Source organism: Primulina tabacum, chromosome 1 (assembly GCF_025594145.1).
Source record: "Primulina tabacum isolate GXHZ01 chromosome 1, ASM2559414v2, whole genome shotgun sequence".
In the NCBI taxonomy this organism is placed as follows: domain Eukaryota; kingdom Viridiplantae; phylum Streptophyta; class Magnoliopsida; order Lamiales; family Gesneriaceae; genus Primulina; species Primulina tabacum.
In genome coordinates this window covers 32,075,416-32,147,504 of record NC_134550.1, presented here as the reverse complement: position 1 = coordinate 32,147,504, position 72,089 = coordinate 32,075,416, and the positions used below count along the sequence as shown (strand labels likewise).

The 72,089-nt window shown below is 39.3% G+C and overlaps 2 protein-coding genes across 2 annotated transcripts; both read right to left on the bottom strand.

Moving 5' to 3' along the window:
* Positions 1 to 13,726: 13,726 nt before the first annotated feature.
* Positions 13,727 to 16,156, bottom strand: LOC142543710 (putative pectinesterase/pectinesterase inhibitor 58). Its single transcript, XM_075651115.1, has 2 exons — positions 15,021 to 16,156; positions 13,727 to 14,881 (listed from the first exon to the last, which is right to left on the bottom strand). The coding sequence occupies exons 1-2, from the start codon at positions 16,024 to 16,026 to the stop codon at positions 13,902 to 13,904; spliced, it is 1,986 nt and encodes a 661-aa protein (XP_075507230.1). The 5' UTR covers positions 16,027 to 16,156; the 3' UTR covers positions 13,727 to 13,901.
* Positions 16,157 to 57,403: 41,247 nt separating this feature from the next.
* On the bottom strand, positions 57,404 to 57,988 carry LOC142507828 (uncharacterized). The gene has a single exon (XM_075619513.1). It carries the CDS (start codon positions 57,986 to 57,988, stop codon positions 57,404 to 57,406), a length of 585 nt encoding a protein of 194 aa, XP_075475628.1.
* Positions 57,989 to 72,089: the final 14,101 nt, after the last annotated feature.

Genomic DNA, 72,089 nt, shown 5'->3' with positions numbered 1-72,089 from the left:
AGACCATTGGGCTAGATACAGCCTTTTCAGTAGTGTTGCCGTCAGGCGAGGAGATGGCAGCCACCAATGTTATCCGAGATATAGACCTTGAGCTGCACGGTAATCTTGTTTATGCGGATCTGATCGTGCTACCGATGCCGGAATTTGACATCATCCTAGGGATGGACTGGCTATTGAAGAACAGAGTGTTGATAGACTTCCAGCGGAGATCCGTTCTTGTCCGACCGCCTGGAATGGAGCAGTTCTTATTTGAGCCGGACAGGTACTTTCCTTTACCGCGCATTGTTCCTTATGTTCAGGCTAGGAAGCTCATGCATAGAGGGTGTCGGGCATTTCTAGCAACCCTTTTATCTGTCCCCGAGGAACCCAGCCAGTCAGCCTCAGATGTTCCGATTGTTAGAGATTTCTTAGACGTTTTTCCCGAAGACGTCTCTGGTATGCCACCAGAGAGAGAGGTGGAGTTTTCCGTTGAGCTTATGCCAGGTACGACTCCGATATCCAAAGCGCCGTACCGACTAGCACCGACAGAGATGGCAGAGCTTAAGAAGCAGATCCAGGAACTTCTCGACAAGGAGTTCATTCGCCCGAGCTTTTCTCCATGGGGCGCGCCAGTCTTATTCGTTAAAAATAAGGATGGCTCGATGAGGCTTTGCATTGACTACAGGGAGTTGAACAGGGTTACAGTGAAGAATAAATACCCACTGCCGAGGATTGAGGATCTGTTTGACCAGTTGCAGGGAGCTTCGATTTTCTCCAAGATAGATCTGCGTTCCGGTTATCACCAGTTGAGGGTGAGAGATGCTGATGTCTCGAAGACAGCTTTCAGGACTCGTTATGGTCACTACGAGTTCCTTGTGATGCCGTTCGGTCTGACGAATGCACCAGCGATCTTCATGGATCTAATGAATCGCGTATTTCAGCCGTACCTCGACCAGTTTGTGATAGTGTTCATAGATGACATTCTCGTCTACTCCAAGAATTGGGAGGAGCACAGCAGGCATCTGACCACAGTGTTGCAGACATTGCAGAAACATAAACTATTCGCAAAGTTCAGTAAGTGCGAATTCTGGTTAGAGAAGGTGGCGTTCTTGGGCCACATTGTTTCTAGCAGTGGTATTGAGGTAGACCCCGCAAAAGTTGTAGCAGTCAGAGATTGGGTTGTGCCTCAGAATGCATCAGAGATCCGCAGTTTCCTTGGGCTAGCAGGATATTACAGAAAATTCATCCAAGGATTTTCCTCTATCGCCGTTCCACTCACAGCACTGACAAAGAAAAATGTGAAGTTTGTGTGGAGCGAGGAGTGCCAGAAGAGCTTCGATACTTTGAAGCAAGCTCTTATCTCAGCACCCGTTTTGGCTGTACCGTCAGGATCTGGTGAGTTTGTCCTTTATACCGATGCTTCGAAGCTTGGTTTAGGTGCAGTTTTGATGCAGCATGGGAGAGTGATAGCGTATGCTTCTCGACAGCCGAAAATCCACGAGAAGAATTACCCTACCCATGATCTGGAGTTAGCGGCCGTAGTTTTTGCTTTGAAGATTTGGAGGCACTATCTGTATGGGGAGAAGTGTCAGATCTTTACCGACCATAAGAGCCTCAAGTATTTCTTTACGCAGAAGGAGCTGAACATGCGTCAGAGACGTTGGTTGGAGCTTGTGAAAGACTACGATTGTGACATTAGCTACCACCCGGGTAAAGCTAATGTAGTTGCGGATGCTTTGAGCAGGAAAGTCGCAGTGATGGCTCATTTGACGATTCAGAAACCTCTTCAGATCGAGATGCAGAGGTTTGATCTTGAGACTTACCCTCGAGGTAGAGTTCCTCGTTTATCTACCTTGACTATCCAGTCCTCTCTTATTGACCGTATTCGCAGCGGTCAGGCAGCAGATGAGCAGTTGGCACAGTGGAAGAAGAGAGATGAAGCTAAGGGCAGTGTTTTGTATTCAGTCAGCGACGGTATTGTGAGATACCGAGATAGGATATGGGTTCCTAGCAGTGATTCTATCCGAGCAGACATCTTATCAGAGGCCCATACGTCCCCGTACTCTATTCACCCTGGGAGTACGAAGATGTACAAAGATCTGCAGCTATTGTATTGGTGGCCAGGAATGAAGAAGGACATCAGGCGTTTTGTATCCGAGTGCCTGACTTGCCAGTTAGTGAAGGCCGAGCATCAAAGACCAGCAGGTTTGCTCAAGCCTCTTCCTATTCCCGAGTGGAAGTGGGAGAACATTACCATGGACTTTGTGACCGGATTGCCGAGGTCAGCCAGAGGATCGAATGCTATCTGGGTGATTGTAGATCGTCTTACCAAATCAGCGCACTTCTTGCCTATTAAGACGACTTTCACCATGGTTCAGTATGCAGAGCTGTATATCCGAGAGATAGTCCGACTCCACGGTATTCCAGTTTCTATCGTATCCGACAGAGATCCCAGATTCACTTCCTCGTTTTGGAAGAGTTTGCATTCGACTTTGGGTACGAAGTTGCTGTTTAGCACAGCTTTCCATCCGCAGACAGATGGACAGTCGGAGCGAGTTATTCAGATCTTAGAGGATCTTCTCCGTGCTTGCGTCATTGATTTCTCTGGGAGTTGGGAGTCGAACTTACCATTGGTAGAGTTCACCTATAACAATAGTTTCCAGTCGTCTATAGGTATGGCTCCGTATGAAGCGCTGTATGGTCGCAAGTGTAGATCTCCTGTTCATTGGGATGAAGTAGGAGAGAGAGCAGAGTTGGGTCCAGAGATTGTTCAGCAGGCAGCAGATGTAGTAGTCAAGATCCGTGATAGGATGAGGACTGCTCAGAGCCGACAGAAGAGTTATGCCGATCAGCGGAGGAGAGAGTTAGAGTTTGCAGTGGGCGATCATGTCTTCGTGAAAGTGGCACCTATGAAGGGTGTCATGAGATTTGGCAAGAAAGGGAAGCTCAGTCCGAGATTCATTGGACCGTTTGAGATCCTCGACAGAGTTGGGACACTAGCGTATCGTGTGGCTCTTCCGCCAAATCTGGCTGGAGTACACAATGTCTTTCACGTCTCCATGCTGAGGAAGTATATGGCAAATCCTTCGCATGTGCTGAATTTAGAGCCGTTGCAGCTTACTCCGAACTTATCTTATGAGGAGAGACCCGTGCAGATCTTAGACAGACAGGAGAAGAAACTTCGGAACAAGTTGGTTAAGCGAGTCAAAATCAAATGGCTCAACCATTCAGAGGAGGAAGCTACGTGGGAGTCTGAGCCGGAGATGAGAAGTCGATACCCCGAGTTATTCGGTGAGTTCTAATTTCGAGGACGAAATTTATTTAAGGGGGGAAGGATTGTAGAACCCGTAAATCAGTAGACGTATAAGCCATGCATAATTCTAGATTTTTAAATTTAATTGACTTCATTGCATAATTATTTTAAATGCATTTGTTTGAAGTTAATTATTTATTATTTCAGTTCAGCAGTTTGATTTTTAGCATTTCAGTTATTTCAGTGAGGCCGGACTGGAGTTGGAGTTTTGAGATAGAATTTAAGATTCGAGAAATATTTCCAGAAGTTAATTTAGCTAGTAACTAAGTTCATTTAAGTTAAAAAAGAAGTTTAAGGAATTATTTAAGTTAGTTGAGGATTTTAATTTAATTATTGGGGGTGATTAAGAAATGAGCTCATTTAAGTTATTAAATTAAGGGGTTAGCTCACTAAATTATTTAAAGGATTAGTAAGGCTTTCAAGGATTATTAGTTGACTAGATAATCAACATTTCCCTTTATTTTATCATGCATTTTTCGGCCACCCTTAGTGCTAGAAGATTCATTTTCCAACTCACCAACTTTGACCAATTCTTTGCATGTAATTAGTAGGATAATTCTAGGATTTTTGGGAGCACAATTTAATTAAATAAATGGACATATCCTAGTCTAGAATCAAGCTAAATTTCGGCCACCACCTCCTAGAAGCATCCACCAACTCATTTGATATCAATTCAAAATTCAAATTCAAAAGGGGAGTGGACTTGGTCTTGATATGATCCTATTTTTGTGCACCATTCTCCTCACCTTCATAACCATCACTCCCCCTCCACCTCCACCGAAAATAAGACCCCTTTTCAGTAGAAAAAACGTGGATAGCAGCTAGGGAGAAAGGGAGAAAAATCTAGAGCCAAGAAAGGTAGAGAAGCAAGCCACTCCGTCTCCTCCGCGCCGTCTCGTCTCTTCTTTTCGTTTTCTTTCGAAACGAAACCAGGCATGTCTAGATTTCTTTTAAACCTCAATCAAGTCATATTATCATTTATTTTTCAGTACATGATCATGTTTTAGCAAGCAAAAACCGAGATACATGTCAAAATATTTTGGGAAAACACATGCAGAATTTTCGGCTCTTCATGGCAAGCTTCACGTTTTTCTGAGTTTTGATGGTTTCAGGTATTGGATCGACTCCAGGCTCCCAAGGCGGCTTGTATACATGTAGTAGGATGCATTAGGACCATGTTGGTCCATTCAAACCAGCGCCATGCTTGCTGGAAATTCAGAATGACAGCAAGTTCCCCATAGGTGCAGAAATGTGGTTCGAAAATTCAGTTTCTTGTCAAGGGGTTGGATCTGATCTTGGCTGCCCCAAAGGCCTTTAGCCATGGTTGGATCACTTCCCTAGCAAGTCTAAGACGTGACTAAGTCGCCCTTTTGGTGGCTTGGTCCATGGCTCATCGGTTTTTAAATAATCAACAAGAACAGCCCCTTTCCCCATTCGGCCCTTCCATTTTTCAGCATATGGTTCGTTTCTTTTGTGGCTTGGTGTGGATCTTGGTTGGCCTATGGCCCTTAGCCACGGTTCATATCATGCTCCTAGATGTCTAGATCGTGCCATGGTCAATCAAATGGCCACTGGAACGACGCAAGACATCGATCATAGCATAAACACTACACACGCATGCACGTTGCTCTCGGTTGGACCCTTCGGTTAAGATTTGGTGTGATGCGGATTGTGGCTGGCCTAGGGCCCTTAGCCATGGTTCAAATCATTCCTTGGGATGTTGGTAAGAGTCTCTGGTCGGTGGTTCACGCCTCTAATGGCCGATAGTCTCGAAACCAATGCAAGTCTTGTAGTGCGCAGCTGCTGTATTTTTTGACAGCAAGTATGCTGCTATTCAGAAGCGTCGTTTGAGTTCTTGGTTGGCTTTTAGCCCATGGCCTTGGACTGGACAGTGCCTCATTGAGTTAGGAAGGTCATGTTTTTGACCGTTTGTCATTTGGATCATTTTTGAGGTCGTACGAGAATTTACGGTGCAATGTGCCAAATTGACTCTCGAAAGAGCGTTTCGTGTTTTGGCCTCCATTCCACCTAGATTTCGACCCTATCATTTTAGGAACATTATTTTATGATTTTTCAGCGTATTTTAATCATGACTATACGTCGGTTCAGTATCGGTTCAGGTTGGCTCGGAGTCATGATTAAATGCGAAGTCATTAGGCGTCATAGTCGCATCTTTTGAACGTAAATTGCATAGTTGGTCATGTTTAAGCTATTGCATATTTTTCATGGCACAGTTAGGTTACAGCGAGCCTGGGAACGATCCAATCCAATCCAGTTGGTAAAATTACAGGAATTTTCATTACGCCAGTTAATTATTTTACGTGCATTAAATAGAAAATGATTATTTTTGAGATTTATGCGATATGGCTTGTGGTTCATTCACTATGTGGGAGTGTTATTTTATACGGTCGCCAGTGACCGATCAGTTCAGTATGGTACCACCCGGTCGCCAGTGACCGGCCAGCTCAGATCAGTTTCAGCCTCCCCGGTAGCCAGTTACCGATCAGTTCAGCTTAGTGCAGTGGCCACAGGCGTAAAACATAATCTCAACAGAAAATTTTACCAGATATTTCAGTACAGGCTCCAAGGAGCAAATATTTTTACAGTGACTTCCAGTTCAGTTATGCACGTATTATAATTGCTCAGTACAGATTATTTTCAGTATGCCTCAGGACAGGATATTTTATCACATGCATATTTTAAATTCAGATTTTTACTCGTTACCTGCGATTTATGCATGCTGAGTCTTTAGGCTCACTAGACTTGATTGTTGTAGGTACTGATGAGGCCAGGGCCGAGGGCGAGGACCAGTGAGCCAGCTTGGGTCGGCAGTAGTGGCACCCGAGGACCTCAGAGCAGCAGTTGTTATTTTCTTCGCAAACAATTTTTATTAGTTGTTGGATATTTTTAAATCGTTGTTGTTGGCAAAACTTTGATTTTCTTCCGCTGCAATATTTTGAAATATTGGACTTGATTCACCAGTGATTTTATGAATGAGGCCATTTAAGTTCTTTTAAAAAGAAAATTTTTAATTTTTCCGCAAATTTTCAAGAAAGGAGTTTTAGGCCCTTCACAGATTTTATGGACCTCATGGACCCAGTATTTCAGCCCTACCTAGATCAGTTCGTCATAGTGTTCATTGACAACATTCTCATATACTCGAAGATCCATGAGGAGCACCGTCAACATTTGAGTACAGTTTTGCAGGTCTTGCAGAGTCGCAAGTTGTTTACAAAATTTAGTAAGTGTGAATTCTGGTTGGAGAAGATAGCGTTTTTGGGTAATATAATATCTAGCAGTGGTATCGAAGTGGATCTAGCTAAGGTAGCAGCAGTTAAGGAATGAATTGAACCGAAGAATGCTTCTGAGATCCGCAGTTTCCGAAGGCCTAGCAGGCTACTACATGAAATTTATTTAGGGATTTTCTTCGATAGCAGTGCCACTCACTTCATTGACTAAGAAGAATGCTAAATTCATTTGGAGTGGCGAGTGTCAGAAGAGCTTTGACTCTTTGAAACAAACTCTTATTTCAGCGTCAGTTTTAGCCATGCCAGCAGGTCAAGACAATTTTGTGTTGTACACCACTGCTTCTAAGCTCGGGTTAGGCGCAGTGTTGATGCAGCATGGTCAGGTTATAGCTTATGCCTCCAGACAGTTGAAGGTGCATGAAAAGAACTACCCAACTCGTGATCTTGAGTTATCTGTCATTGTCTTTGCGTTGAAGATATGGAGACATAACTTGTACGGCGAGAAATGCCAGATATTTAATGATCACAAGAGTCTCAAGTATTTCTTCACGCAGAAAGAACTGAATATGAGACAAAGACGGTGGTTGGAGTTGGTAAAAGACTACGATTGTGAGATTAACTATCGTCGGGGGAAAAGCTAATGTTGTGGCAGACGGCTTGAGCAGAAATGTTGCAGTTGTAGCACAGTTGTCAGTGCAGAGATCTCTTCAGTCAAAGATTCAGAAATTTGGGTAGAGGTTTATCCTAAGGGCAGAGCTCCTAAGCTGTCTAATTTGACAGTTCAGTCTTCTTTGCTAGACCGAATCTGTAGAGGTCAGCCTTCAGATGAGCAGTTACAGAAATGGAGACTGAAGGATGAGGCCAAGGGCAATGTACTCTACACGGTGTCCGATGGTATTGTGAGGTACAGAGGAAGGATGTGGGTGCTTAGTGTTGATTCGATCAGAGAGGATATTCTGACAAAGGCACATGCATCTCCATATTCCATTCATCCAGGAGGTACCAAGATGTACAAGGATTTACAGATTATGTATTGGTGGTCAGGTATGAAGAGAGACATCCGTTGATTGTGTCTGAATGCCTCACTTGTCAACAAGTGAAGGCAAAGCATTAGAGGCCAGCAGGAATGCTTAAGCCACTCCCTACCCCCGAGTGGGAATGGGAGAATATCATCATGGATTTCGTTGTTGGTTTGCCGAGGTCAGTCAGAGGATCCAATGCTATTTGGGTTATAGTGGATCGACTTACTAAATCGACACACTTCTTGCCAGTGAAGACGACTTTTTCTATGACGCAGTATGCAGAGCTCTATATCAGGGAGATATTCCGATTGCATGGAATCTCAGTTTCTATTGTGTCCGACAGGGACCCAAGATTTACATCGTCCTTTTGGAAGAGTTTGCATGCAGCCATGGGGACGAAGTTGCAATTCAGTACAGCATTCCACCCTCAGACAGATGGCCAGTCTGAGCGAGTGATTCAGATTTTGAAGGATTTGTTCAGAGCTTGTGTGATCGATTTCCATTGGAATTGGGAATCGAAGCTACCTCTTGTGGAGTTTACCTCCGACAACAGTTTCCAATCGTCGATAGGTATGGCTCCCTACGATCACTACAAGAAAAATGATTTTCCGCAGGACGTCATCAACGGCGTGCATTAAAAGTACGCTGCAAATACTACTTTTAACGGCGTGCACCCATATGTACGCTGTTAATATTGTTGCACTTGACAGAAATAACGGCGTGCATTAAAAGCACGCTGCGGATAGTAATATCTGCAGCATGCATTTATGTGTGCTGTTAATAAATTATATAAACTACAGCATGCAGTTATATGTGAGCTATTAATAACCTATGCAATTTTTGCAGCGCACAATAAAAGCACGTATTTAATAGTATTATTAACAGCGTGCATGTATATGTGCAGCTGTTAAAAGTAAATCATTTTCTTAAAAAAAAATCGTGTTTAGACATTAACGTCGTACATTTATCGCACGCCTTCAATAGTATTATTCACGGCATGCGTATTATTAGCATGCTACGGAAAATGGGTGCAAATTTTTAAATTAGCGACGGTTTTGTAAAACCGTCGCTATTGTGCAACAGTTTCAAAAACCATCGCTATTTGTCGCGACGGTTTAATAAAAACATTGTCGCTTTTAGCGACGGTTTACAATAAACGGTTTAACAAAAACGCCGTCGCTTTTAGCGACAGTTATTATTAAACCGTCGGTAATAGCAGACGGTTTTTATTTCAGCCGTCGCTAATAGCTACGGTTAATGGACAACCGTCGCTACTAATCGCAAATTGCCTATAAATATCCGATTTCTGTTCCATTTTTTTTCCACACCACTTCACAACACTTAAATTTTTTTCTTTTATACGATTTTAGTTTTGATTTAGATATGTTTTTCTGTTTAAATTTTTTGTTAATTTTTTAATTGTTAGTTAAGATATCATAGTTGTATTGTAGTTTTTTTAAAAATGTATTAAATTATAAAAGTAAAGTTTTTTTTTTATTTTTAAGAAAAATTTAGCGACGGTTAAACTGTCTTCGATTAGCGACGGTGTTGTCAAAAACGTCGCTAATATTAGATGTTCTATGAATTTTAACGGCGTACATTGCACGCTGCGGATAGTTGTATGCACGCCGTGGATAATAGTATTAACAGCGTGCTCATGTACGCCGCGGATAATCTTGAACTTTCAATAGCTTGCAACTTCGCAGCGTGCAATGTGCGCTGCGGAAATTGAATTTGCGCCCTGCGAAGAGCCATTTTTGTTGTAGTGGAGGCATTGTATGGAAGGAAGTGCAGATCGCCGATTCATTGGGATAAAGTCGGTGAGAGATCAGAACTTGGTCCAGAGATTATGCCGCATACTGTAAATGTGGTGGTCAAGATCTGATACAGAATGAAGACCGCACAGAGTCGTCAAAAGAGTTATGCTGACAAGAGGAGAAGGGATCTTGAGTTTGCTGTAGACGATCACGTCTGTGTAAAGATAGCACCTATGAAGGGTGTTATGAGGTTTGTGAAGAGAGGCAAGCTTAGTCCGAGATTTATTGGACCGTTCGAGGTTCTTGACAGTGTTGGGACATTAGCTTATCGTGTAGCCCTACCGTCGAATCTGGCTGGTGTACACAATGTGTTCCACATCTCGATGCTGAGTAAGTACTTAGCGAAAACTTCGCATGTTTTGAGCTATCAGCCGTTGCAGCTTGCTCCAGATCTGTCTTATGAGGAAGGACCTGACCAAATCCTAGACCGACAGGAACGAAGACTTCGGAACAAGGTAACCAAGCTGGTCAAAGTCCGGTGGCTGAATCAATCAGTGGAGGAGGCCACTTGAGAGACCGAGGCAGATATGAGAAATCGCTACCCGGAGTTGTTTGTAATATTTAATTTCGAGGACGAAATTTATATAAGTGGGGGAGGAACTGTAGAGCCCAAAATCAGTACACGTAAAACCCATGTATTTATTTAATTTTTAAATTATTTAATCAAGTTTAAAATGATTTTTTTTAGATGCGTGATTTATGAAATTACATTATTTTAAATTATTTATGTTTATGCGATGCACGTTATATGTTTTCTTGAGTTTCATGTTCCAGGAGATTATTCGATGTGGGATCGAGAAAAAGAGACCGGCGACGATTTGGCAATTTTAAAACGTGGTATTTTATTTAAAGTTTAGAATGGGCATTTTAAATGATTTATTAATTTTTAGCATTTTTAAAGCCTAATTTAATTTATTAGGTGATTTTAAGATTTTTAAACTTTTAAAGTTTAAGGCATGTGCATTTTATTTCAAATTTAGGGATGCTTGTAATTTAGTGGAAAATTGGTATTTTAATTATCATGTAAATTTCTTATTATTTATTTAATTGAGCTAATTATCCCCTAATTACCCCTAATTAGTCACACACACACACGTTACACACACTCACACACACTTACACATTTTTACACACACCACCAACACACACATTTCATTCCATCTCATTTCAGATTTTTGAGAGCAAAATAAAACCTAGAGTTCTAAGAAAACTCAGCAGCCGCCCCCTCCCTTCAAAGATTTCAGCAATTCTCGCCACTTTTCTTCAAGAAATCGTGTCACGTTCGTCCCAGATCAACCCTTGCATCTTTCCCGCTTCGGTGTCGTCGTTTCGATAACGTTAAATATCAAAAGACACGTATATTCTTTCGTTTTTACATCGATCTTGTCATAATATAAATTTTGATGTATTTTGTATGAAAAGCATGTGAATGTTGTGTAGAAGTTTGAGCAAATATGGTTGGATCACTTTTGAAACGGTTTTTGGATGACAAATCACGATTTTGCTGTCATTTTTAATACTGCGATTTTTCGGTCGGCTTTCTGGAAAAACTTTCAACATATGAAATGTAGAACTTTTCAATACCTTCGATTTGATATAAAATTCGAAATATTTGGATAAGATTTGAGCGCGTTATGACCATTTTCATGGGTCTGCTCAAACTGCGTTTTCTGAAAAAGTGTTCTTGAAGTTTTATTATTGCAGGCTTCGTTGGGGATCAACGGGTGATCGCTGCTGCATTTAGGTATATCGTTAATGATGTTGCGATGGTTATTGACGTCTCGTTTTGCATCGTTAGGCATTTGGGAGAATGAGTAGTCGTAAAAAAATCGGTTTGTTGTCAAAAGTCATGTTCAATGGTTTATTGTGTTACTTGTGATGCGTGGTTGTTTTGGGGCAATTTTATAGGCTTGAGTCAATGTTATAAAATCCTAGGATGGGTCTCGAGGTGTCGATTCATGGTCTGGATGATCGAGTTAGGTAGATTAATTCACAAGCATAGGAATTTTCGTTGGTTTGCTCCTCCCGCAGGTACACGGACCCGGGGACGGACCCTTACACGGGGTTCGTGCCTTTGTTTTCTGCGAAATGTCAAAATTCCGAGTCTACACGGACCCTGGCACGAGGCCCGTGACCCTCCTTCTTTTCGAGTATGCCATTCCAGTAGGTACACGGACCTGTAGACGGACCCTTACACTGGGTCCGTGCCTTGGTCATTTCCGTAGAGTGATGATGTCGTACCTACACGGACCCGGACCCAGAGGGGTGCACGGGGTCCATGTATTACTTATTTGAGGAAAAATATATTGTTTGCTTTGGGGTTCGAGGTCTTCGGTAAGTGCGATGATTAATCAAGGTCGAGACACGATAGATTTAGAATGTCATAAGGAAATGACCGAGTTTGGGTGTGAGCATGGTTGTTATGTCTAAGTTTTGCAAGGTAAGTATTCGAATTCATGTTAGTATGTTGCAGCAGTGGCCCCAAGCGAGATCCAACGAATCCCTCAACGCCAAGTAAGTATGTTCGACGTGCAAAAAAAGAAAATATTTCAAGTTTTTGAGGTATGCTAAATGTCTTGTGACCAAATTATGTATGGGATTGGAAAGCGGTAAAGTATAACCAGGGACCAATCCACCCCGTTAAAGCATGAACGTGTTTAGATCAGGATTGGAAAGTGGTAAAGCATGACCAGGGACCAATCCACCCGTTAAAGCATGAATGGGGATCTCATGTGTGTGGTAGTGGACTTTCCCTGTCAGCACAGTACTGTGGTTTAATCTGATCAAGCACTTTTATGTATGGGTCACTTGCTTTGAAACATATCTCTACGCAAAATGATGTTATGTATGCTCAAGTATGTATGATGCAAGTATGTTTAAGAAAAGTTTTATGATGATGGCACGTCTACATTTATGCTACTACGTTCATGTTTCAAGTATGTTTATGATGTCACGTTCAAGTTTCAAGTATGTACGCTTTATTTTAAAGATGCATGTGGTTTTATTACGTATTACTTGTTATTTCCAGTTTAGACATGTTGAGTTTTTAGACTCACTAGAATTGATCGATGCAGGTTAGGATGACTTTGAGGAGACGAGGGGTGGGGACCAATGAGCCAGCTTGGACTGAGCAGGAGGCTAAACCCGATGACCGCCCATGTTTTTAAGAAATTATGTAATGTTTCAAATACTCTGATTTCACATTATTGTTTACGAAATTTAATCAAGTATTTTTCTTTAGCAAACTTTATTAGTGATCTCTTTTATTACAAATATTTTGGTTGAACAATCTATTGATGACCGAAATTTGAAAGTTTATTTTGTATTTAAGAAAATTTTAATTTTTCCGCAAATTTCAAGTAGTTCAAAATACGGTACATTACGGTATGATCGTGAAGTGCATCGCAATTGATTGGTTTGTATATTCGCTTGTTCTTTTTACCAACCTTCTTCAACTGATTTGATCAGCTATATCTAGTCTTCCAACTCAACGGTCACATTGAATAAATATAATGAAAAATATCCATTAATTCGTCGTTTAATAGCTTTATCTGATAGTAATACTAGGTTTTCAGACTGTTCTGTTCTGTTCTGATACAGTTGTTCTGCTTCAGTATGACCTGTCAGATTGTTCTGCTGATCTTCTAACTGACGTCGAGGCCAACTGATTTGAAGTCAACTTATATGCCGATCAGTTCCGCTGGACATTTTTCAGTTGTAGCTGATCTCCTACCAGTTACGAAACCTTCAGTTGATAAGGTTTTTCATTTCCGCTCAAACCGAAATCTTCAGTTGCGTATGTTCAATCAGTTGGATTCTTCAGTTTCTTTAAGATTAATTTTTCAAATCCTGAAACCTATAATATTCAAACAATATTGATTCATGAAATCGTTTCATAAGAGACTTACTTTAAAGTGATTAATCCAAAAACATATCTCTCTTTGAGTTGCTTTTAGGCTAGACACTATATTAGGAAATTAACAATAGGTTTTAAATTTAAATCATTAATGTCTTGAATACAATTTATCTTTATATTTAAGTTTAACATCATATTTTCTTAAGTTTTATTCCATGATTTATATATATAATTTTTAGAGAATTTTTTACAACCACTTAAACAAAAATTGGTATCTTAAACATTTTCACTAGTATCTTCTTTATCTTTTTATAATTTTTAATACCGAAATCAAAATTTTCAAAAACTAATGCAGTAATTAGTTTTAATATTCATGATTTGGAAATTTTTTTTTGAGAAATATTTTTTGATAAAGAAAGATTTTTTCATACAATGGGTTGAATTAGCAGCAATAGCCTAGCGAAAATTACTTAATTTTAATAAGCAAAAGAGATCAAATATGCCAACGTAGCATAATAATAATATCAAAATTGGACATAATTTTTTAAAAAAGAAAAAATAAACATAAAATACAAACTCCAAATTTCACCTATTGTGAAATGATAGTAACAGAACGAGGAAACATGATAACGTGTCTAGAAATAAGAACACCATTCCTGAGAATAATTATTGCCCCCTGTAAAACAACAGTTTCAGGAAAGAAAACGACTTATTTTGAGGTTGCGCAACTGGGCTAGGAGCTGGAGCCGTAGCATATGAGTCTGCTGTTGGAGGAGCTGCTATTCTCGATTCTGGAACCGAACCCAAATGATCATGTGACTCCTTTTTCGGGCTGGGGCTTGGGTTGCTATTAGCCACATACGATGATTTGTCATGTTTTTTTTTGCCTAAATCCTTGACTTCTTCGAGTGTCACTTTCGAATATTTAACATTGTCATCATCCATAGGCAAAGGGAAAATGAACTCGGGAGCATACGGGACTTTGCTTTTCTTTACCCATTTATTTCCCTCGATGAACTTCGAAGCCGTGAATCGTCGAATCCTGCTTGCGGGAAGTTCCTTAACACCAGGCCAGGTCACCCGATGCGATTTGTTAGCCCCAGGGCCACGGTTGTTGAATTCAGTGTAGAAAAGTGTTTTCAGGGCGTAATCTCCATTCCAGGGTAGCCATCCCTCAGGCTGGATCAAATCATCCATGAAAGATTCCATGATAATGGTTCTTGAGTATTCTTTCCAGGGCCTGGCGAGGTAAGACTTGAGCTTGTGCCTGAAGGGGTGATAGGCTGCATCGGCCACGAATGAGCAGTTCTGTAGGACGAGTCCTGTCGGCTGACGTAGGTCCTTTCGGCCTTGTGCTGTGACGATATTTTGCTGATTGTCCAGTGGTTTCCGGACGAGCAACGTGCAGCCCTGGAAAACAGCGGCGCTGTCCCCGAAGATGAAGTCAATGGTGCCGGAGATCACGCAATCTCGGTAGAACTGGCGGTATGTGTGGGCGTAGAGGGTGTCTTGGTATCCATCCATTTGGCAGTTGTAGAAGATCACTTTATCGGCGCTGACTCGCAATGCCACGGCTTGGTGCTTCTCTGGACCAGCTGAGTTTTCGAACCCGATGTCTTTTGCGATGAAGTTGTCTCCTTGTACGGCTGCGAATAAATTACGGAATCCCGTTATTGATGCCAAGTTAAAACAAGATTCTATCAAAGATCGGGTTCATGAAAAGCGCGGGACAGTAGTTTTGTCAATTAACATGAAAATAGTACAAGAGCAGAGAATTATACATACCAACAGTTGCTGTGTGGTAAGTGCTGGTTCCATCAATGAAGTTCAAATTCCCAGTAATTTTAGTTTTGATCGGGCCATCTCCAATGATCATCACATTTGTCATGCTGCTATTAATCTTCACTTGTTCTACATAAACTCCCTCTTTGATATACAAAACAAACCTTTTATCACTGTTTTTAGGTACATATTTTAGAGCTTCGTTAATGGTCGTATATTTACCACTCCCGTCCTTGGCTACAACCAGGTCGGGCTTAATCTCATCGAGTGAAGAACTGAGTAGCTTCCGCCCATTGAAATCAAGCCAATCTGGAAGCTCGTCACCATGTCCCAACACGGGCAGTTCCTCCGACAGGAGACGGCGGCTAGTACTAGTGCTGAACCCTTGAACACCCATCGAATCGAGCACTGACGAGATGTCTACCACCATGGCCAGGCCATTGCTGCTCATTTGCATGGACTGAGTCAAAAATTCCCTCATTTTCTGTCCGGAATCCCCGGGGATGTCTTCAAATCCATCAAGGCATGTTTCTTGGTATGTGATGGCACCACTGAGCCATACCTTCAAGTCGGCGAGTACGTCATCCACATTAATGAAGTCCATGTCATCGAACCTCGCGTAGGACCTCCTGAGGTCATTAACAGCACGATCGGCAAGTTCCCGACAGTTTTCGAGGGCCTCTTTTGCCCGAGGATCACTCTCAAGTTCTTCTAAAAGGGTTGAATTCTCGGCTGCCTCGTTCATGTACTTGATTGCGGCCTCGAAGCCTATCTCGATGAGCTTTTTGGGATCGCTGGTGTTGTTCCCAGCGGATTCAAGGGAATTGACGCAAGCTTCTTGATAATCTGTGGACTGGCAAATTGCTTTGATAGCCTTCTGCGAGGCCGAAACTTCGACGTCGGATTTATCGTTATCTTCAAAGCCTATGGTAAGAGCTACGACCATAGCAACAAGGATTAAAGAACAAACACTAACAACTGCGATTTTTTTCTTCCGATCGTCCGCCATATTGAATTATAAAAATATCACGAAACGATAGAAGAACAGACAATGAAGCGGAGAAGGGCAACTGATCAGACCCTCTCCCCTTCGCTATTCAAGCTTTGGGGAAAATTAATGTTGTAAATGTGATTAAGAAATGGAAAACGGTAGTGAATTTAAAAGATAGTTAATTCAGTTATAAAAATGAGGTTTGGAGGGAAAAAAGAGTTAACCAGTGATTTGTTTCACCATAAATAAGGGATGGCCATTAAAATAAAAATAAAAAGAGACATTTCATAACCACCACTACAATAATTTACTACTTTAGGCAATGTTGACATCTGAATTTGTTTGCTATTATGTGATTCATCTTGATTCTAGCTAGCAAGAAAACTGATTGGAAACTTTGAAACCACTTGATTTTTCGAAAGTAGATGGACTTTGAACTTACTCGTAAGCTTGTGACCTTGTGAACTCAAATACAAAGTTAGGTACAAAGTTTTCGTATAAGAAATTGCAAAACATTTTATATATTATATTGCTAGAAAAATATACGTGTGTGTTGCATATCATAGTAATTTAATTAATAAATTCAATAAATGAAAATAATGATTGCATATTTTAGTATCGATATCATACATATGTAACTTGCTTTAAAAAAACTCGTATGATTTTAGTTTTCTCTTTAAAACTCTTTTAATATACTTTTTTGTTACAACTCTTTCTTGTTATTTTCCTATTTCTCTAAATGAATATAAATATTTTCTCATCATATTCAATCTCAATGTTCGTATATATTCTTGATGCAACCCGGGCGAAACGGACGAGTCGGGTCAGGAACTCTGCCGGATAAACTATCAGGATATTGGAGGAAATAAGAGTTAGACGCTGGACTTGGATTGTAAACTCTCGAGCTCTTTGAAGGATCTGCGAATAAAAAAATAACCACGTGAATGGGCGCCGGAGGGAAGTCCGGCGTGGCCACTCCGATGCTTAAGTCAGCAGGGCACTCGAGCAACAAAACCAATGTAGCCAAGTGATGGCTGTGATAATTGTTGTGTAGCAAATGAGAGTATTAAATGTGAATTAATATCTGAAAAGATAGTAAATGCAAGTAAAAAACCTGATATTTATAGTAGAGGATTCAATGATGACCTCGTTCTTCGTGTGAGAACATTAATTATAATAGGGTGGCTGATTATAGCCTATTGTTCTGACATGTCAAATCGCACACTTGTCACATCCAGGCCACCTAATTTATTGACCACTTGTAATAATGTCAGAGATAAATCGGATATAAACAATGTTGATCGGCGGCATTAAATACTTCACTCATATCGAAATGATCACGGTGAGGTATTCCTCGGAATTCCTTATAAGAACATAAATGTATAACTTCTCAGGGAGGTTCGGCTTCGGGTGCTCTCGTGGCCTGGCCTCTGATTGACCGGCCCTTCCGTGGGTTCTTCTAGCCACCTTCTCGTTATCCCGGGTAATTTCATGACTCGGGTGCCGATCCGTCCGATTACTTTATTGGTATGGTCAGAACCTTTTATTCTCCTGACCCCGGCATTAACCATGGATATTATCCATGACCCGTGATATCTCGGGGCATCATCACTCCTACCTTAATTAGTCGGGCTAGAGTCCACTCGTTGTCCCGATTAGTCTCGTGTGCCCGGTCAGGAAAATTGTTTGCTTACTCGCTTATTATTATTATTATTATTATTATATATATATATATATATATATATATATATATTTAGCTGATCGTAGTATACGAACACGTGGATTATAGCTGACATAGGCCGTAGGATTTGTCAGAGACTCTTCTTTTTCCAAGAAAATGAATTATTATGACGCCTTGATTCCTGGACCTGTCTTTTCGAATATCTTCTCGTCTGTATGAATATCTTTGCACTATTTCCGATGAATATCTGAGCCGTTGGGTCCATTATGGATTAATGGTGTGGATTGGCTTTACTCTCCTATATATATAACAACCCTTCCTTTGTTCAATGACACCAACATTTATCTTCTAGAGAATATAATGGCAGGTGCAAGCGGCTCCAAGACACCTGATATGGCGGAAGAATTCATGAAAACAGCCCAGGAGAAACGAAAGCTGGAACTGGAGGATGAAGTCTTCCATAAAATTATCCACTACTGGGAAAAGCTTCAGAGATTGAAGTTTCTCTACGAGACTGGGGAAGCTAATACTCCTAGACTGGTGGTAAAGCTGAAGGAGTATCGGGAACGTCTGCACGTTTCTGAGACAGCTGATCTCTTCAAGGACGATTATGTCTACGAGTTGATGCTCTACAAGGAAAGGAAAATTCTGACGGACATTGTCGACTCCGACAGCTTCCTCAAATCGTCTACTGGAGAAGTAAAGGGCTGGATGACCCTGTGGATGATGTTTGTAGAGGAAGCATATTATGATGTAGTCCGCAAAAATTTCTTTTTCTGAATAAAAGTTATTTTTGTTTTATATTTCCGTTACTTTCCCAGCACCCTTTTCGGAATAAAAATGCTTGTCCATTTCTAATTCTGTCGAGAATTTCAGTTTTTCTAGATATTGTATTTGTACTAGGAACTGAATAAAATAAATCTCCCTAACTGAGATGCCGGGAGCTAAAATTCCTCGTGCTACAGAATAAGATGCCTGGGCCTCAAACCTCTCGGGCTATGATGTAGAATCATAATGACGCATGTATCAATATTAAATTTCTGTCGAAAAACGTTCCATATTTTGAGATGGATAAGAATGATGCTTCGATAACCGTGAACGTCTTTCGTCTTACCTGATACCATTTACGAGGTGCCTCCATTAAATGTAATGTGCCTATAAATAAGAGAATAGAAATGAAAGGTGAACATCCGTTCAACATGTCTTCAAGTGACTCCACTAATTGCAGTAGCACACACGTCTTAGTAACCAACGCAATGTGTCCTCATCTGGAGGATTTGAAGAAGACGATTGAAGAATTAATCTGGGTGAAGGTCATGTCTACCTGGTACAAGGTTCAAGACCTGAATGATACCTACCAGAACGGTTTGGCTCCTACTCGAGCACAGAGAGCAAGAGCAAGGAAGTACACCCGGGAATTTGAAGTGGGTAGAGTTACAGATCTGGCTACCGACCAGGTTCTGTTACACATGATGCTGTGGAAAGAATGGCATCAATTGGAAAAGATCTTAACTGCTGAATCCTTCATCAATCTTCGGATTCATTAATTGACCGACTGGCTAACTGAATGGCAAATTTCTGTATCTTCAATAATGTATAATGTAACAGTTCGCCGGATCTTTCTTTAATAATAAAAAATTATTAATTATCGTGTCTTATGTTTCTTTATCTCCTGCACGCAAATAGATACAAATAACCAATAAATAATAGTATCCTGGTCTCGAAATCAAATGTCGGGTCTTCGTACCATCCGGGCTTAAGATAATACGCCGGGACTTCGTATCACCCGGCCTTAGGTATCACCCGGGCTTAGGATAATACGCCGGGGCTTCGTGCCACCCGGGCTTAGGATAATACGCCGGGACTTCGTCTTCCCTGATCATTTAATGCGATGTCAGAACGACGCATCCCCCTCTGACAAGCTGTCAGGAACTGTCCGTATTCCAAGCAAGTGAATGACTATAATTTCTCGATTTGTGCTCACGTCTTTTCAAATATCCCGCCCAATGATGCCGCTCAATTTTCGAGGCTGATCTGGTCCGTTCGATCTGCTTTAGATCAATGGTATAGATCACCCTCTTCCCCTATATATAGTATATGACTGGTTTTCAGCATTCACTTGCAAATTCCCTTGTAGCGAAGCTCTGCCAAATTCTTTTCTCGAGCTTTTCCGTCACGTGAGTGTTATTCCGGCGATCTTTGCGTTCATCGACAACCGGTCACCATCTCCATTTCTTCCTAGTAAGTCTCCTTTCCTCATTTACCCTTTTCATTATGTCAAACTCCACATCTTCCACGTCCGACAAAAATGTCAGGGGCCGATCGGAGGATAAGTCCCCGACCCCTTCTGAGACTTCCGTTCGCCTTCCAGTAGGCATTCCCATTTCCCATTCTCGACCCCTTAAAAAATCCAAAACTTCTTCTTCTCGGCCTGCTGGTACCCAGGGCAAGGGAAAAGAGAAGGCCGCAAGTCTCCCATAGTTTTCCACTGTGACTTCTACCCTTCGCCCGGGTAGTATAGAGGAGTTGAAATCTTTGGGCTCCATCCCTTCTACTTATGACATCAAAATTCCCGGACCGAACGATCACCCAGATACCCCTCCCCCCGGCTATCATGCTTTCTTTCTTGAGCAGCTCAAGAGTGGTCTCCGCTTCCCGGTACACCATTTCTTTGAGTGAGTTGCCCGATTTTTCAACCTTCCCCTCAACCACCTCCATCCTAATGCTTTTCGTATTATGGCTGCTACTTTTGTACTGTTCCGTATGAAACAACTTCTCATCAATTCTTCAATTTTTCATTATTTTTATTCTTGCCGGTTTAATGATGGGGTCTTTTCTTTTATGGCCCGGATGCATTACCGGTTCTTAACTGATATCCCTTCCTCTTTGAAGGGATGGAAGACAAAATTTTTCTTTCTTCAATTCCCGACTCTCCCCACCACTGCTTTGGGCTTTCTTTCTGCTATGCCCTCCCAACCCGAGCTTCCCCGGGATTACAAACTCCTCCCCCCTTTTATCCAAGCCTGGGGGCCCTAGAAAAACAATATTATCTTTCCTCTGTATTGATTGGGGGGGGACAACTTGATTCATTATGGGATTGGATCCCGGCCTGAAGACCCCGTTGACAAGATAATAGACGAGTTCAGTCACCCCTGGTCGCAGGCTGGTAAAGTATTATCTTACCATTATTTCCTTTTAGGTATCCTTCACTTGCTTGTTTATCTGACATGCTGTTTTTGTAATGCAGCCGAGGACATGATCAGGGCGAGTTTCCAGGAGGCCGCGGCTAAGAGAAAAGCTGAACAAAAAAGAGCCCGGGCTAAGAAAATAGCTCGGGAAATTCAAGAGGAGGAAGAACGCCAAGCCCGGGCATTGGCTGAAGCCCGGGAAACTGAAGGTCAGAGGGACGAAGCAGAAATGATGGTTCGTGAGGAACCCATTCTTCCCCCAGAAGAATCCACCGTCCCAACTACCGAAGAGGATCTAGCTCCTCTTAATCAACGAAAGAGGAAAGCCATCCAAGAGCCGGTGCTGGCAGTAGAGGATGACGTCGAGGAGGTCGTCCGGTCTTCTCCTATGACAGGTTCTTCTACCGGGCCCTCTGGGGGAAGGCCTTGGGTTATCCCCAACATCTTCGGGGAAGATATCAGTGCGGACCTTCTTAAAATGATCCGGGACCTTCTTCGTCCTGACGAGGTGGCACACCTTCAGGGACTCCATCCCAACATGCTTCTCTACGAAGCAACGTCCCGGGTTTTTTCTGTAAGTTCAGGAAATTGTAACCCCCCCCCCCTTTCTCTTCTCTCCCTTTCTTTCTCTTTTCTCGCTTTATCCCCAAGTTTGAACATTATTTTAAGGGCCGGCAGATGCTCGTACATTCTCACGAGCGAGTAGCTAACGTAGCTAAAGGGGCCAATGCTTGGGCTACCTCGGCCCAGGAGACGCATGCTAAACTCCGAGAGGAGGTGGACCGTTTGAGCGAGCTTCACGAGCATGTGTTGGCTCGGGAGAGGGCTGTCTGGGAGCAACAAATGGATTTGATACGGGCGGAGCTGACAGTGGCCCGAGCAGAGACACAAGCGTTAAGGGAGGAAGCCGAGTCCTCCCGTGCTCGAGCTGATGGTCTCCAGGCTACCGTATCCCTTCTTAAGACTGCTCAGGAGGAGCAGATGACCAACTTTTTAAAATCTCCCGAGTTTAAGCTGATGTTGGCTAAGAAAGCCTTCCCGTACTTTGAACAGGGCTTCAACAAGTGCCTGGAACAATTCGAGGAGGCGGGTTTGGTCCCAGCTGACCGGGAAGATTTTCCAGATTTAGAGAAGGCAGCAGCCTCTCTCCCAGACGAGGAGGAGGAGCAGAACAAGGAGCAGGATCCCAAATAAAACTAGTTTTTTTTTTTTTTTTTTTTACTCCTGGGTTTCGGGCACTTTGTAAATATCTTCTTTGTTAATGAGATCTTTTCATCGCATTTGATAATGGCTTCCCCGATATTCCTAGATTTGAAAGTATAACCGGGGTACAGGTCCACCGGGCCAGGGTACGGGTTCCTGGACTTGAAAGTATAACCGGGGTACGGGTCCACCGGGCCAGGGTACGGGTCCCTGGACTTGAAAGTATTTAAACGCTTTCTCGAACAATCTTTTTATTTGATGTAGAAATCAGTAGGTACAAGTATCTTCTACACATAATATCTTTTTAAATGAAAAGCATTCCATGGCCTCTTGAGAGTTTGCCCCAGAGAATCTTCAAGATAATAAGCTGCACCAGAACTGATTCTTTGAATTATTTTGAAGGGTCCTTCCCATTTTGCTTCCAATTTCCCTACATCGCCCACCGGTTTCACTTTTTCATGACTAAGTCCCCTATCTGAAAATTTCGCGCCCGAACATTCTTATTATAGGATTTCATTAACCGGCTACGATAAGCTTCCATTCGAATGTTAGCTCTGTCTCGCCTTTCTTCAACCAGATCAAGTTCAATGGCCTGGGACTGATCATTGTGATTTGGGTAGGACTCTATCCGAATAGAAGATTGCCCGATTTCCACTGGCAGGACTGCTTCTGACCCGTATACCAGGCTATAGGGTGTTTCCCGAGTAGATGATCGAGGAGTAGTTCGGTAAGCCCATAAGACACTTGGCAATTCCTCCACCCAATCTTTTCCTTTCCCATGGAGCCGGGCCTGCAGTGCTTGCACGAGGGTCCTGTTAGTTACTTCCGTCTGGCCATTAGCCTGAGGGTAGGCTACTGAGGTGAAGGATTGAATAATCTTCATTTCATGACACCAGGAGGTAATCTTTTTTCCCTGGAATTGTCTTCCATTGTCGGAAATTAGCTTCCTAGGGATGCCGTATCTGCAAAAAATGCTTTTCCAAAGAAATTTCATAACTTCGTTTTCAGTAATTCTGGCTAATGGCTCAGCTTCCACCCACTTGGAGAAATAATCAATAGCCACTAGAAGAAATCTTTTTTGTGCCCAGGCCATGGGGAAGGGGCCCACTATATCTAGACCACATTGATCAAAAGGGCATGAAGCGGAGATTGGTTGCATACTTGCAGTTGGGCGATGGTGAAAATTGGAATGGTGTTGGCAACCCTGGCATTTTTGGACTAGTTTGGCGGCATCTTGATCCATCCGGGGCCACCAAAATCCTGCTAATAGGGCTTTCCGAGACAGGGCCATCCCTCCCAAGTGTTCTCCACAGCATCCATCATGAATTTCCCGGAGGATGTATTCTACTTCGCTTTCTGAGATACATTTCAATAGAGGACCCATGTATGATCGCCTGTAAAGAGTGTTGTTCAATAGAGTGAACCTGAATGCTTGCTTCTTTATCTTTAAAGCCTGAACTCGGTCAATCGGAAGCTTGGCATGGACTATGTATTCAATCAAGGGAGTCATCCATGAATTTATCTGGGTAGGTGATGCCTCATCAACAGATAGTACCAATCGGGTAAAACACATGATTTCTCGGGTACTTACTCCGGACATAGAAGCAGCTAACTTGGCCAGACTATCAGCTTCCTCATTCTCTTCCCGGGGGATTTGCTCGATGCTCCAGTCGGTAAAAGAGGCAGCTCGGGCTGCTATGAGTTTCAAGTATTTGAGCATTTTTTCATCTTTGGCCTCGTAAGCACCCTTAATTTGTTGTGCCACTAACTGAGAATCAGAGTAAATAATTACTCGGGAGGCTCCGACTTCTTGGGCGGCTTGTAATCCTGACAAAACAGCTTCATATTCAGCTTCGTTATTTGTAATCCGGGAATCGATTCTCAAGGCCAATTTTATCTTTTCTCCGAATGGGGCTACTATGACCACTCCAACTCCGCATCCGGATAGATTTGAAGCGCCATCAACGAAGACTCTCCATACCTCCTCCTCTGTCGGTTGGATCATTTCTATCAAGAAGTCTGTCAGAGCCTGAGCTTTGATGGCGGTCCGGGGTTGATACTCAATGTCGTATTCCCCCAGCTCTATTGTCCATTTCACCATTCTTCCTGAGACTTCCGAATGTGTCATTATTCTTCCGAGTGGGGAATTGGTGAGGACCACTATCGGATGAGACAAAAAGTATGACCTTAATTTTCGGTCAGTCATTACCAAGGCTAGAGCTATTTTTTCCATTTCACTATATTTCAACTCTGCTCCTCGGAGGGCGTGACTAACATAATACACGGGCCTCTGATCTGTCCCTTCTTTCTTGATGAGAACAGAACTGACAGCATGTTCAGTGGCAGACAAATAAATCCACAACTTTTCCCCCGGCTCCGGCTTTACCAAAATAGGTAACTCGGATAAGTGTTTTTTCAAGTCTTGGAAAGCTTGTTCGCACCCTTCATTCCAACCAAACTTCTGGGCCTTTCTGAGGATTTGAAAAAAAGGATAGCTCCGGTGAGCAGATCGAGAGATGAGTCGGGAAAGCAGCAATCCTCCCGGTCAATTTCTGTACATCCCGGGTAGATTGAGGGGAGGGCATGTTAATCACAGCTTTTATCTTTTCCGGGTTGACTTCAATTCCTCTGTCTGTAACCATGAAACCCAGAAACTTTCCACTCTTGACCCCGAACACACATTTGGCCGGATTGAGCTTAATCTCATACTTTTCCAATGTGGCAAAAGTCTCTGTCAGATCAGCAATAAAACAAGACATTTCTCGAGTCTTAATCAAGATATCATCCACATATACCTCAATATTCCTGCCTATCTGCTTTTGGAAGACTTGACTCATTAGGCGTTGATATGTGGCCCCGACATTCTTTAATCCAAATGGCATGACCACATAGCAAAAGGTGCCCCAATAAGTGATGAAGCTGGCCTTATCTTGATCTTCTCGGGCCATGGGGATTTGGTGATAACCCTGATATGCATCCATGAAACTTAGTAACTCAAAGCCGGAAGTTGAATCCACCAACTGATCGATTCGAGGAAGTGGGTAACAATCCTTCGGGCAAGCTTTGTTCAGATCCCGGAAATCTACAAACATTCTCCACTTCCCTGTGGCCTTAGGAACAAGGACCACATTAGAAAGCCATGTGGGAAATTGGACTTCCCTGATGTGGCCGGCTCCCAACATTTCCTTCACCTGTTCTTCTATGATTTTGTCTTTTTCGGGCCCGAAGTGCCTTTTCTTCTGTTTTATAGGTCGGGATCCAGGGATGATGTTTAATTTGTGCTCGGCTACTTTGGGTGATATTCCCACAAGTTCCTGTTGGGACCATGCAAAAATAGAGATATTAGCTCTTAAACAGGCTAGGAGTTTTACCTGGGTGGAGTCTTCCAGGTCTCGGGCCACTCGGATACTTTTTCCGGGTTTTATTTCGACCACCTCTTGCTCGTCTTCTGCAACAAAATTTACTTCATTCCCTTCTACCTCCTTTGATCCCTGAGCCACTTTCTTTCCCCTGTCCTCCCTTCTCACCCTTTTCTGATCTACTAGGATTGTTTCACCATAGTATTTCCGGGATGAGGGTTGGTCTCCCTTAACCTCTCCCACCTGCCCTCGTATCGGGAACTTGATCTTCTGGTGATAAGTGGAGGCTACAGCTCTCATCTCGTTCATAGCTGGCCTTCCAAGGATTACGTTATACGAAGATGGGGCATCTACTATGGTGAAAACTGTCATAACTGTCTTCCTCAAATCTCCACTTCCAAGTGTTAGGGGTAGAGTGATTTCCCCTTCAGGGTACACAGCATGACCGGCAAAGCCGAACAGAGCAGTCGCAACTACTTCCAGCGGATATTCATGTAAATCCATCTGGACCAGGGCTTCCTTGAAAATAACATTAACAGAACTCCCATTATCCACAAAAACTCTCAACACGTCATAATTAGCGACCTGGGCCTGAATAACCAGAGCATCATTATGAGGTAAGCTGACTCCTCTGAGGTCTTCCGGGCCAAAACTAATAACCGGCTCACTTCGATCCCTCCCATCAACTTCTAAGCACACTCTTCTACCCCTTGCTTTCCTGGCTCGATTGGAATCACCATCAGTAGATCCTCCCGAAATCATTTTGATCACTCCCCGGATAGGGGGAAGGTCTTTTCGTTCCACTTGTCTGCTTTTTTCTTCCCTAAAGTTCCCTTCTGTTCTCCTGCTTCCACTGGGGATGTCAGCCGATCTACTAGGAACATTCGGTCCAGGTCGTCGTGATACCCAGGGCGGCGACCTGGGCTCCTCCCGAGTAGGGCGAGATTCCGGCTCAGTGTGCTTCTTAAACCCTTCCTTAGGGATCGGCATTCATTCGTGTTGTGGGAGCATTCTTTATGTAGGGTGCAATATCTGACCTTTTCTGATCGGACCGGCCGGACTGTGAGATTAGAGAGTGGGGCCACATCCGAGCTGCATTCTTGAACTTCCATATCCCGGGCATTTCTCAAGGGAACATGAGAAAGATGCCCGGAACCATTCCTCTTGTTACTTCTTTCCTCAGGCCTGACAGCCCGGTCTCCCCTTGCTCTCTTCAATGCTTCTCTCTTCTGGTGCTGGGCTTCTTCCATATTGATGTACTTTTCTGCCCGGGACAAAAGGTCTTCGAAATCTCCGGGTAATTTTTTGGTGAGGGAGCGGAAGAAATCCCCTTCTAGCAATCCTTGCGTGAAAGCAGTAGTTTTTGTCTCGGGCGCGCAAGCAGGTACGTCTAAGGCTACTCGGTTGAATCTTTTGATATAAGCTCTTAGAGTTTCCTCCGAGCGCTGCTTTACCTCGAATAGGCTAAATGCGGTTCTTTTATATTTCTTGCTACTGCTAAACTGATGTAAGAACACCTTCTGAAAATCTTTGAAAGAGAGAATACTCTGAGGAGCTAAACCCTCGAACCACCTTTGTGCCGAGTCAATCAGAGTGGTTAGAAACACTTTGCATTAATTTGGTCCCCATAACAGTGCAACATAGCCATATTTTCGTAACGAGCAAGGTGCTCTTCGGGGTCAGAACTCCCATCGTAGTCCTTGATTTTAGCCGACTTGAAATGCCCGGGTAATGTTTCCCGAACAATGATGTCAGAAAATGGGCAACCTTTTGCAACTGGAGCGCTGCCTTTAGAACCAACATGCCCTTCTAACACTTTCACTTTTTTCCTCAATTCTTCCAATTCTTCCGCAACAGTGGGAGACTTAGAACCCGCGCTTGATTCCCCCTCCTCTTCCCTTCGCGGCTGTTCATGTTGTTGCTCGGGATGACTGGCATGGTGAGAAGTGGCCTTCTTTGCCGTGGCCATCTTAACAGCATCAGTTATAATCTTCTGTAACTCCTCGGGGGTTAAATGAATGGTAGGTTGAGGACCATTAGGGGGAGGACCATCAGCACCAGAGATACGAGTGTTGTTTTCTCCTTGAACATGAGTGTTGTTTTGATTTGTTGTTCTTCTGGTAGGAGCCATATCAACGTCTTAGAACTCACAATTTTTCACAGACGGCACCAATGATGAAACCCAGGCGAAACGGACGAGTCGGGTCAGGAACTCTGCCGGGTAAACTATCAGGATATTGGAGGAAATAAGAGTTAGACGCTGGACTTGGATTGTAAACTCTCGAGCTCTTTGAAGGATCTGCGAATAAGAAAATAACCACGTGAATGGGCGCCGGAGGGGAGTCCGGCGTGGCCACTCCGATGCTTAAGTCAGCAGGGCACTTGAGCAACAAAACCAATGTAGCCAAGTGATTGCTGTGATAATTGTTGTGTAGCAAATGAGAGTATTAAATGTGAATTAATATCTGAAAAGATAGTAAATGCAAAGTAAAAAACCTGATATTTTTAGTAGATGATTCAATGATGACCTCGTTCTTCGTGTGAGAGCATTAATTATAATAGGGTGGTTGATTATATCCCATTGTTCTGACATGTCAAATCGCACACTTGTCACATCCAGGCCACTTGATTTATTGACCACTTGTAATAATGTCAGAGATAAATCGGCTATAAACACTGTTGATCGACGGCATTAAATACTTCACTCATATCGAAATGATCATGGTGAGGTATTCCTCGGAATTCCTTATAAGAACATAAATGTATAACTTCTCAGGGAGGTTCGGCTTCGGGTGCTCTCGTGGCCTGGCCTCTGATTGACCGGCCCTTCCGTGGGTTCTTCCAGCCACCTTCTCGTTATCCCGGGTAATTTCATGACTCGGGTGCCGATCCGTCCGATTACTTTATTGGTATGGTCAGAACCTTTTATTCTCCTGACCCGGGCATTAACCATCGATATTATCCATGACCCGGGATATCTCGGGGCATCATCAATTCTGATCATCGATAATCTATGCATTCTTTGTTATTATCTTTTTATTGTTTCTTTTCCATCTATCCGTCCTACAATTTTTACTTGAGTTCCTCAATTCAGTCTGATTTTTCAATTTGGTAATGTGGCATTCGATGTTCTAAGGTGTTTACTTTTTTTTTTATTTGACTTTTTGGACAATCATAAATTGTTCCTCAAATATTTCAGTCACGGTAATTACGTTTAACTATGTATTTCAACAGTTTTTGTTGTTTAAAACAGAATTCATGATTATTTTGTTAGTTTTTCTAGACAATTTTAAGATTGTGTTGAATCTCTATTTTGTAACAAAAAAATATATCTTAATTATAAATGTGAATTTACAATAACTGTTACATTATCTCAATAGCTAATAAAAACTAAAGTTATATCATACCTTTCAATATCTTAGTTTTCCTATTTCATTGTTATCTTTATGCAATTCATATTTTTCACTATATCTGTTGTTTTAGTGATTGATTTCAAATAACACAGACACTGGTTTGTGCTCACTATGATTCCTTTTATCTATAACTCAATTTTCATATGATTCCTTAATCATTAACACATATTAGTTGTAATAGTTTGATATTGTACTCTAGTTCATAAAATAATATGGAATTTAGTTATAAAAACCGTTTTTACATGAGTGTAAATAAGTATCAATATTGTTGAGTACATATTTAATCCCTATAGTTTACCACTAAGATGTGTTTAATCCCTACATTGAGAACCAACAAGCACATAGTCATAATCTTTTCAGGTGTTTTAACTTCCACATTTATTACCTAAATAAAATACCAACAATAAAATAATATCAAGATATTCAATTCAACCTTCATATTTCAAGGTTAAATATTGAAGCATCAATATATTTAATCATAAACAATTTTAATTGGGTCATCACTCACGAGGAGTAAATTAAAGATCATCAAATTTAACACCATAGTTGAATACAATCATAAATTACTTATTTCATTCGTATTTTATCTCAAATAGACATCTCTTGAGTTTTTGTTTACCAAAATCATGTATTTGTATTGTGTAAGGGGCTGCCATGATATAGGTATGATCAAACAATGTTTTACATGATTTTAGAGCCTTAGAATATCACTAACAACGCTGCAAACGAAAACACACAAGCTGGTTCGGCTTTGGGTCTTGATGTCTTGGCTTGGTCTTGGCTTGGTTCCAGGGCTAGGCAGGGCCGTGGGGAGTCAAGGGTAGGGTCCTGATCATGCTAGGGTTTAAAATAAGTTGGCTGAGAGGAGTCATAGCCATCATGGACTCCTACCCGAGAAGTGCAGCATGTATCGTGCAGGGTTCAGCGCTTGTCCAGGGGTAAGTGGCTCGGTCTGGGGGCTGGGCTGGGCTAGGGCCTTAGGGTCCTAGGAGGGTGCACAAGGGCTGGGCTAGGGGCTGGTATGGTTTGGTTCAAGTAGGGCCGAGCAAGAACATGAAACCATCAAGTGCACAGGTTCCTGTCACCTGGTTCAGAGCTTCACTGCTTGTGTTCAGGGCTTGGGCTGGTCTGGGTAGGGTCTTGCCATGGTCCAGGGTTTTTTTATGGTCAGGTGGGATCGGTGGTGGCTTGGCTGGGAGAGTCCTAGTTGAGTTAGGAGTCCAAGACACACAAGGAGACTTACACACACACCCACATGCAATCGAGTTCAATGACAGCAGGCTTTTTGAGGGTTTAAAAGGCTGTTCAGGGGCTTGGTCTTGGTCAGGAGGGTCCCTAGATGGGTTGGCTCAGGTTTGGCTCGAGGTGGCTCGGGCGTGGCTCGAGTAAATTAGGATATGGCTCGGTGTGTTCGATAAAGGGTCAAAAACGAAAATAATAAAGCCAAAATTGAATCCATGGGTCCACGGGTGTGGCTCATGACTTGGAAGGGTAGAATAAATCATAAAAAATTTTTGTTTAAAGTTTGGGATCAGAATAACAAGTTTTGGAATTTTTCGGGATTTAATAACTGCACGAAACACTAATTAACTAACTAATTTAAACGTCTAGTTTTAAGCTTTATAAAATTATTGAAAATTATATTTAAGCTCAAATAATTATTATAAGTCTAAGTTTTAAATTTGAGAATTTTATACTAAGGTTTGGTTTAATTCGGGATTAAAACGTAGTAATACGTCTTATTTAAAGATTAATTTAAAATTCCTCGATTTATGCTAAATAAAAAATATGAGAAAATTCATGTAAGCTTAAATAATTATTTGGGACATGTTAAAGCCAATGAAATTAAGAAAAAGTCAAAAACGTAAAATTTTACGTCTAGGGGTAAAACGGTCATTTTACACCTAGAAATTAGTAAACGTCAGTGACAGAGCCTTGAATGCTGTTTTATGTGCTGATATGATTAATTCAAATGTTTATGAATTTTTATGATGTTGATTTTAAAACGTTTATGGTTTTTTATGATTTTTATGTATTAAAACGTTTATTTTAAATGTTTACGGATTTTTAATATGTTAAAATGTTTATTTTAAAATGTTCATAGATGTTTATGATTTTTAATATGTTAAATTATGATTTTTAAATTTTTATGGATTTTTACGATCTAATATTGTCATTTAAAAGATATGTTGCATGCTTGGTTTAAAAGAAAAACGATATGTATATGCATGATTTTTATTAAGTGATGATAACATGTTGAAGGACGTGAAGGGATTGTGACTAAATACGATGATATGTTGGAAATATCGTGAGGGTTACGGTCCCAGTGGGAGCCCGAGAATCGTGTTTCCGTTGATACGAATACGAATACGAATACAAATATGTTAATACGTTGGCCAAGGCCCAATTGACTGGTGAGAGTGTTGCTGGTGTCCCCGCCGCTCAGTACTGTAGTTTTCTCTAGATGGATCCATCGCCCAATACGTTTAAGAATACGAGTCACAATCACGATCTGAATTCAACAAACACGAACATGAATATGAATATGTTGATAAGAATATGGATATGGATACAAATATGGATATGAATATGAATATGAATATGTTTATGTTGATATGATATTATTTATGAAAAAAAAATTTATTTAAAGTTTATGAATCATGAAAATTGTTGGATCTCGGTTTTCTACACGCCCAAACGCAACGGAAGTTTTAAAATTTTTATTTTATATTGAAACATTTTAATAATAATTGGACACTCGTATGGTTTTCATAAATTAAACATACATAGGATGATTAGTAATATACCTTAGTGAATAATTTTCACTTGGCTCCAACTACTCCGGTATCAGCGGACGTAGCTTTTGTTGTAAATCCCTACGAACATTCTTCAATCTCCTAATCCAGTCCACGACTGGAATATTTGTTCCTCTTCTAAATTGCACTAGAAATTTAGAAGATGATTTGCGTAGAGATAGAACACGATGAAAAAACAACTTTTGCAACAATTGAGAGGTTTTGAGAGCAACACACCAATGCCTAGGGAAGAGCCGAAAATTATGAATCTTATTCTTAAACTTTCGGATGTCCTTTTTTTTTTATGTAAAATAAGAATCAAATTCTTATTCTATTTCTAATCCCTTATTTTCTTAATTAATCTCATTAATCAAGTTAATTAAGGATTCTAAATCCATCTCTTATATTTGCAAATCTCGGTTGATGGAATTTTGGAGACTTTCTCCATTATCTAAAGATTCGGTCCTTTACACATCTAAACCAAGGCAATACATATTTATTATTTCAACTAATGGTCACTTCCTTAATTAATCACATTAATTAAGTAATTAGATTTCAATAAATCTTTGACTCTCAAAATTAGCACACCCATCATCATGCAATATTATTTTCTTTGTATGCAAGTTTTTAAATTATGGTATCATGAATATTTTCATATTGCATAAATCAATACCATATTTTATAAAAATTTAATGGGTTATATTTTAACTCAATTAAAATATAATTTAATTATTAAAGCCCATTTGAACTTTTATAAATTAGCATGATGTGTTTATACTTTTACAAGCCATGATCCATGTTCCCATTACATTAATTTCATCATAATCCCGATCGACGATCCAATATCATCGATGTGACAAATTCAACTTGTTTGTTATTACGATGCACACTTTAATTTTGAGATCACCAATGTCTAAATAAGGCAGATGTACTCCTTTTGACCGTCTTAACAGTCATGCTCTCAAAATTTTTATAAGCTTTTATAAACTTTATTTATAAGCTTATCGATTGATCATATCAAACTTATTTCTTACAAATTCAACTCATTGAATTTATTATCTCAACGGGAACAAATAAACCAGTACTTGTGTGACCCTCAATGGTTAAGGAATACAGCTAGCCGTGGGTTCACAACTCTTTGTGATTCAGGAAATATTCCTTTATTCGGGCTTACCCTTGTTAGCCACATTCTTTTCATCAACACCTTGATTAAGAATTTCATAACTCATTTCTGATTGCACCCATCGGATCATGGTAAGAGCGTCTAGTAGCATCGCCCCATGATCCCCTAGGTATCACTGATAGTGCCTGCAAGAACCAGTCGATTATGATTAACGTACAGTACGGTCCCTTCATCTCATATATCCCGATCGAATCTGCAACCATTGGTTCATCGAGTGTTGCATATTAATTCGATAACTATGTGATACAAATAAATAGTGACATCGCATGCACCATTGGAGAACTCCTTCTCCAATGTACATCTCATACTCTGGCCAGAGATTCCACGCATTATTATTTCATCAGATCACGTAGGATATCCACACCAGTAGGTGAGCGATGAATCCCCGACTACAATGCACTGGCTCCTACATGTGTCGCAACTGTACCCAACCTCGCCACCTAATGACTCTCCTGGAGTCGGTAAACAAGTCAAAGCACAGCTCTAGCATATAGAGCCTCAGTGTTGTCCCGGGTCGTAAGGACTAATGGTGTACAATCATAACCACGGACTTATCCTCTCGATGAATGATAACCACTTGGAAAGTCCGAGGGAGGGTTGTTCGGTATAATCATCATATGACTACCCATCTGTATATTTGGACATCTCTATGCCCTTACCAAGAAACGCAGTACACAACATCACAGATGCTAGTCTCGAGCTCCCTGTTTTAGGCGGCTGAATCGACTAGAACGAATTTAGAATATGTAGTGTTTACAAATGAGTTTCAATATCGAATTACGATTCATTTGTATTAAAGCATAATCAAGGACTTTATCTATGCTGTTTGCATGGGTATACAGATAAAGTATAACGAAACCATTAAAAGTTAAATTATGTTAAAATAAAGATTGTTTATTACACTTGAGTCAATAAATTCTCTAGCCAACCGTTGGCTTGCAGGGCATCTACTCTAACAAAAATGTTTACGAAAATAATATTGTTTAAAGTTTATGCATCTTCATGAAAACGATATTTTAAGTACAAGTATTTTTCACTGTTGTATGTGATCTGTATACGCATACTTGTTATCAAGATTATGGTATGTTGAGTCTTTAGACTCACTATGTGTGATTAATGCAGGTGATTATGATAATAATGTGAATGGAGGTCTTTATGGTTGACTTTGCTGGACTGAAGGTGTACATAACCCGAGGACGGACGCTAGTGTTCCGCACTAGTTATGATTTATGATTTTAAGTAATGTTAAGAATATTTTTATGACTTTTAATTATTTATAAGTCGTTTTTGAGAGGTTATAGTATGTGCTATTTCCTTTGGTTTTCAAATTATAGTTGGTTGAATTATTTTATAATTATGTCAAAAATATTTTATGGTTCGGCCGATGCTCAGTGAGGTTTAAAAAAAAAACAATTTCTAGCACGTTTAAGAAAACAAATAGCAGACGTTTCATCTCTAATGTCATAAAAATCCTAATAATCATATATATATATACATACACATATACATATATCACTAAAAAATTTTAAAATATAAGAAATATTTTTTTTGTGTGAATATAAGACAATGATCAAATTCTAAACGAATAAATTTTTTTAAAAAAAGGTTGAACCGCTCAGACCCATTTTTAACCGATTCATAGTTTACGACCGATCCTTGGCCAGTTTGACTGTTAATGGTTGTTAGACTTGGTCCGGACCGGCTCCCGATCGAATAGGTCCAGTTTTAAAAACATTGTCGCTAACTATATCTTTCAAATTTTCAATTGTTTCACACTTTCATTCCAACAAATAGTTAAACACGACGCATCGCACGTGAGGACAACATAGTTTCATTATTTTCTCCCAAATTGAACTATCAACATCCATAAGAATTAATTTCTCGTTTGTTGGGTTATCAGTAAGTCAACAGTTAGTATTACGCGAAAATAGACTAATTGAAACAGTTCGAACAAAATGACTTATCAAACCTCATTTTGGTTATCAAATGAGAGGTGAAGAAGGAAAACGAAAATTAAATCGGCATGAGTTTGTCTCTGGATGTTTGGAAACTTCAATACTCCTATGTTGACCTCTTCTTCCTCACAAAATGATTTCACTAAAATACTTTTGTAATTACAAGCAATTTAAAATCACTCACTTCAACAAAACTTAATACTTCCTAACTTAAACTCTTACTAAACTTCAATCTTAATCAAAATGAGCGGTAAGACTTCTTACTCTCAATATCACATATTTCACATAGAAATTCTAAGCATGAATTGATCCTTAAATGATCAGATAATATCTTATTGGTGTGTGCTTTGCTTTTATCAGTTTCATTGAAAGAAGTTTTTTTCAAGAAGATACAATAAATCAGTTAATTCAGAGAGTTTATGTAAAGTCTAGAAATTCAAGCGACGTAACCTAACTGCATCCAAATCCAGGGTATTATTAAATATGCTTAATTAAATGTTTTAAATGAACTTAATGTATGTTTATAACATGATTTTATGATCATATGAAAAGGTTTATTTGATTGCATAAGTTAGGGCTTTTGCAGTATTCAATGCTCGAACGAGAAATGGAAACCGAGGACAGTTTAAGGAAAAAATTTTAAATAATTATTGTAATAGCCAAGCCTGGTGTACGGTACGGTTTAAGTTTTCATAAGTTTATTGACTACTTGGTCAAGTTTAGGTATAGTTTGGATGTTAAGAGTTTCGATTTATGATTTATAGTATGGTTGGTTATAGATGATGTGTAGTGCTTTTGTAGCGGCGTTACGATTAAATTCATGATAAATTGTATATTGATCCAAATGAGGTGAGGCCTTTTCCATTAGAAAGATAAGACATAGACGTGTAACTTTCTTATTTTGAGTTTTGTTCAAATCATTGTGGAAGGTAAGCCAAAAGTGCCCCGAAGTGTTTCGTGTGTTTCGACGTTTCTCCAGTGACACATGTTTGGAGAATGGGCATAACGTTTTACTCAGACGTCCAATTGATCTGAAATTTTGAGGAATTCAAGATAAGACATAGAGAGACAACTTTTTAGTTTACCACTTTTCCAAATTATGAAGGGAAGAGGCGTTTCAGAAGCGATCTTTGGAGTGGCAGTGCGCAGAGTGCGCGCCCGGGCGGGAATGTTTGTGCGCCCGGGCGGGCCTTGTTCGAAAATTTGGTATTTTGGCCGAGAGTTCCTCGCCCGCGCGGAAAAAGATGTCCGCCCGAGCGGCCAGCGATTTTTAAAAAGCGTGTTTTTGGAGTTTTAAGTGCTTATATACAAGTGTTGCTCTATTTTCTCTCATTTCTTCCCTCATTCTCGATTCTTCTCTCAAGGGGTGAGCTAGGGTTCCATTTTCTTTCTTTTGTTCTCTTGATTCTAGCCTCTTGTTGGATTATTGGAGTGATAGCAAGGTTATTTTGGGTTCAAGAAAGCTAAGGTAAGCTTTTGGTTTAGTTTATTCTTGGTTTTGGAGTTGGAAGAAATCATGGGTTTGGTGATGTGTTGATTTTATGGATTAATTGATATGGGTTTATGATTATTGAGTTGTTGATGGTTCAATACATGGTTTATTGTTGTAGGTTTTGTACCAAGATTATAGATTCAAGGTGTTCTTGTGGTTTGTAAGTGGAAATTCATCCCTTGTGCTCACATGATTATATATGTATTGTGTTTCAAAGGTTTTATTGTGTTATTCCCTTCAATTGATTCACTAATATGTATTGATACCTTTGTTGTATATTGTGGAGGCAATTGATGTCTCAACTTTGAGAAGGGAATACAAAAGAGAAAGAACATCAAAGTGTTTGATGAAATGTCCCAAAGAAAGAGTTTAAATGTTTTATGGATTGATAGATACATAGTTAGAGATTGCATGCAATTAGTTGATCAACGACCATAGGCTTATATCCCTCAGAGTTGTCGATTTATATCGATGGGATAAGAGCACCACAGACAGAGTTACTATTGATATCAATCCACCATAGTAAAGAGAAATACCATCTCATTGTTATGCTATTGCTACGATATACATGTTTCAGAGTTGATGGTATTTTATGTTTTCAAAGCAATGTTTTACAGAATATACTATGTATCATTGCTATGTAAGAGTTCCACTTGCTGAGTTTTATACTCATTTCAGTTATTTCATGTGATGCAGATAAGAGTGACGGACCAGGACGTTGATTGTGGCCCGGAGTCATATGCATACGAAGTTGGAAGGAAGATGTTATTTTGCAAGTATTTTTGGATCATGATCATAGGAATGATATTTTGTATTTTGTTATATCATTTGAATGATCATTTATTTACTTTTAAACATTTCATGGTGATGTTTTTTGAAACTCCTTCCATTTGATAGAAAATTTTAAATTCCGCTGCTATTTTTATTGTAAACGGGTCGAGGTGTCACATTTAGTGGTATCAGAGCACCGTTCTTCGGACCAATGCATATGACTTCGTCTACTTTCAACTGTCTGGGTATGTTTTCTTTTGCATCTATTCATTGTTATTTATTGATATGTCTTTTGCGAGCACATTGTAGAGTATGCCTCCTAAGCGTAAGGCGTCAGAGGGTGAGGATAGTTCTTCCTCGAGAGTTGTCGACGAGTTCGGCAAGTTGCTTAAAGAGCAGGCCAAAGTCCATAGCGAGCAGATTCAGCAGCTGCTTCGATTGCAAGGAACAGGACAGGGTAGAGGCCAAGTGAGAGGCCAAGTAGCTCAGGCAGTTGGCACTGATGCCGTCTTTTCTGCTTTTAAGAGAATGGATCCACCGGAATTCGCAGGTAGCACTGATCCGTTAGTGGCTGTCGAGTGGGTCAAGGCGCTTGAAGCAATCTTCGACCATCTTCAGTATGAGGATAAAGACAGGATCAGCTGTGCAGTATTCATGTTGATAAAGGCTGCACGTATCTGGTGGAATGCCACTAAGGTTGGTGTCGATGTTTCAGCTTTGAAGTGGCAAGAGTTCACAGACCTGTTCTATGACAAGTATTTTCCCGACGCACTTCGAGCTAGGAAGGTGACTGAGTTTCTGGAGCTTCGACAGGGAGATATGAACGTTGATGAGTACATTCTCAAGTTCTAGGAGGGTTGTTTATTTGCTCCGTATATTGCTTCAAATGAAAAAGATAAAGGTGCTCATTTCATTCGAGGCCTTAGAGCTGAGATCAGGAGAGATATCAACATGTCCAAGGCTGTGACTTTCAAAGAGATTGTGTCTAAGGCGTTGTTGGCCGAACAAGACGAGAAGGATATCGCCAGAGAGAGGCAGGAGAGGCATCAAGCTGTTGCTCAGAGAGGCCAGGGCTCGAATCAGAGAGGCAAGGATCGTTTCAAAGGGAAGGGCAAGATGGAATCGAGTCCTAGACCACCGCTAGTTCCAGTTGATCCTGAGAAGCCGTTGTGTCCTAAATGCAGCAGACATCATCGAGGAGAGTGCAGATTTGGCACTCATATGTGTTATCGTTGTGGCACGGCTGGCCACATTGCTAAAGATTGTCCAAGGGGAGCGAGCAAGGATAAGGTGCAGGGTCGCATCTTTACGATGACCAAGGAAGATGATGGCAATAGGGAAGGTACGCTCGCCAGTGCAGGTACTTCGCTGGTCCTTCCTTTTATTTCTTGTCTTGAGGCTGAGAAGTTGCTGTGTAGAGGTTGTGATGTGTTTCTGGCTTCGATTGTGGATGTGGATAGAATGATTAAGTTGAATATAGATGATATCGATGTTGTGAGGGAGTTTGCTGATGTGTTTGAGGATGATGTGCCGGGTTTGCCGCCGGACAGGGATGTTGAGTTTGTGATTGATCTAGCTCCAGGTACGGTTCCTATTTCTAAGGCTCCGTATAGGATGGCTCCTACCGAGATGAAGGAATTGAAGACGCAGTTGCAGGATCTTTTAGACAAGGGTTTTATTCGACCGAGTTCTTCGCCTTGGGGAGCTCCGGTTCTTTTTGTCAAGAAGAAAGATTGGTCGTTGCGGCTGTGTATCGACTATAGGGAGCTCAACAAAGTGACTATCAAGAACAAGTATCCGTTGCCACGGATAGATGATTTGTTTGATCAGCTGCAAGGTGCTACTGTATTTTCGAAGATTGATCTTCGGTCTGGCTACAATCAGTTGAAGGTTAGGGAATCTGATATCCCTAAGACAGCGTTCCGGACCAGGTATGGTCACTATGAGTTTCTTGTGATGTCTTTTGGTCTGACCAATGCTCCTTCAGTTTTCATGGATCTGATGAACCATGTGTTCAAGCCGTATTTGGATAGCTTCGTCATTGTCTTCATCGACGATATCTTGATCTATTCCAAAACCAGAGAGCTTCATGCAGAGCATCTCAGAGTTGTTCTTCAGTTATTGAGAGAGAAGAGGTTGTATGCTAAGTTGAAGAAGTGTGAGTTTTGGTTGGAGCAGATTTCTTTTCTAGGCCATGTTGTTTCGAAGGATGGCATAGCTGTTGATCCAGCAAAGAGTGAGGCGATTCAGAAGTGGCCTATTCCTACCACTGTCTCAGAGGTACGCAGTTTTCTTTGGTTGGCAGGTTATTACCGTCGTTTCATCTCAGATTTTTCTAAGATTGCCCTGCCGTTAACAAATCTGACGAGGAAGACTGTGAAGTTCGAGTGGTCCAATGATTGCCAGAGTGCATTCCAAGAGTTGAAGGACAAGTTGACGACAGCTCCTGTTCTTGCTTTGCCCAGTGGTTCAGAGGATTTTGTTGTGTATACCGATGCGTCGAAGAAGGGTCTTGGAGCAGTGTTGATGCAGCGTGGGAAAGTCATAGCCTATGCTTCTCGCCAGTTGAAGGATTACGAGAAGAATTATCCTACGCACGATTTGGAGCTGGCAGCTGTGGTTTTCGCCTTGAAGATTTGGAGACATTATTTGTATGGCGAAAAATGTGAAATTTTCACGGACCACAAGAGTTTGAAGTATTTGTTCTCTCAGAAAGAGCTCAATATGCGGCAGAGGAGGTGGTTAGAGCTTGTCAAAGATTATGATGTGACGATTAGTTACCACCCAGGGAAAGCGAATGTTGTAGCAGATGCTTTGAGCCGTAAATCGAGTTCTTCTTTGAGTTCGATGATTCAGCAGCCGTTGTTGTTAGACTTGCAGCGAGAGGAGATAGCTTTGGTGGTTCCGGGGACCATTGCTCGCTTTTCAGCGTTGGTCATTCGGGCTACTTTGACGGACAGGATCCGTAGAGAGCAGGCTGTTGATGTTCAGTTGTCAGAGTTGAGAGCCAGGGCTGAGGAGAGAGGTAATTCAGAGTTTGGAGTGAATGGAGACGGTTTGATGACATTCAGAGGTCGTATTTGTGTTCCTACTGGTGATGATATTCGGCGAGACGTCTTGACAGAGGCACATACCGCACCATATTTGATACATCCAGGCAGCACCAAGATGTATCAGGATCTTCGTAGACTCTACTGGTGGCCAGGTATGAAGAAAGACATTGCCATGTTTATTTCTCAGTGTCTAACTTGTCAGCATGTGAAGATTGAGCACCAGAGACCTGCTGGGACATTGTTATCTTTGCCGATTCCTCAGTGGAAATGGGAGCATATTACGATGGACTTCGTGACTGGTCTTCCTAGAACGCAGAAAGGTTTTAACTCTATTTGGGTTATTGTCGATCGATTGACCAAGTCAGTGCATTTTCTCCCTGTCAAGACGACGTATTCCATGAACCAGTATGCCGAGGATTATATAGCAGAGATTGTTAGACTTCACGGTGTCCCTGTGTCGATTGTGTCTGATCGTGACCCTAGATTTACCTCAGAGTTTTGGAAGAGTTTGCACAGAGCTATGGGTTCACGGTTAGCTTTCAGTACAGCATATCACCCTCAGAGCGACGGTCAATCAGAGAGAGTTATTCAGATTCTAGAGGATATGCTCAGAGCTTGCACTATTGATTATTCTGGTAGCTGGGATTCTAAATTGCCTCTTGTGGAGTTCACGTACAATAACAGTTACCAGGCGACGATTGGGATGGCACCGTACGAAGCACTTTATGGCAGGAAGGGTAGATCTCCCTTGTATTGGGATGAGATTGGTGAGAGGAAGATGTTGGGTCCAGAGTTGGTCCAACAGACTGCTGATGTAGTTGCTGTTATTAGAGAGAGGATGAAGACAGCGCAGTCGAGACAGAAGAGCTATGCGGATGTACGTCGTAGACCTTTGCAGTTTGAGGTTGGCGATCACGTGTTTTTGAAGATAGCACCTCTCAAGGGTGTGATGCGGTTTGGCAAGAAGGGCAAGTTGAGTCCGAGATTTATTGGCCCCTTTGAGATTTTGGACAGAGTTGGTGATCGAGCCTACAGGTTAGCCCTACCTCCAGATCTTGACAGAGTCCATAATGTTTTTCACGTATCGATGCTCAGGAAGTATATTGCGAATCCTTCCCATGTTCTTCGCCACGAGCCATTGGACTTGACGCCGAATTTGACGTACCAAGAGATTCCGGTTCAAATACTGGACCGCAAAGTTAAAGTTTTGAGGAACAAAGATATCGGCATCGTTAAAGTCCTTTGGAGGAATCATTTGATTGAAGAGGCTACGTGGGAACCAAAGGATGAGATGAGAGAGAAGTATCCTGAGTTGTTCGTGAAGTGACGTCAATTTCGAGGACGAAATTCCTCTAAGGAGGGGAGATTGTAATAGCCAAGCCTGGTGTACGGTACGGTTTAAGTTTTCATAAGTTTATTGACTACTTGGTCAAGTTTAGGTATAGTTTGGATGTTAAGAGTTTCGATTTATGATTTATAGTATGGTTGGTTATAGATGATGTGTAGTGCTTTTGTAGCGGCGTTACGATTAAATTCATGATAAGTTGTATATTGATCCAAATGAGGTGAGGCCTTTTCCATTAGAAAGATAAGACATAGAGGTGTAACTTTCTTATTTTGAGTTTTGTTCAAATCATTGTGGAAGGTAAGCCAAAAGTGCCCCGAAGTGTTTCGTGTGTTTCGACGTTCCTCCAGTGACACATGTTGGGAGAATGGGCATAACGTTTTACTCAGACGTCCTATTGATCTGAAATTTTGAGGGATTCAAGATAAGACATAGAGCTATAACTTTGTAGTTTACCACCTTTCCAAAGTATTAAGGGAAGAGGCGTTTCAGAAGCGTTCTTTTGAGTGGCAGTGCGCAGAGTGCACGCCTGGGCGGGAATGTTTGTGCGCCCGGGCGGGCCTTGTTCGAAAATTTGGTATTTTGGCCGAGAGTTCCTCGCCCGCGCGGAAAAAGATGTCCGCCCGAGCGGCCAGCGATTTTTAAAAAGCGTGTTTTTGGAGTTTTAAGTGCTTATATACAAGTGTTGCTCTATTTTCTCTCATTTCTTCCCTCATTCTCGATTCTTCTCTTAAGGGGTGAGCTAGGGTTCCATTTTCTTTCTTTTTTTCTCTTGATTCTAGCCTCTTGTTGGATTATTGGAGTGAGAGCAAGGTTATTTTGGGTTCAAGAAAGCTAAGGTAAGCTTTTGGTTTAGTTTATTCTTGGTTTTGGAGTTGGGAGAAATCATGGGTTTGGTGATGTGTTGATTTTATGGATTAATTGATATGGGTTTATGATTATTGAGTTGTTGATGGTTCAATACATGGTTTATTGTTGTAGGTTTTGTACCAAGATTATAGATTCAAGGTGTTCTTGTGGTTTGTAAGTGGAAATTCATCCCTTGTGCTCACATGATTATATATGTATTGTGTTTCAAAGGTTTTATTGTGTTATTCCCTTCATTTGATTCACTATTATGTATTGATACCTTTGTTGTATATTGTGGTGGCAATTGATGTCTCAACTTTGAGAAGGGAATACAAAAGAGAAAGAATATCAAAGTGTTTGATGAAATGTCCCAAAGAAAGAGTTTAAATGTTTTATGGATTGATAGATACATAGTTAGAGATTGCATGCAATTAGTTGATCAACGACCATAGGCTTATATCCCTCAGAGTTGTCGATTTATATCGATGGGATAAGAGCACCACAGACAGAGTTACTATTGATATCAATCACCATAGTAAAGAGAAATATCATCTCATTGTTATGCTATTGCTACGATATACATGTTTCAGAGTTGATGATATTTTATGTTTTCAAAGCCATGTTTTTCAGAATATACTATGTATCATTGCTATGTAAGAGTTCAACTTGCTGAGTTTTATACTCATTTCAGTTATTTCATGTGATGCAGATAAGAGCGACGGACCAAGACGTTGATTGTGGCCCGGAGTCATATGCATACGAAGTTGGAAGGAAGATGTTATTTTGCAAGTATTTTTGAATCATGATCATAGGAATGATATTTTGTATTTTGTTATATCATTTGAATGATCATTTATTTACTTTTAAACATTTCATGGTGATGTTTTTTGAAACTCCTTCCATTTGATAGAAAATTTTAAATTCCGCTGCTATTTTTATTGTAAACGGGTCGAGGTGTCACAATTATTTTTAATTATTTAATATATGATGTGTTTATTAGGTGATTTTCAAAAATGAGTAGTTTTAGGATTTTTTACACATCAAGCCATATTTTAAACCAGTAGTCGATTTTTAGCAAAATGGGGGACTTTTGAGGGTTCGGGTAATATTTTTGAAAAATCATATTTTTCAAGCAAGAAAAACCGAGCAGCCACTAGTGTGTGTAGCAAATAACAAAAACACAAAAATATCATACATAGTGTGTTAAGAATTTTACCTATCATTCACAAGGATTGATGTTTGACTCCAACCAAGTTGTAAACAACTTATCTCTTGAAGGGTTGACCCAATCTACAAGCTTCTAAGAGCACACCTTGCTCAAATGAGTTATTTCCTTCAAATTAGGTCCACCACTAACTAGGAAGATCCTCTCTAATTTTACACTAGAAAAATTAGAAGATTTTTCTTTGAGAAGTGTAGACTTTCCTCAACAATTGAAGAAGCAAAAATTGGGAGAATGTGGAGTAAAATTTCGGCCAAAATGAGGGAGAAAAAGAGGGAGAAGAAATTTTCTTGGTGCTTGGAAAAAGTTAAAGTGCATTTGAGACACATGCCTTGTTTATTGAAAAAATTGTCTCCCGACTCTTCACCTCCCTATGCATATTATTTGGGCTTTTAACAATTACAAATCCCATAGAATTTTATTTAAATGTCCCAAACAAATTTGAGACCAATTAAACTTTACTTGAATTTACTCAAGCCCACTAGTTGAATAATTATTTCTAATTGGGCTCTACAAGACCCAATGTTATTTAATTAATTCAACAGTTGAATTAATTTAATTATTTGGACTCTACTAGGTCCACTAGTGTTTGATTAATTAAACACTTGAATTAATTTAATTTAGTCCATAATAATGTTTATGAAAATCACAATTTTCAAATACATTATTTATTTGAGTCATCTTTTAAATTAGGAACACTTCCATAAACTAAAAGTTACATTCCCCATAATTCTCTCATAGAAGTCATACTTCTAATTTTTTTTGCGCTTATAAACTCCTTTATAAGCCGTTCAAAACATTAAACTAATTTACTTCTCAACGGGATCTAGAGAGTTAGCACTTGTGTGACCCTCAATGGTTCATTGATTCAACTAGCAGTGGGTTCACAACTCTATGAGATTCGGGACTAAACATCTCCTTGATATTAAGAACGTCAGAACTCAAGTCGGATAGTACCCAACCAATCATGTTAAACTCTCAGCAGCATCGCTTACATGATTCCATAGGTATCAAATGATAGTGCCTGCAAGAACCATTCTATTATAGTTAGCGTACAGTACGGTCCCTTCAAATCATATATCCCGACCAATTCGACAACTATTGGTATATCGAGAGCTGTCAAAGAATCGATACTATGTGTCATGTCGTAGTTGCATCGATGGTGTAATCTATGAAACCCCTTTCATAATTACCACCAACACTCATGATCTGATATTTCAAACTACATGCAAATGAGATCACATAGGATATCCATACCCGAAGATAAGCGGTGAATCCCCGACTACAATGCATAGACACCTATATGTTTCGACAAGACACCCGACACCCAACCTTGCCACCTGATGACCCCATATGAGTCGGTAAACAAGTCAAAGTGCAATGCTAGCATATAGAGTCACAATATTGTCCTGAGTCATAAGAACTAATAGTGTACAACCATAAACTAAAACGTTTCCACTCGATAAGTGAGAACCACTTGAAAAGTCCTCTATGGAGGGTTGTTCAGTGCACTCTACAAGGAGCACCTATCTACATGCTCGGACATCACAATGTCCCCTACCAATAAAACATGGTACTCACATCGCAGATACTAGTCTCAAACTCGAGCGGCCTTTATCCTTCTCAGCGGCAGCTGAATCGACTAGGAACGGTTTAGAATATACATTATTCCAAATATGAGTTTCATGATACTCATCATATGAGCATCTCATATTCTTTCTACTATTTGTATATTTAATGATTTTATCAATACAACAAGCATAGGTATAAAGACACTACAAGAAAAATGATTTTCCGCAGCACGTTATCAATAGCGTGCATTAAAAGCACGCTGCGAATACTACTTTTTACGGCATGCACCCATATGTGCGCTGTTAATAGTGTTGCAGTTGATACTATTAACGGCGTGCATTAAAAGCACGCTGCGGATAGTAATATCCGTAGCATGCACTTATGTGTGCTGTTAATAAATTATATAAATGCTGCTGTGCAAGTTTCGCAGCGCACAATAAAGGCACGCCGTTAATAGTAACGACGTGCATGTTTATGTGTACTGTTAAAAGTAAATCAATTTTTTTTAAAAAAAAATCGTGTTTAGACATTAACGGCGTACATTAATCGCATGCCGTCAATAGCATTATTAATGGGATGCATATTATTAGCACGCCGAAAAATGAGTTCGAATTTTAAAATTAGCGACGGTTTTAGTAAAACCGTCGCTAATTTAAAAGTTCCGACGATACGGTTTACAAGGAACCGTCGCCGATTTAAAATCGGCGACGGTTAATAAAAGAATAGCGACGGTTTTTATTAGCCATCGTAGACGTACATCGGCGACAGTTTAATAAAAAACCGTCACTAAAAAAATCGCAAATTGTCTATTTATCTCCTATTTCCTTTCCATTTTCCTCCACACCACTTCACAACACTTAAAATTTTTCTTTACTTATACGATTTTAGTTTCGATTTAGGTACGTGTTTTTGTTTCAATTTTTGATTAATTTTTTAATTGTTAATTAAGATCATGAATATTATTATTATAGTTGTATTGTATTTTTTATAAAAATTTATTAAATTATAAAAGTAAATTTTTTTTTAAGCAAAATTTAGCGATGGTTTTTGAACTGTCGCGAAATTATCAAACCGTCGCTAAATTTAAAACGGTGTTTCGGTTTATAACCGTCGCTAATATTTAGTTGTTCTATGACTATTATCGGCGTACACTGCACGCTGCGGATAGTTGTATTAACATATGCACGACGTTGATAATAGTATTAATAGCGTGCACATGTACGCCGCGGACAATCTTGAACTTTTAACCGCTTGCAACTTTGCAGCGTGCAATACGCGCTGCGGAAAGCCCATATGCGCTGCGGAAAGCCATTTTTGTTGTAGTGCGACTTCCTGGTTGATGCAGCTCACGGGGAGGTTTGCGAGTTGAGGAGATGGGCGGCTGATAGGAATAATATTTAGGTTTAGTGTATGATAAAGTAATAATTAGGAAGTTAAATAATAGATAATGGGCCCTAAGTTGACATTTAAAAGTAAAAAAAGAATTTTAAGCCCGATAAGCTTAAAAGTAGGCCCATTAAGTCCAAATACAATCCCGAAAAAATATTTTGTTTTGGTAAGTTCTTGAAAATATTAGCTGAACCCTCAAAAATTCTTTCGTTTCGATAAAATTTGCGCACCGCTGAAAAATATGCTCTGACGGGTAAAAATACCCAACAAAACCCATTTCTTGAAATATACATTTAAAACATCTTATATTAATTAATAAAAACTAATCATGTAATAAAAATAATTTTCCTGATAATTTTTCGGTCTCCGCTCCTCATTCGAGCGCGAAATGCATCTAGAAACCCTAATGCATGAACTTTTAAAATTTCATGAAATAAATTCTATCATGCAATAATTATTCATAAAATGCATAAAAATTAACTAAACACATAATTTAAATAAGCTCCTAGATTTCATGCATTCAGGTTACGTGAATTAAATTCATAGACCTTACACCCTTGTTACTCTATATAATGATTTGTATATTAATTATTAAAATCAATCCTCTCTCCTACAACTTTTACGTGGTAATCATGGCTTCTTTGAGCACTCCAATGAATGTAAGTTTCTTTTGAATATTTGATATTTTAATGTTATATTTCAACAGGCCTCATCCAAATGAGTGCTCTGGTGGTGATCTCGATGGAGACCAATACTTTGTTAGTTGGGATGAAAATCTCATCCCACCTAGAACAGTGGCGCCAATGGACTATACCGGACGACGAGCTCGTATCATGGATCACGAAGTAACCTTGGAGGTAACGAGTGTTGCACAATATATCAAATGGACAGTACAAAAAGATTTTTGTCAATAAAACCAGCGAGCAATATAATGAAGAGAAAACAGTAGAGAAACGATATAAATGAAGTAAACCAAACCGAGGCTTGTACGAAATAAAATGTCCTTAAAACAGATTCGTCCCCTCCTGTATGTGCTTCGAGGATCGTCTTGGACGTCTGTTTTCCAGGATACAATAGAACAACCAGCAGTGACTTAGCACGAGACACTACTACGGCGAACTGAAAACGTACCTTTACTTTATCACCGAGATTTAATGGAGGCCAAATGGAAAGATACAAATATGTAATGCAAGAGAGTGCTTGAAAGAGATAAAACTTTCATGTGTTTGAAATGAGGAAATGAATCCACTATTTATAAGCCCCAAAATGCACACCAAGTGTCATGCAAGATTAATTAACTCAATTAATCTTCCCGTTAACTCGAGAATATGAAGAGCCAAAACTCTTCAATTAACTCAAAAATGTGGAGAGCCAAAAGACACTCCCACATTCATGAGACATAATTTTTATTCAACTTCTAACATTGATTAAAATTTCCAACAATCCCCCACATGAATGAAAATTGATACAAAACTTGGTGACAAAGTTCTACAGTTGAATCCTGCATAGGATAGGCAGGTGTTACCCTTTGAACCTTCCCTCATGAAATATATTTGCTTTACTAGCTGACCAGTAGACATGAAGCCCTTGAACTGTTCTGCCGTTTATGTAAATTAAGATATACTTCACACAAAACTCTCCCTGATACTATTCAGTTCTCATGATTGTATTCGTTTTGGTCATGAACACATGCCTGGTTCTGCAAGAGGATCTAGAATTGAGCCATGCAATTCCTTCGAAGCGGCCTCACTTCTCTCTCACATAGGTGATTCTATATTGCTTCTTATCAGAATCATTAAAATTCGTACGATTATCCTCAACATTCACTATTTCATAATAGGAATGGGCTAGGGATAACCCCCACAGTGATATACCAAATCGGTGCGATTAGGTTGTCCCATTGAACCTAGTTCTTGGGATCTCCAGTCAGCGTAGGTTGGGTTTTCCTTCACACCAATTTATTCTATAGGCTTGAGCCTCATTCCTCTTGACGATTTCGCAACTAACTCTCTGTTTAACCTCTTCGTCAGCGGATCCGCTATATTATTCTTTGACTTTACATAGTCAACAGAGATAACTCCAGTTGAGAGTAGTTGTCTAATGGTCTTATGTCTACGATGTATATGCCTAGACTTACCATTATACATATTATTTTGTGCCCTTTCAATTGCAGATTGGCTATCACAATGTATGCATACAGCCGGCACTGGTTTTTCCCATCCTGGAACATCTTCTAAGAAATGACGCAGTCATTCAACCTCTTCAGCACACTTGTCAAGAGCTATAAACTCAGATTCCATCGTGGATCTGGCTATTACAGTTTGTTTAGAAGATTTCCACGAAATTGCTGCACCTCCTTAAGTGAATACAAATCCACTTGTAGATTTTGAGTCTTTCATATCAGATATCCAATTTGCGTCGCTGTATCCTTCAATAACAACAGGATATCTGGTATAGTGCAGCCCATGATCACGAGTGTACCTTAATTATCTTAACAATCTGATAATTGCTTTCCAGTGTTCAACTCCTGGATTACTCGTGAATCTACTCAATTTGCTCACTGCATAAGCTATGTCCGGTCTTGTACAACTCATGAACTTTTTCGTCGAAATGCCTCCCTTGGGTCCCATGCTCAACCTTTTGTTGGAGGAGGAAAGGTTTTCTTTTTCGAGCTTTGACCATGCTCGACAACATTTGCCTTAGCGACAACAGGAGAAAACAATCGTCTTTCCGAACTCTTGTTGTCTTCTTCGATGCGAAGTCGAACAATGAGCTCTTCAACATTCATCTCCTTGCGCTTGTGCTTCAAATAATTTTTGAAATCCTTCCAAGCTAGTGGTAGCTTTTCAACAATAGCAGCCACTTGGAATGATTCGCTCAAAGTCATCCCCTCACTGTGAATCTCGTGAAGAATCACTTGGAGTTCTTGAACTTGGCTGATAACCGGCTTTGAATCCACCATTTTAAAGTCCAGAAAGCGGTCAACAAGAAACTTCTTGGGCCCGCCATCCTCTGTTTTGTACTTTCTGTCAAGGGATTCCCACAGCTCTTTAGCCGTTTTCTTTTCGCAAAACACGTTGTAGAGCGAATCGGCCAATCCGTTTAGCACATAGTTTCGGCATAAGAAATCAGAATGATTCCATGCCTCCGCAGCACTAACAGATTCAACATCTCCCTCACCCTCCTCGAGTTTAGGAGCATCCTCAGACAGGAATCTGGCCAGGTTCAGCATCGTCAAGTAGAACAGCATCTTCTGCTGCCACCTTTTGAAGTCCACACTAGTGAACTTTTCAGGCTTTTCACCATGACTGGCTGGGACAGCAACCGCAGCAGCACGTGGGGTAACATGAGGGACAACTTGAGCCACAGTAGGGACAACATAACCAGTTTCCTTTTGCACGCTGGTTTCAGTAGTCCTATCTGAAACAAACCACGTAATGAGTAATTTGTTTTAAGTTTGTTGCACAATATATCAAATGAGACAGTACAGAAAGGTTTTTGTCAATAAAACCAGCGACCAATATAGTGAAGAGAAAACAGTAGAGAAACGATATAAATGAAGTAAACCAAATCGAGCCCTGTACGAAGTACAGTGTCCTTAAAACAGATTCGTCCCCTCCTGTATGTGCTTCGAGGATCGTCTTGGACGTCTGTTTCCTAGGATACAACGGAACAACCAGCAGTGACTTAGCACGAGACACTACTACGACGAACTGAAAACGTACCTTTACTTTATCACCGAGATTTAATGGAGGCCAAATGGAAAGATACAAATATGTAATGCAAGAGAGTGCTTGAAAGAGATAAAACTTTCATGTGTTTGAAATGAGGAAATGAACCCACTATTTATAAGCCCCAAAATGCACACCAAGTGTCATGCAAGATTAATTAACTCAATTAATCTTCCCGTTAACTCGAGAATATGAAGAGCCAAAACTCTTCAATTAACTCAAAAATGTGGAGAGCCAAAAGACACTCCCACATTCATGAGACATAATTTTTATTCAACTTCTAAAATTGATTAAAATTTCCAACAACGAGAAATGACCTTTTTTATATTTCCATCCCGTTGCAGGGTAGGCTGATAGAAGTAACATTACTCCCTGAATTTTCAGGAAATTCAAAGATTTTTTGTGGATTACTTGTTTGGTGATACTCTAGGCGCCACTGCACACTTGGTTCATGCAGATCGCGAGCCGGACAAGGCATTAAGTTCCAAATGTCTCGAGCTAGCAACCCTTCACTCAATGGCTGTCGACTTTGCTAAAACGGGAGCACCAGCCGTTATGCCCAGATTCCTGAAACTACGAGAATTCCCTGATTTCATGGAGAGGTGGGAGAAGCCAATGTATATATTTCAAGGTGCTTTAGGCAAGCTATACCGAGTCACCATCCAGTTTGTTCAACAAACAAAACCAGACGATGAGCCCTACCAAAAGATCTTGGCCGAGGCTTACGATCCTGATCTCATCGTAGATGGCTATGAAACCTTTCTTGAAACCGCCGAAAGCCACAAAGAACAGTACATAGATAAAATGAGCACGTACACTGAAGAATTACTGTGGAGCTGATAGCGAAGTTGAGATATTGACAGGGAATCTGTACAGGAAAATGACTTATTTGCAGCGCCCGCAGGTATGGAGAGGTGAAACACCGAATCTTGGCATTTGTCAAGACTTTGACAAAGGATGTCAAGGAGTTGTTCGAAAGCAGCGAAGGCGAACGCGAGAAATTGGCATCTGCGTGGTATCATGTAACGTACCACCCGAATTATTCGGAGGGCAGCTCGTGTTGCCTGGGATTTCCTTGGGTTGTGGGAGAAATCTTGCTGAAAATCAAGTCGACTAGACGATGTATGATCATCGTGTATGCAAGAAGATCATCGTGTACAAATGATGCGTTTGGAGACGGTATTTGACTAAGAAAGAAACTTAGCATGTATCTTGGAGTGATGACACTTGAAATGACTTAAAAAGTAGATTAAATGGTATTGGCTTTTTATTGTGCCTATGATATATTTAACTATCACAATGGAAAAATATATTAATACATGTTTAAGTAGATATTTATAAAAATATAACTGGTACCATTTAAAAATAGATATAAATAATTGGGGTTATAAATTATACGAGTGTCTAATAACAAAAATTAATCAGAAAAGAAAATGGACGTGGATTGAATAAGGACCACATTGAATAAGAAAAATAATACTAAAAATATTTATAACGTGTTAGATCTAGGGATTATTTTTTGGCAGCCGATTGACGGGAAAATAAATGGTAGTTAAAGTTTTGTAATTGTTGGATATTGGAATTCCGTAGCCACCATTTTTTTGTTCACCTATTTACTAATCGTTCTTATCACATCTTTGCAACAATCGAATTGTAGAGGCATAATCACTTATATTCATCGAGTTAACAATTTGATAGACAACGACGGCCCAAAATATCATCTTTGAAACATCACTAGATAATCAATTTTAAAATCAGAAAGTAAGTTATATTCCTTATTAAAATATTTGTAAATATCCATTCTACGAATCCTCAAATAATATGCCTAAATTTACTCATCAATATATATAATATATGCCTAAAATACATTAGCATTATTATAAAGAGATGGGAAAGTTTCAACTTACAGATTTGACCATCAATCACAACTTCCGCATCAACTTTATATTTTATCAAGGGAGAGGATTGTCTACGTTCATATATGCAAGTCCCAAAAATTTTATTCAACCGATATGAAGCAACTAACACACCCCTCTCACGCTCAAGAATGAACATATGGAGCTTGAAGTTTACAAATGATCCAATTTTGGGCAAAACGGGTGACCAACTATGGACAATCAACACATAACGGTGGAACATGAGCTCTGATACTATGTTAAGATTGGAACTTGGATCTAACTCAACCTCAAAAATTAGCTCAATGGAGGAGGATTGTCCAAACTCATATATGCAAATCCTAAGAATTTTATTCAACCGATGTGAGACAAGTAACACATTTCATTATATGTTAGTTATATCTAACATTGTCTCAAAAAAATGTGTAAAGATGAATATTTATCAATATACTTGAAATTTATTAATTTTTCACTGAATCCCACGAGTACTGTGAATCTCTACCTATAAATGCATCTTTGATGTAGTGTCATCGAGGTAGTGTCTGTGAAGATGGTATGAATTTTTTTAGTTTTTACTATTTAATTACCATAATCAGATCTTCACTATACTTTCTTCACATTAATTAAGCTTTTAACAAAAATCACACGAATGGAAATAAAAAGAACACGTGAATCTTAACCAGATTCCTCAAATCATATGAATATAAAAAAAATTATCGTAGTAATTCAAAAGTAAATAAAAAGAAAAAAAAATCAAGAAGACAAGCCCCATGGATTCCTTGGCGTACCTAAAAAATTCAAGAAGACGATACCTGGGCTCGTCAGCATGCGCGGCGCTTGTTGAACGATGCTAGGCCCGTCCTTGCGGAGATCTATGGAACCCTTGGCGTACCTAGAAGAAAAGTTCCGCGAGAGGCAGGGGCGGAGCCACCCTTGGGTTAGTCTCATGTTTACAATTTTTTTAGTCTCATGTTTACAAAATAAATAAGACAACTCTCATAAATCATAATTCATTACTATATATTGATTGGTTTATTGTCGTATATTCTGAATGTTGGGGAAAACCCATAAACCGCAGAATCCATCATGATAAATCATCAAGAATTTGACTGAAATCTTAAGCGGAAGCGTACCTGAAGCCATAATCCTGAATTCTTTAAAACGTGTCTTGATCTTCCAGATCTACGCGCTCTTTCCTTGAGAGAATCCTTTAGTTTCTCTTCAGAACTATTTTCTTAATGGAGGAGAGAATAGTGAAAGTGACAACGCGAGATCTGGGGACCATGACCCATATTTATAGATAATGTTTACCAATATCTTCTGATATTTCTGTTTTAGCCCATCATAAAAACAGAAATTACACTTATGTCTCTACACATTAAAGGCCCACAACCTATTAGATACATTAAAGCCCAATAACCCGAACCATTATTTGATCACTTTATTTTGGGCTCAACTTAATAGACAACCCACAACACATAATTATTCACATATAAGCCCATATAAATAATTGATCCAACAATCTCCCACTTGGGCTATATGTGCAACTTTATAATTATGTTTGTGAAAATAACCTTATGTGCTCAAAATTGTTGTCATTCCGAAATGTATCTATAACCAATCCGGTCCATCAATCACATCAACATAGGATCAAAGCAGTCTTCGCTACACTCAATGTAACTAGACCCATCAATGGTCACATATGCCAACACAACTGAATGACATGGATCATGAAGTAGATGTGTAGCATGGAAATTTCATGCAATGTGACCGTAACATGCCTATTTCCAACTGGTCCTCCCTTTAACCTTATCGAGATCAAACTTTAAGTCATAATTAGAGTGTGACTTAACTTGAAATTTATTTCTGCAGAAAATAAATTTACATAACTGTAACTGAAAATGTCTACAACTGAAAAGCATTTAAAACAACAAACTCCCACTAAAACTGGATTTCCTCAATTGACATAACACCCATACTAGCAGTATGCTCATGAAACTGTTTGGGTGGTAGTCCCTTAGTAAGCGGATCCGCAACCATGAAGTTTGTACCGATATGCTCAATAGACAACTTTCCACTCTGAATTCTTTCTTTAACAACCAGAAACTTGATGTCAATGTGTTTTGACTTCGTCGAGCTCCTGTTGTTATTGGAATACATAACTGCTGATTTATTGTCACAATGTAATCTTAGTGGCCTTTCAATGCCATTAACAATGCGCAGTCCCGTGACAAAATTTTGCAGTCATATTCCATGATTGGATGCCTCATAACACGCTACAAACTCAGCTGCCATGGTGGAAGAGGCTATAAGTGACTGTTTAGCATTCTTCCAGGAAATGGCACCTCCAGCAAGGAGATAGATGTAGCCCGACGTAGATTTCATACTATCTTGGCATCCAGCAAAATCGGAGTCGGTATACCCAATGATCTCAAGCTGATCCAACCTCCGATATATGAGCATGTAATCTTTTGTTCTCTGTAGGTACCGTAAAACCCTTTTGACTACTTTCCAATGTTCCACTCATGGATTACTTAAATATCGTCCCAACATTCCTGTCACGTACGCAATATCTGGACGTGTACAAACCTGAGCATACATCAGACTCCCCACTGCAGATGCATAGGGAACGTTCTGCATTTCTTTTTCCTCAAAATCATTCTTTGGGCATTGTTTGAGACTAAATTTGTCTCCCTTAGCCACAGGGGTATCTGTTGGTTTACAATCTTGCATCCCGTATCGCTTGAGAACTTTCTCGATATAGCCTTTCTGAGATAATCCAAGAATACCCCGAGAACGATCCCGATGTATCTGAATACCCAGTACAAAAGATGCATCACCAAGATCCTTCATCTCAAAATTCTTAGCTAGAAATCTCTTGATTTCATGCAACAACTCTATATCGTTCCTAGCGAGCAGAATGTCATCAACATATAAAACCAGAAAAATATGCTTACTCCCACTGAACTTATGGTACACACAATCATCGACCAAATTCATCTCAAAACCAAACGAGATGATCACTTGATGAAATTTGAAATACCATTGTCGAGATGCTTCTTGCTTGAGCCCATAGATGGATTTCTTTAATTTGCAAACCATATTATTTGTGTCTTTGGACACAAAATTTTCTGGCTGCACCATATAAATCGTTTCATCAATGTCACCATTTAGAAACGCAGTCTTTACATCTATCTGATGAAGCTCAAGATCGAAATGCGTCACCAAAGCCATTATAATCCTTAAAGAGTCTTTCGAAGAAACCAGATAGAAAGTCTCTTTATAATCAATGCCTTCTTTCTGTGTAAAGCCTTTAGCGACAAGACGAGCCTTATATCTTTCCACATTGCCTTTCGAATCCCTCTTTGTTTTAAATATCCATTTGCAACCAATGGGCTTCGCACCTTTAGGCAATGGGACAAGATCTCATACGTCATTGTCCTTCATGGACTTTATCTCCTCATTCATGGCATCATTCCACTTTTGAGAGTTAGAACTTTCCATGGCTTGACGGAAGTTAATAGGATCATCCTCCATCAATCCAATGTCTGCCTCATGTTCTTGAAGAAATACAATGTAATCATCTGGCACTGCATTTCTCCGCTCTCTAGTAGATCTCCTTAATGGCATAGGTTCTGGAGGTGCTTGAGTTTGTTCATCTGGAATGAGAGGATCTCTAATATTGTCTTCCTGTATTGTGTCTTGGTCAAAGTGAGGAATATGATCCTGACCAATGTCCAAGACACCTGTGGGAATATTTACATATTCCTCTTCAAAGACAATATCCCTTACTTTATCTCCCCCCCGCAAACTCAACATCCTCAAAGAACCTGGCATTTCCTGACTCAAAAATCGACTTACTCGTGGGATCATAAAACTTGTACCCCCTGGATCTTTCAGAGTATCCAATAAAATAACAACTAACCGTCCTTGAGTCCAGTTTCTTTTCATTAGGCTTGTAAGGCCTTGCCTCAGCTGGACATCCCCAAACGTGCAGATGCTTAAGACTGGGCTTTTTACACGTCCAAAGTTCATAAGGGGTTTTGGTCGCTGCCTTAGTTGGAACCCTGTTAAGGATATATGCTGCGGTCTTTAGTGCTTCTCCCCAGAGTGATTCTGGTAAGGTAGAATGACTGATCATACTCCTCACCATGTCCTTAAGCGTTCTGTTTCGTCTTTCAGCAACACCATTCATAGTGGGCGAACCCGGCATAGTGTACTGTGGGACGATACCGCATTCCTCCAGGAATCTAGCAAAAGGTCCTGGACGTTGTTCACCTGAACCGTCATATCTACCATAGTATTCACCACCACGGTCAGATCTAACGCTTTTAATCTTTAAGCCAAGTTGATTTTCAACTTCAGCTTTATAGTTTTTGAACACATCCAATGACTGTGCCTTTTCATGAATGAGATAAATGAAGCCATATCTTGAAAAATCGTCTGTAAACGTTATAAAATACTGTTGACCATTCCAAGAAGCCGAAGGGAATGGCCCACAAATATCAGTATGTATAAGTTCTAAGACGCCTGAACACCTGTTGGCTTCAAATCTCCTTTTGTTGGTTTGTTTTCCCTTTATACAATTAACACAATTATTAAAATCTGTGTAATCTAAAGGTTCGAGAATTTCGTCTGACACGAGTCTCCTTATTCTCTTTTCAGAGATATGACCCAATCTTTTGTGCCATAACGCAGCTGAATTCTCACTGGTTAATTTTCTTTTAGTGCCTCTACTTGTTTGCAGGGATTCATTTAATGAAGCAATAACATCCAAAGAATAGAGATTATCGTATCCTGATAAAGAACCAGAACCAACCAATTTTGAATCGAGAAACAAACTGAATATTCCATTTCCAAAAGAACAAGAATAACCAAATTTGTCCAATGCAGAAATGGAAATCAAATTCCGTCTAAAAGACGGCACAACAAATGTTTCATAAAGATCCAAATATATTCCAGTCTTTAACAATAATCTAAATTTTCCTATTGCCTCAACTTCAACTTTGTTGCCGTCACCAACATAGATGAATCTTTCAGCATCACTTGGTTTTCGGCAATCCAGGAAACACTGCATAGACACACTGATGTGAGTTGTTGCACCAGAATCTATCCACCACGTGTGTCTAGGCACTGAAATTAAATTAACCTCAGAACAAATCATATTCAGAAGCATACCTTTCTTAGCACGCCAAGCGTGATAATTACTGCACTGCTTCTTCATATGCCCATCACTGCCATAGAAAAAACAACCAGAACTTTGAGAATCACTAGGATTCTTCTGTTGTTTCTTCGGAGGCTATGTATCCGCAGCTTCCTTATACTTTCGTTTCTTTCCTTTATCCTTCGAGGTAGAGGCATAATGAGCACTTTCTGTCTTGTCTTGCTTCAACCTTTCCTCTTCCTGGACACAGTGCGAGATGAGCTCATTCAGAGACCAAGTCTCTTTCTGACAGTTACAGCTCACCTTGAACTGGTTAAACTGAGGAGGAAGAGATATCAAAACCAGATGCACCAGCAAGTCCTCAGAGAGGTCAAGCTTCAGTGCTTTCAACCTTGAAGCAAGATGAGACATTTCCATAATGTACTCCCTAATATTGCCCTTACCTCTGTACCTCATTGAAACTAGGCTTGCCAAAAGTGTACCAATTTCAGACTTTTCACTTTTAGCAAACCTCTTTTCGAGGTCTTGAAGGAAAGCCTTAGCCGTAGCAATGTCGTTAGAAATTGTGCCCCTGAATGTTTCTGGAATGGCCCTCTTCATGATCATCATACACATGCAATTCGATCTCTCCCACCTTTCAAACTCCCTCTTTTCATCAGAGGTACTCTTATCCGTAACGGCAGAAGGAGAGTCAACCCTTATCGCAAGGTCAAAATCCATGACTCCGAGAACTATCAATAAATTCTCTTGCCATGATTTAAAATTAGAGCCATTTAACATAGGAATAGAATTTATGTTGGAGTGAATATTTGCAGGAGTCAAATCTGAACAGAGAACAAAAAACCAAATATACATGCTCAACCAAATATCCAAATAAAATAATCAATAAATTCAAATAATGTAAACCCCATAAACAGAATATCGAGCACTCCATTAATGTTTCATCTTTGGACAAAAGATTAACTTGTAAGTGATATCTTGGCGCAGCAGTCAAACACTGATAGTAACTATCATGTCAAATAACAACCTTCCTTTGGGCCGATTTATTATTCACATGAAACCGAAAAACTATCACATGTTTACCACCACAAGTGCATATGTAATTATATTAAATATTAACATTCCTTTGGGCCGATCAGTATTCATATAAATCACATATACCCAAAATCCTTTTGTATTTCAAAATAAAATTAATTTCAATAAAAGATGTCACTTTGGCGACATTTTATTTCAATTAATCAATTTTTAAAATACATATAACCTTATCATTATTTGAATTAATGAAAATTTAACCTTAACCGAATAAATCAGAACCGAAAAAAAAAAGTATTTTTTTTTCGGAAATTCCGTACGGGTCGGGTCGGCCCGGATCCGTACGGTTCAGGTCGACCCAGGTCCGTACGACCCGACCCGAATCCGAATTTTTTCGATTTTCCTCTAAAATATTTTGTTGAACAAAAACCGGAAAGAAAATCGAAATCTTATACCAAATCTTTAAAATTTTACAACTAAATCTTTTTACCAAAACTGAAACTTTAAAAGATTTGATTTTCAACCAAAATATTTTCCAGATCTGAAACCATATAAAAATTTTCAGATCTAAACCAAAATAATTTTCAGATCTGAAACCGTATCAAAATATTTTCAGATCTGAAAACATATCAATATATTTTCCAGATCTGAAGCCATATAAAAAAAAAATAAAATTTAAACAAAATTTTATTTTTCAGATCTGGATCCAAATAGTATCCAAAAACTTTAAACAAATCTCAATGATTCAAACATGAATGGCTCTGATACCACTTATTGGGGAAAACCCATAAACCGCAGAATCCATCATGATAAATCATCAAGAATTTGACTGAAATCTTAAGCGGAAGCGTACCTGAAGCCATAATCCTGAATTCTTTAAAACATGTCTTAATCTTCCAGATCTACGCGCTCTTTTCTTGAGAGAATCCTTTAGTTTCTCTTCAAAACTATTTTCTTAATGGGGGAGAGAATAGTGAAAGTGACAACGCGAGATCTGGGGACCATGACCCATATTTATAGATAATGTTTACCAATATCTTCGGATATTTCTGTTTTAGCCCATCATAAGAACAGAAATTACACTTATGTCTCTACACATTAAAGGCCCACAACCCATTAGATACATTAAAGCCCAATAACCCGAACCATTAATTGATCACTTTATTTTGGGCTCAACTTAATAGACAACCCACAACACATAATTATTCACATATAAACCCATATAAATAATTGATCCAACACTGAAATTATGCGACTTTGAGATAAAAATTCGACGACTCAAAAATTATGTTAAATATTTAGTTGTAATTATTCAAGTTGTAATAATATTGTCTTATGATGTATATGAATTTTGGGGTTTAAATTTTCACCATAAAAATCTATTGTTGCGTATTTTTAGAATAATTATCAATTGGTTGAAATGTTTGATGATTAATGATGTGCAATTATTGTTAGGCTTGTTTTGTGATTTTTCTATTTATAATAACCGAAAATTTAATAAGTACGAAATTTGAAAAATAATTCTTTGTTGTAAATTTTTGGGAATATTAAATATTTCTAATTAAATAACTCAGGGAATGAAGAAAATAAAATCTGTCAAGTTATTTTTAAACCAAAAGAGTACATATCAACAAATAATGAGCAAACATCAATTACAATCTAATAGTGAACAAAATACCAATTTCAACCAGAATAATAGATCGAAAAGAATTAATTTGAAAATTCGGTTCGGTGTTGAGGTGCAATAATTGTTCCTATTAGGTAGAGCGATCGAACTTTGATTTGAGCTGCTGTACTATTCAAAATATTTGAGTTGCACCATTATCACCAGCTATAGCTTTTGGTAAAGGAACAAGCGTTTGGTCCTATATTTGGTTTATTTGGAAGTTCGGTTTAAATTTTTTAAAATATAGGTTAGTTTCGTTCGATTTCAGTTTTTAATATAAAATTTCGGTTAACCTAACAAATTGAACTTTTATAAATAAAATTAATATTATTAAATTTTCTAAAAAAGTTTATAAGAATATAAATATACAATTTCTATTAAAATTTATTGAATAATAGAACTATACTTAAAAATATTTTATAATAAATAAAATTTAAATTTATTTAATCTAGTTTTTATATTGGACTTTTTATATTTTAAACATGATTATTTAAAAAAATTATAAAATTTCGGTTAATTGTGTTACTGACCGAAATAATTGATTTTTTCGATTTGATTTGTTAGATATTCATAAAAAAGTTTGTCGAAAAAAAAGTTTAGTTAATTCGATTTTAGAAAATTCGGTTAGTTTTCATCGAACATATTACTGTCTAATACAGGATGGAGCCACCATCCCCAGATACTCATGAATCCTCGCTCCGCTCCTGGCGAGAGGTATTCATCCTCCCCGTCGTCATCGAAATGTCTGTTCCGCCCCGGCCCACGTCGAAATTCATGGCGTAGCTCAGCGGGTCATAGCGGAAATCCACGTGCTTGCTGCTGTTTCCGTCCCTGGTGAAACGGCAGATGAAGGTCTTCCATCTTGGACTCGCCAGGAACTCCGACCAATCCCGGATTCTCTTTTGCGCGTCCAACCCACGGGCTCAGAGAGAATTCCCTGCACGGATCTCCTTCTGCTACGGCCGCATCTTCTGCCACAATGATAGCCCGACGGCGGGACGAGATTTGTAGGTGTTCCTCCGAAAAAAGAAACAGAAGTGACGCTTCTGGTGGAGGGTTGTGAAAACTTCATGGATCGTTCCCACATTTTGGCGCGAGAACCCACCACCCTGCATTGTTGATCGCACACGAAGAACTTGCTTATATATGTCTATATATATATATATATCTATTGTGTGTGTGTGTGTGTATAATGTGTGTATATGTTGAGGAATTGAATTTTGTAAATTAATGTTGTAGATTTGGAAATATGATATACTGCAGTAAGTAACGGCTACAGAACAAAGAAAACAACCAAAGTCATTTAGAGCGAGAGAGAAAAAGCTGTACGGGCTTAAATAAGACTTGCATAATTTTTAATTGATGCTTTTAATTTAGTAGTTCTTGCAAGTTGAATCGATCTATTGAAACGTATACCATTTTTAAAACTGCAGAAATATTTTTTTTGTAAACCTCACATTTTGAATTAAATCATTTAAATAAATTACATGCATGCAGCTCTACTAAAAATATCATTTAAAAATAATCATAAGCAAATACCAATAAATATATATCGGAGTAAAAACGAGTAAAAATTCTAACATCAAATAGTAAAATAAAACAGCGTAACAAATGCTCATATCTTCTCAATAACATAAAATCGTGAATGTCCGGAAAATCATGAGGTCCTCGGATCGTGTCGCCCACCAGGTCCACCGGCTCAGAGTTCAGCACCTGCAATCCCCTCAAAATCATGATCATCTGCATCACACACGTCCAGTGAGTCTAAAGACTCAACACACCTGTACCGTGATAACAAATACGTATATGTAACAAGCAGCAGTGAAAATTATCATAATCAACATACATTTCATATCTGCAGTAAAATCATAAGCATAATCATGACCTGTCAAAACATGATAATAATCATAGAATGTATCATCGTATCAACATATACGTGTTCATTTTCTTAATTTTAATTCTGTTCGTCAGATGTGACTTTCGTATTATCATGTCATTCGATGGATCCATCTACATGTAATCGAGGTACCCGACGTCGGAGGCATCAGCAATAGCATTACCCATGTAAGGCTTGAGATTTATTAGTCTTCATTGATGTGATATTCGGAAGATATGAGTATGCATGACATGAAATGAGAGGCACTGAATGAGATTATGAAATATTGCATTGATGAGACACCGCCCCCGTACTTCCTTTTCTACCGCAACTGCGGTAGGTGGACAGAAAGTTAGAGTTTTTGAAGATAGAGAGACCGCACCTGCGCTTGGAAATATACCGCACCCGCGGTGTATGGATAGTAGGGTATGAAAGTTGCTACTGGAGATTGAGCGCACCCGCGGTGCTAGACAGACCGCACCCGCGGTGTTGTACCAGTAGGGTCAGCGCACCCGCGTTAAAAGAGAGAGCGCACCCGCGGTCCAAGCTTCGGGAAAAGTTGATGCATATCAATACATGGAGCGCACCCGCGGCGCAAAAGTGAGCGCACCCGCGGTGCGACGTGCAGTATGAAGATTAAGCCACTTGCCTTCTACCTAAGGAACGTGTATATATATATATACCTACATGCAAATCCATGAGAATGAAGGAAAGAAAGAGCCGAGGGAAGTGCAAGAAAGAATTGAAATATTCTTACGCCTTTTGTGAGAAATTCGTCCGTCTGTTTTTGAATCCGACTTCAGTACTGTGTTCCTATCGATGCAGGCAACAACTGGACGTAAGTTTCGTTACGTTTAGACATGATTTGAATTTATGATATTGTCAGAATTGAGAATGAATCAGATATGATGTTTCTGCTATAGTAGACATTGTATAACTGAAGTCAGATTAAAGAATAGACTGTTTATGAAATTGTTATAAATTTCAGAGTTGATTTAGTTGAGATTCTATATCAGTGTTGTGTTATTATTCAGATTATGAGTTGTACTGAATTCTGGTATTATATATGTGATGTGGAGATAGACGGGGTTATCGTGACTGTATTGTTATGCCGTCGAAACATCAGTAGATTGATATTGATCAGATTCAATAATGATTTCGATTGTATCGTGATATCATTGATATAAATTAGATTGTACCTTGTTCAGATATGGATCAGATTATATACCGATTTGAGTATTGATCAGAACATGTCTTGAATTGAGTTATATACTGATATGGTATTTATATGATTGTCATTTCAGATTTGGATTGACAGGTTCAATATCCCTACTTCGAGACTTCGAATTATTCCAACGACAAGAAAGGTATAATTCATGTGAATTCGGGAGATACGACTCGAATCAGACTTGGTTGGAGTTTCCCTAAATCACATACTAGATTTATTATTTATATTTGATTATGATTGTGTCTTTTTATAGATTTATATTCACGCATTGAAATAGGAGAGTCATTGGCAGACTTGCCAAACTAGATGTTCGGTGGTATCGACGCTTCGGATCAGATTCACTCCGATTGTAGACATTCGATACAGACAGGACCGAAGTCTAGGAATAAGACGTACAGTTACCCCGATTGGGAGGGTAGGTGACAGACAGTGACGTCTTATTCATACCGGGATCCCTAGAGTTAGAGTCGAGTCGAGTCAAGATATGAACTGAATTGAGTTGCATGCTTATTTTATTTTGATTTCAGATATTATGGAATCCATTGTTACTGCATGCTTATTTTGATTTGGTTTCCTAGATTATGAAACCTATTGTTATGAATTTTATGCATGATAATATGCTTTATGATTTATATTGTGTATATGCTTGTATACATGTTTTATACTGGGATTTATTCTCACTGGAGTATCCGGCTGTTGTCTTGTTTTGTATGTGTGCATGAAAACAGGTGGGACAGGATCAGGGTCAAGAGGATGATGAGAGATCGAGATTAGAGTGGTGATTCAGGACTTGGATGTAGACTTGGTTTAAACTGGAAACTAGTAGTTGAACCTTAGATTAGTTTGAATAATTGTTGTACATTATTGTACTTTTATACTGAAATGTATATTAGTTAAATTCCATTACGTTCCGCTCTTATATTTTAAAAAGAAAAATTTTTAGACCCTGTTTATCTTAATTGATAATTAAATCCCAAAAATGATTAAGAAGATGATTAGCGTCTGGGTCCCCACAACAGGTGGTATCAGAGCGATAGATCCTTTAGACTGAGATAGAAGAGAATGAGCGGGGTAGAGTGAGTTTTCTTTCCTTGCATGTGATTGCTAGCATGAGATTTATTTTAATGTTGACTTACATTGTGTGTGCTAGCATGACATTATGCTTTACTGCTTTAAATACATGTTATCTAATTATCTGATTTGAATTGGTAATATGAATTATTGAGTATGAATCAGATCTGATTCATGATCAGCAGTAAGATGATCAGAGAAAGATTGGAACAGATTTGTAGTATTTGAGTACTAATGTTTCGATAAGCAGATATACCTCCACGGAGAATTCCAGAAAGGGGTAGTACTTCGACTGAACATATAGATGTATCAGAAACTCAGATGGTACAGTTGGAAGAATTTCAGTTATTTCAGCCGCCGATTCTGAGTGGTGTCGAGACGTCTGAAGATTGTGAGAACTGGTTTGATGACATAGAAATACTGTTTGATTTACTTGATTATTCAGATGAGCAGAGAATTAAACTGATATTCCAGCAGTTACGAGAGACTGCCAGAAGTTGGTGGATTACAAGTAAAAGAATGCTAGAACAGAGAGGTACAGTGATTTCGTGGGAAATATTCAGAACTGAATTTTATCAAAGATTTTTCTCAGTTTTGTACCGGGAGGACAAGAAAGCAGAGTTTGAGAATTTGAGACAAGGTCAACTGAATATTGAAGAATACGTTGCTAAATTCTCTACTCTACTGCGTTGTGCTCCTAATATAATTGGGAATGATGAAGCTGTAGCGGATCAGTTCATCAGAGGATTGAACTCGGAGATAGTTGCATTGATGAATATGCAGCGACCTTACCAATTTCTTGATACCATGAGTAGAGCGAAGAGAGCGGAGGCGAGTCTGATTAGACAACTAAAAAGGGTGTGTGAGATGCAACCCCAGACACAGCAATCCCCTCTCCGATTTGAACGCGGCAGCACGAGTGGAAAGCAAGATTTGCTGAAAGCTCGAAAGAAACAGTTTAAGAAGTTAGGGAGCGGACTGAGCGGTTCATCTAGCTCCAGTGGTTCCAGCCCAAGTTATACTGGAGTGTATTGCAGAATTTGCGGAGGGAGACATTCCACAGAGCAATGCCAGGGAGTGACTGGTAGTTGCCATATTTGTAGACAGCCGGAACACTTTGCTAGAGTTTGTCCTCAGAGAAGTTCCCGAAGATTTTAGGAAGCAGAAGACCGAGGAACAGACCCAGGACACACCTGATGATATAGTGGCAGGTACTATTTTTTTTTATGATTATATTGCATAGGTATTGATATATACTAATGCATTCCCTACGATTATCTTTGACTGAGTTGCATTGAGATATGCTGTATCTGTTGAGTCTGATTGTACTGTAGTATTGATTCCCTTACTTGTTGGGAAAGAAATATTGATATCAGAGATTTCTGTGAAATATTGTATACTACAGTAAGATGAGAATGAGGTCAAGTTAGATTATGATGTACTTGTATTTCTGATTTGACCGCATTATTGATATTAATATGCTGAACAAGTACAGAACTATTGTAGATTCCTGCCAGAAAAATATAAGATTCAGACCAGATAGGAATGATGAGTAGAAATTCCTCGGTAAGGATTCTAGATCTAGAATTCCATGGATATCTGTATTGTCTATGACTCGATTATTACAGAAAGGAGCAGATGGAATCCTTATGTATTCAGTAGACATACTGAAATCGAGCCTAGCATTGACAGATTTGCCAGTGATGTACGAGTTGGCTGATGTCTGCCAGATAAGATTCCAGAATTGTTTTGTATTAGGAAGATAGATTTCAGAATTGAATTGATACCAGGTACTGGTTGTGTTTTAGAATTCAGTACAGAATGATATTGAATGTACAGAATGACACTGAAAGAATTGAAAGATCAGTAGAAGAGTACCGACCAGGAGTTACATCTGATTTAATGTTTCTCTTTGGCATGTTTCAGTATGTTCAGAGATATTATGATGATTTCATGCTCGTTGTATCTATGATGTTTTGATATACTTACAGCATCTGATTGACTGAATCGAATATCTGAAGATTGTATTGAATACTCTGAGAACTGTGATTATTGTATACAGAAATTATTCAGATATGAATCCTGCTTGAAACAGATTGTATTCAGAATATGCGATATCTGAATTTAGTATACCGATTGATTTTGACACAGTTGAGATCATGATCAGTAGACAAGAATAATACCGATATCAGAAAGAGCAGAAATGTCGGAAATGTTAGAAATTTATGTTTGGTCTGAATTGACAGATTTTCGTATACGATTGTTATTTTGTGTCTGCCTGAGTATTGTTATATTTCTACAGCTGTATTTGATACAGATCAATGTGAACCGTTGAGATTATATACAGTTCAATCCGAATCAGAGTTGAATTCGAGAATTTCCGTAGATCAGAAATATAATCAGAATGTTCAGAGCTTAATTTCAATAATCAGAACAGAGCATCGATCAGAGTGACAAATATGTGATTTTACGGTATGAGAATGATTATCTTGTGATGTCAAATGTTTCAGAATTGTACAACAGAATTTGATATCGACAATCAGAACCGAATACCAGGTAGGTATTTTTCTTTAATTTATATTATTAACTGATGGTTTGTACCAAATAGTTCGAATCTGAAATGACAGGTAGTGTCCGAAACGCACCGTAGTGGATTCAGTTTTCATTTTGGTGACTGAGAATGTATGATATTCGAACAGATAGTTTTGACGTAAACAGATTAAATCAGTTGTGACAGAATTTGTACTGAAATGTTGGCAGAATTTGTACGAAAATAACTGAATCGCCAATAAATGAAAATAGAAAGATAGAAATCATAAGAGTTATTACAGAATTGGTATATTTCTGACTAGACATGGGGAGTATAATTCGATGAATTTCGTAATGAGATCACTATAATACCTTCCAGATTGTGATATGATATGATTTTGATTGACAGATTGTTCAATCTATATCTATTAGTTTGTACAAGATGACGTACAAACATGACCAGATGACAAAGATCGATGTCAAAGAAATGATCAGATTGATCAGAATGTGGGAGTAGATTATATCAGATTTTGGATTTTGATTGAGTTTGTAATTGTGGCAGAATATACCAATAACTCATTCATATATTATCCACCGACTGACAGATAGCCAGAGTGTACTATCCGGATATTGAGAGATATCCAGGGAGTGGCAGTGCTGGATGCTAGCACCAGTTGATATGACATATTGTCGCTGTGTGAATTATTGTACGATCATAGTTATCAGATAACCAGATGGATAATGAAATAGTTACAGACGATATATTGTACAGTGAGTACTACAGATTTCTTTGGTATAAGAATAATATCTCGGAGATACTTGAGATAAGATTTGATACGGTCAGAGATATGACAAAGGAAATGTAGCTAATTCAGAAGAGAATGAAGATAGCTCAGACTAGACAGACTTAATATGCCGACGTCGAATGGTGACGATTGGTATTTGGGGCCGAAGATTTAATATATCCTTGACTGGGATAAACAGATTTGATAACAGCTGATGATATTGATTTGGTATGAGCCGTTGATTGGTATATACGGATGTTGTATAGCCAGTATTGTGAGATTGATTCTGTCAGAGTTATTTCAAAGGGTATTATGATATTATGCTCTTGAATTATTATTCCAATTTAGAATCACAGATCCGTACAAGAAAGATATTTCAGAATAAAGACTATTCTATTATTGAAATACAGTAAGTTGACAGGGCATAAAAGAGACTATCTGAAAGACAGAACTTGCCATGAGATTAAGATTTCAGAATGGATTCATTGAGATGAGTTTCTGATTTAAACTCTGTATACATTCTTTCTGATATGTCTGAATTGATTACTTGCGAGTTCGAGGACGAACTCAGATCTAAGAGGGGGAGAAATGTAAGGCTTGAGATTTATTAGTCTTCATTGATGTGATATTCGGAAGATATGAGTATGCATGACATGTAATGAGAGGCACTAAATGAGATTATGAAATATTGCATTGATGAGGACACCGCCCCCGTACTTCCTTTTCTACCGCAACCGCGGTAGGTGGACAGAAAGTTAGAGTTTTTGAAGATATGGAGACCGCACCTGCACTTGGAAATATACCGCACCCGCGGTGTATGGACAGTAGGGTATGAAAGTTGCTACTGGAGATTGAGCGCACCCGCGGTGCTAGACAGACCGCACCCGCGGTGTTGTACCAGTAGGGTCAGCGCACCCGCGTTAAAAGACAGAGCGCACCCGCGGTCCAAGCTTCGGGGAAAGTTGATGCATATCAATACATGGAGCGCACCCGCGGCGCAAAAGTGAGCGCACCCGCGGTACGACGTGCAGTATGAAGATTAAGCCACTTGCCTTCTACCTAAGGAACGTGTATATATATATATACCTACATGCAAATCCATGAGAATGAAGGAAAGAAAGAGCCGAGGAAAGTGCAAGAAAGAATTGAAATATTCTTGCGCCTTTTGTGAGAAATTCGTCCGTCTGTTTTTGAATCCGACTTCAGTACTGTGTTCCTATCGATGCAGGCTACAACTGGACGTAAGTTTCGTTACGTTTAGACATGATTTGAATTTATGATATTGTCAAAATTGAATATGAATCAGATATGATCTGCTACAGTAGACATTGTATAACTGAAGTCAGATTAAAGAATAGACTGTTTATGAATTGTTATGAATTTCAGAGTTGATTTAGTTGAGATTCTATATCAGAGTTGTGTTATTATTCAGATTATGAGTTGTACTGAATTCTGGTATTATATCTGTGATGTGGAGATAGACGGGGTTATCGTGACTGTATTGTTATGCCGTCGAAACATCAGTAGATTGATATTGATCAGATTCAGTAATGATTTCGATTGTATCGTGATATCATTGGTATGAATTAGATTGTACCTTGTTCAGATATGGATCAGATTATATACCGATTTGAGTATTGATCAGAACATGTCTTGAATTGAGTTATATACTGATATGGTATTTATATGATTGTCATTTCAGATTTGGATTGACAGGTTCGATATCCCTACTTCGAGACTTCGAATTATTCCAACGACAAGAAAGGTATAATTCATGTGAATTCGGGAGATACGACTCGAATCAGACTTGGTTTGAGTTTCCCTAAATCACATACTAGATTTATTATTTATATTTGATTATGATTGTGTCTTTTTATAGATTTATATTCACGCATTGAATAGGAGAGTCATTGGCAGACTTGCCAAACTAGATGTTCGGTGGTATCGACGCTTCGGATCAGATTCAATCCGATTGTAGACATTCGATACAGACAGGACCGAAGTCTAGGAATAAGACGTACAGTTACCCCGATTGGGAGGGTAGGTGACAGACAGTGACGTCTTATTCACACCGGGATCCCTAGAGTTAGAGTCGAGTCGAGTCAAGATATGAATTGAATTGAGTTGCATGCTTATTTTATTTTGATTTCAGAGATTATGGAATCCATTGTTACTGCATGCTTATTTTGATTTGGTTTCCTAGACTATGAAACCTATTGTTATGAATTTTATGCATGATAATATGCTTTATGATTTATATTGTGTATATGCATGTATACATGTTTATACTGGGATTTATTCTCACCGGAGTATCCGGCTGTTGTCTTGTTTTGTATGTGTGCATGACAACAGGTGGGACAGGATCAGGGTCAAGAGGATGATGAGAGATCGAGATTAGAGTGGTGATTTCGGACTTGGATGTAGACTTGGTTTAATACTGGAAACTAGTAGTTGAACCTTAGATTAGTTTGAATAATTGTTGTACATTATTGTACTTTTATACTGAGATGTATATTAGTTAAATTCCATTACGTTCCGCTCTTATATTTTAAAAAGAAAAATTTTTAGACCCTGTTTATCTTAATTGATAATTAAATCCCAAAGATGATTAAGAAGATGATTAGCGTCCGGGTCCCCACAACCCATCCATTGTGCCACAACCTATCATGTCATCGTGTTAGTCACAACTAACTTCCATCATTCAAAACATGTTATCATATTAACCACTTAAATAAAGCATGCATATACATAATTTTTCCTTTAACCAAGCATGCAACATATTTATCGTAATTCCATAAAAAAAATCATGAACATAATGCATAAACATTTAAAAACATGATAACTTTGTGCTCAAGGCACTGTCAGGACCAAAATCTCATCCTGGGTGCAAAATGGCCATTTTGACCCTGGAAACTCAAAGATTACTGTTTTACCTCTGGACCTCTGAAATTGACCCGAAGCTTCTAGAAACTCAAAGATTACTGTTTTACCCCTGGACCTATGAAATTGACCCGAAGCTTACCAAACTCCTTAAAATGTCCCTAAACATATTTATATGCATTCCTAAACGTAACTCAAGTCCATTTTACATCTTAACATGTAAGGCCCCGAAAATTTGAAGGTCCACTGCGAACCACATGCATACAAGTTATTAAATTCCTTGTGCATTTCATTTAATTGTTTTAATTGCATAATTAATTATGTTGTGCATTTTGACATGTTTAAAATATATTTTTCTACATGGTTGCATTAAAATGTATTTTAAAGGTTATTCAAGTTGCGATCGAAGAACGGAGACCGAGGGCTGTAAAATGAAAAATGTTTTTATTCGATAATTGTGTTTAATTATTTAAAATATGGGTGATGCTTTTCTAATTTTTGAAAATAAGGAGTTTTGAGGTGATTTTATATGCCGGGACGTAATTTTTATCGTGTTGGATTTTCAACAAAAATACGAGGCTAATAAATTCACAAACTTTATTAAATAAAATATTTTAATTAATCATTAATGTGATAAAATGGGCCAAATTAACATGGTTAATGGGCCTAAGCTAGCAATTAGAATTTATTTAGGATTTTATTAAATATTTATAGTGCTAATCTAACCTACCCAACCCCACGCCCCACTCTCATAATTCACTCCAAACTCTTCCCCATCATATACACGGCACACACAAGGAGATTTGAAGGGAAAAACATCAAGTTCTTCTTAGTTCTTCAAGCCAAGGTCCTCCGCGTCGTCGTTCTTCAATCGTCAACGGTTATTCGCGCGTAAAATACGCAAAGACACGCCATATTCTTTTATTCAAACATCTATCACATCATAGTATTTGTTATATATGTTTTGCATGAAAACAAGTGAAGCTTTCGAATAATTTCGTTTATGCATCAAAAGTGAATTTTTAAAGCATGTTATTGATCCAAAAATCATGATTTTTATGTGCATAAATGCTATTGCCTAAATGAAATATAGGATTTAATAAGTTTGTTGCGATAAAGTAAAAGTTATGATACGAATCCTCGTACGACTGAGAAGCAATCACGATTAATTAGAATCGCGCCCTCAATTCAATAACGAACAAGGATAGATTAAGTTTTTCCGATCTTTTGAAACAAGTAACGATTTGTGATATTCACCTCTAAGCGATTAACACTTAGCAACAAATATCAACGAGAATAACAATCGAATTTCATACGAACCTTCAAAGAACTTGTTTTGACAATCCGTAGCGAAAACAATCGACAAACGCCACAAAGATGCAATCTTTGATAAGTTTGATTTTTGTGAAGAACAAACCTAAAATAGCCTGAATATTGAGAGAAATTCTCCAATAATATGTTTAAAGTCTAAATATCTCCTTCCTTGATTGATACAATGCATATATATTCAATAAAATAAGAAAAAGTAGTGTAAAAAGTCATCAAAAGAGTTGGCAACAAAGTTTTACATGGAACTGCGCGCGGTAGCACGTGATCTCGCGCGTGGCGCGCCATGTTCTGCACATTCCCAGCCGGGTGCGCGCGGGTGGCGCAGGTTTACGCGCTGGAGCACGCCATGTTCTGGCCGATGCGCGCGGCAGTGCCGAAACACGAGCTACGGCGCGCGCGGCGGCTGTCCTCATGGTCTTTTTAGC

Bases quoted from the DNA above. Each gene is read 5' to 3' on its own strand.
- LOC142543710 (XM_075651115.1), bottom strand. From the start codon at position 16,026: ATGGCGGACGATCGGAAGAAAAAAATCGCAGTTGTTAGTGTTTGTTCT. The intron at 14,882-15,020 runs GTATGTATAATT...ATTTATTCGCAG, and splicing joins TTACCACACAGCAACTGTTG to CCGTACAAGGAGACAACTTC.
- LOC142507828 (XM_075619513.1), bottom strand. From the start codon at position 57,988: ATGGATTTTGACCTTGCGATAAGGGTTGACTCTCCTTCTGCCGTTACG.